The following is a 72,089-nucleotide window of genomic DNA, read 5'->3' on the forward strand; positions in this document are numbered from 1 at the left end:
TATAACAATAATCTGGCTGGCCATTATGGGAGCAGAAACCTGTGGGAACAGAAGTATGGATCATCTGCCATTGTGAAGATTCAGTATTACACATCTAATGGTAAAAACCCTTAAAATAGGTGGGTGTAGACCCTGCCCACAATCTGGCAATATTAACTACTCAAAATCACCATATTTTTAGTTGACTTTATACATAGCCAAATACTTCCTGACCATAATACTTCTTGCTATAACTTTTGAAGCTAAGGAGCATCAATACTAGGACTATTCCTTTTGGAACAACTAAGATGATAGAAATATAAAGTGTTCATATATTAGCACTGTATACTGTAAAATGTTAATGTTCATGGCTGAGAGAGATCAACAAGATAAACATCCCTCTGCAGTTGTAAGTAACAGGTAATGACAATATATGCCTTAGGGTGTGAGAAAACTGAGCACTTGCTAGTAAATTATTTGTAGACTGAAACAAACAAGAGTCTGTTCAGAATGGCTGCGTGGTTTCATGGGAAGAAATTTTAGCTGAGGTCAAGGTATTCTGGGAGTCACTCACACTAACCAGTCACTAATTATGTAAATTTTGCCCAGCATCTTGTGGTATTATTTCTGTTCCTTGTTTGCACAAGGAATTTAGAAATAGCAGAACAGAAGTCAGAGTTATTTCAAGAAGGCATTGAATCATTTGGCAAACTTTTGGCAACATGGTTTAAATGGATTTCGGCAGCATACCCATACCATTGGGCAGATCTCTAAAATAGCCACTTTTTGGACTGCCTATGATGAGTAAGTTTTTTTTCCAACCAGCAAAGTTTGGGCAGAGAAATGTATTCTTAAAGAGATTTTTTTTAACACTGACTTAATTTAGAGATGTTAAAACTGGGCTATGACAATTTTTTGTGGGCTAATAAATTCTACAGAGGTTAAAAATAATTGTTGGAAACCTATAGGACTATTGTGCAGTGGTGTCACTAGGATTGGCGTCACACGGTGTGGTTAACTCATGGTATCTCACACCCCCAACTGACCTCCCATTCTCCACCATACAGAATCCTTAGTAATGTTTTTTGTACTAATGTTACTCATAAATTGTAATTCCAATATATCACAGAATGCTATGGTAATAGTTGTGACATAAACAATTAGCAAAATTAAAAGTATACCTTTTAATTACAACATCATATGCACAGCCTAAATATATTTACATGTACATAGTACATGTGCTTAAAGTGAATATTGGGTAAGATGTGATCTTTTTTAAGGACCGCCTCTCCCCGTACAATCCGCCTCGCACCCTCAGAACATCCGGGCAGCAATTGCTGAAGGTGCCTGGGGCCAGGTTAGCTTCCACTTCGAGAAGGGCCTTTTCCACAGCTGCCCCAGCCCTTTGGAACACGCTGCCCACCGAGCTCCGCTCATCTACCACCCTGGCCCAATTTAGGAAGGACCTCAAAACCTTCCTATTCAAGCAGGCATTCCCCGATTAAATATCCTGTGGGCCTCCCTCCTCTTCCGTGGCCATGAGGTTGGGCTAAGGGGCTTTTATTGTTATTTTTTAGACTGTTGTTACTGTTGTTTACATGTTTTTAACTCCTGTATTTTGTTTGCACTCGTTGCACCATTGTAAGCCGCCCTGATCTTTTGGAAGGGCAGGATACAAATAAAGATTTTATTATTTATTATTATTTAAAGAAAATGTTAAAATATTTTTTAATTAAAAACACAAAATTAAAATTTAATTAAAAAAAAAAACTAGGGTCTTTCCATACTCCTCCTACTGAGACTTGCCTCATTCACATCATCTCTTCAGTGTTTAAAAGAGATGCAAGCGAATGTCACAGCCCAGTTTTGCCAAAAGGTAGATGTTTGAAAAGCTGCGGTGTCATCCCCTCTTAAGATGTCACCTCATGTGGTCTGCACTCCCCTGCACCCCTCTGGTGATGCTCCTGCCATTGTGTACTTCATAGCATTGTAACAAAGTTGCTACATAGTGAATTCCAGCATGACCCTTTCCCATCCTCAACTACAGGGAAGTAGCCACTGAAATTGATGGGGTAGTTTGTTCCTTGTTGATCAAGAAGCAGCTGCCTGATGTTTCCATCCCCTCTCATGAGTGAGCTCTGGGGCTACAGGCAGAAAAATTACCCCTGTTGCAAATTCCCCCGGCACTTGAAATCTCTCATACAAGAGATGGGAATGGGAGAATATCAGGCAGCTGCTTCCCAAATGACAGGGGAATGGAACCCTGTCAATCACAGTGGCTGTTTACCAGTAAATGTTGTTTAGGGGACTTTCACAGTTCCTACATTGCCCCTAAATTAGGAAGCTGCAAAGGGATTGTGAACACATAGCACTTACAAATGTGTAACTGTAGGTTTGTTGTTGTTATCTACCTTCAAGTCATTTCCAGCTTATGGTGATCCTAAGATGAAGCTGTCATGTTTTTTGTGGGTTTTTCTGACAAGTTTCTTCAGAGGGGGTTTGCCATTGCCATCCTCTGAGGCTAAGAGATTATGATTTGCTCAGGGTCACCCAGTGGGTTTACATGACCGAGCTGAGATTCAAACCCTGTTCTCCAGAGTCATAGTCCAATGCTCAAACCACTACACCATGCTGGTTCTCTGGAACTGTAGGTTACATATTTGCAATACACTTCAACACTATCTGAGCCCATCCTCATAGGGGTGCCCCTACATTGATCTATTCCCCTCACCATAGCCTAGTCCCATTGCAAAACTAGATCTGCCAGTTCATCTCCATGCACAAAGACCAGTTTCCTATGTCTTTGTGCACTAACCACCATCGTTAAAACTGGACCTGCAACTTCATTTCCATACTCAAAGGATTTGTAATTTGAATTGACATCCTCACATGCCAATGGCATATATATGTCTGTGCCTGGCTTCCACTCCACCAACTGTATCTGAGGAAGTAGACTAAAGTGTACGAAAGCTCATGCTGCCAATATCTTTCTTTCAGTTAGTCTCAAAGTTGCTACAAGATCTCTCTAGATACTTGCTTCATATAGACCTCCAACAGGGTTTCTTAGTCTAAAGGACAGGACTAATTTATTGTTGTTGTTAGCTGCCCTCAAGTCCAACTTGATTCACGGGGACCCTGTGTCTGAGACATCTCCAAGACTCCCTGTCCTCCACTGCTCTACTTAAGTCCTGTATGTTATTGATTGTTATAAAGGAATTTTAAGTGTTGTGTTGGTGGGAGGAACAATGGGTTTATTTTGTATTGTTGTATTTTTATCCATATTGTACACCGCCTTGATCCTGATGGAGAGGCGGGATATAAATTATTATTATTATTCAGGCCTGTAACCTCCCTGAATGAGTCTGTCCATCTGGCTTGCAGTTTTCCTCTTTTATTTTCTAATGAGTCATGCTTTCTCACGATGTGGCCTCAGTTTTGTAATCTTGGCTTCTAGGGCTTCCAGGGAGAATTCAGGCATGATCTGTTTTAGGATCCATTTGTTTGTCTTCTTGGCTGTCCATATTATCCTCAGCAATCTGTTGGGGATGCTTTGATTGGGATTTCCTGCATGGCAGGGGGTTGGACTGGATGGCCCTTGTGGTCTCTTCCAACTCTATGATTCTATGATTCTAGGGTTCCCTTAGAGTCACTATGGCTTGTTACAGACTGCCAAAATAAAGCTGCTTCGGGTCTCTTTGGAGGTATGCTCTTTAAATGATTCATGGGTCCTAAGAGTCCGGAGGTCGTGCCAAAGCCACACTCCATTCTTAAGCACTGGAGTGCAGCTTTGGTGCAGCTTCTGGATTCTTAGGATGTATGCATCATTTAAACAGCATACCTCCAAAGAGACCCAAAGCAGCTTTATTTTGGCAGTCTGTAACAGGCCTATAAGTCAGAAATGACTCAAAGGCACCAAACATCAACTAACTGAAATGTTCAGTGTGACTGTAATATGTTTGCTAATCAGGCCTTACTCTGCTTCAGACATGGTTATCCAGCAACAAGTCATTGTACAGTGGTCCCTTCCCTGATGCGGGGGATCCACTCCGGACCTGGATTTCTTGGAAAGATTTATTCAGAGGTGGTTTGTTATTGCTTTCGTCTAAGGCTGAGAGAGTGTAATCTGCCTAAGGTCATCCAATGGGTTTCTACAGTCAAGTGGGGATTTGAACCCTGGCCTCTCAGAGTAACACTCCAACATTCAAACTACTACATCATTCTGGCTCATGTCAGCCTTGACCACAAATGGTAGATTCTGTACAGATGTCCAAAATCTGGATATCATCAATAGATTAAGGATGGCGAGGGAGTGCACAATTACCCCTGCTGGCTTTGCTTCTTATCGCCATGGGGTTTCCACTCAAAGAGCCTGCACACAAATACTGCACATACATAGGCTCTTTAATCTGGCCTGCATCAAAAAAATGCCTGTATCTGCCAAACACCACATGATCTGGTCCTTTTGTAGACAAGAGTCTTTGGTCCTAGGCCACTCTGAGTGCAGCCCTTGTTTACCTAAATTACTTTTCACACCTCATTAATATTCTATAATGAACTAATTGGTGCCTCTGAGCAGAAACAATGGGGAAAGTGCTTTGAACAAGGAAGCTAATTTGATGCCCAGCTTGGAGCAGCTGTGGCTCCCTCCTACCCTAGCCCTAGCTTAGGGTCAGAGAGATTAAAAGAAAAAACATCTGCTCTGCTGACAAGGAGTACCAGACCTGCCCTGCTGAGATTAGGAAGATCAGAGCTCTGCCAGTTATAATATCTTGCCCGCTCCAAGGGTACCTCTTTTCTTAACAAAAAGACAAGCCTCTGGAATTTCTGTTAGTGCTGTGTCAATCAATCAATCAATCAATCAATCAATGCCTTTATTACAGTTAACAGACCTCCAGCCAATAAAAAAATTAAAAACAAAACAACCACAACCAGTTTAAACACAGCAATGACATATTGAGCATAAATATGCAGTATCTGTACAAATATAACAGCATTCAGTTAAGAGCATAAATGAACCTTGTTATGTGAAGTACACTATAAAAATAAGCTGGGTCAAAAGGGGGTATTTACTGTTAGTTACTAACACTAGTTATTGATTCTTGCTGTAGTAGTTATTATAGCCCTATGGGTCTTAATTGCTGCAAAACAGAATTTTGCCACCTCTTCTGTAACCTTTTTGTCAGTGTCCTTTAATAGAAATCTAGTATTCCAGCCCTGAGATCTTCCCTGAAATTTATCTAATAAGGGTTTTATTAGTCTCAGTCTGTAATCCCTGTAGAAGGTACATATAAGAAAGATATGTGATTTTGGCAGGATATAGACCGCCATATAGTACGTATTCTATACGTACTAGGGTTAGGAAGGGGCGGTGCTTCCGCACCCCCCTAACCCTAGAACGTATAGAATACGTACAACATGGCGGCGCCCCTTCCACATGGGGGCCGCCAAGTTTACGTACTGGATGCATAGCGTCCAGACGTGTCGCGACGCCTATGACGTCGCGAATGCGCCAGCAGCGCCTCGCGACATCATAAAGGCGCCGCAAAAAGAAGCTCCAAAATGGAGCTTCTTTTTTGCTCCGCGCGGGAGCCGCACGGTTTGGCTGCTGCAGCTCCCTCGTGGAGCAAATGGCGCCGGCGGGAGACCGCCGCAAAGCGGTGGTCTATATCCTGCCATAGATTCTACAGACCCTTCTCCACATGGGCACAATATGTCAATATGTCATTGCTGTGTTTAAACTGGTTGTGGTTGTTTTGTTTTTAATTTTTTTATTGCCTGGAGGTCTGTTGACTGTAATAAAGGGATTGATTGATTGATTGATTGATTGAGCAAAAGGACAAGCTTCTGGAATGTCTGTTAGTGCTGTGTCTACCATCAAAATGAGACATATGTTGTAATACTCTGAGCACCACCCAGTATCACCTGTCTTCCTTGGCTCCTGGGCTGGGTCATTTTGATAACATGAATTGGAAAGTTCTGATTCAAAAGCATTTAGGATTTCACAACTGAGATATTTGGAAGAGGGGTCTCCAAAGTGTGCTGATTTTGAACATTTTGCTACATCTTCATGTACCAGAAAGAGACCTGAAGTTCTAAAGCTGATACTTCAAAATGTCTTGAATGACATAGCATTTCATTTTCTTTCTCTCCTGATACGAACTCCACTCTTTTCTCTTAATGTACAAATTAAGCATGCACTTTTTAAAAAACAAATGTCGGGCACTGGTGTTTTCTGCCATGCTTAGAATGATAGAATGATAGAAACATAACTCACAAGATTATATATACTGGTATTTCTGTTCCATTTCACCCTTTAAAAGCAGGACATGGCATAGAATCTCTGTTGCCAAAGCCAATACTTCACATCTGTGAGCATGGGGCAGGTTTCATGGCGCCGGCAGGAGCTTCGATAGCATTTCTATTCCTGAGCTGATGGCAAGCTGCCTTCTATTCTGAGTCACGCAGGCACACAGGTTCCATTTCAGTTCCTGCCAACCGCCTTTGGCCTGGGTGGGCAGAGGTGCCGAGCTCCTCCACCACCATCAGTGACATTCTTTTTTCTGTGGAGCTCCTGAAAAGTGTGATCTGTTTGAGCTTTAGAAAAAAAAAAAAAGGGGGGGGGATACTGGAGAGGTCTGAATGGAGGAGTGTAAACACACAAGCCCTGCTGCTCTTTTTGGTGGCCTACAAGTTTGTCCCACACAATCTCCTCCTTGTCTCTCTCCACCTGGCTCAGAGCTTGTGTTCAATATTAATGAACTCTCCTCCTTGCTTCTGTAATTGACCATGGAGCTGTTTTCCAGGGGTTTTGGCAAGGCAGAGGATTTTTTAAAAAAAGGAGTAAAGGGGGAATGCAACAAGAGAGGAAAGAAAGTAAAAACATAAACCAATAGGGCGAGTGGAGTAAATTTCTGAAACCACATCCTTCCCCTGAAATAGAGATCCTTCATTCACCTGGGCCCACGCAAGGATGGACAAGACACCATTGTCAGGAACCCCACAGGGCCAAAGATACAGGGTGCCAAGGAAAGGGAAAAGGTGTGTGCTGGTGACGAATGCTGGGATAAGGGTGGGATTTTACAAAGATGAGGTACTGAATGAGATGCATACCAGTACCTCTTTCCCCTGCCCCCACCTCTTTCATAGGAGAGTTTATTTATACAAAATGGCACAGAAAGTCTTAAACAAATATCCTAAAACACTAACCCCCTCCCCTCAATCCTGAGTGCCTGACGTTGGAGCAAGCTGTTGGTGTGGTGGACAGGACAACAAAATCTCTACCAGCTATTTCTCCAGCTCTGCTCAATGGACTCTTTCACTGGCTGTGATGAATGCATTGGTTCTGGCACATTAGCAGGCAGCTGGGCTTTTTCACTGGGCCACTAAGGCTGCTATAGGGCATGGTAGTATGCACACCTGCTGGTGGTCTGTCTGCAGAGGGGGAAGGGGACTATGGCCTGTGGGCAAGACTGTTTCCGGTCTCCAAGGACTCATATTAAGGGCCTCCTTCCTAGGACAGAACAATTCAGGTACCAAATCCTTTACCTGATCACTGTTAGTGCTCATTAAGATGCTGTGAATTATCCCTCCAATGTCTCATCTTCCATTCTGCTTACTACTCTTTTGTCTACTCTGTGGAGTTTCTGGTCTCAGGGGAATGTACAACATTAATGCTGGCAAGTATTTATAAGAGTATGCAAAGTACTTGGAACACCCTCCAAATGCTAAATGATATTGGTGGTGCTACAGTGATAAATGATAACAGTGCTGGAGTACCACAGTCAGTATAGCTAGAAATGTTCAAGAAAAACCCACAACTTGGTTGTGAATTCTACAGAAAGGAATGTAAATTGGAACTCTGGGTTTCTACTGCAGACTTCCTCCCTACTCCCCAAGCTGCAGAAATTCAGCAGACCTTCCAATATGTGTGCAGTAGCTTACCTTACATCAATGTGGTGCAATGATCACATTGGATCTGTGACAGAACCTGTCCGAATCTTGTAAGTTTGCTGTGGGGATTGAGGCTTTGACGAGGGAATGCATTTAGGTGGGTGGGTAGGTTTGTCGTTGTTATCTGCCCTCAAGTCGATTTTGACTCATGGTGACCCTGTGGACAAGACACCTCCAAGAACCTATATTTTCCACTTCTTTAGATAGTTCCTGCAAGTCCATGCCCATGTCCCCCCGATTGAGTACATCTGGCTCTGTTTAACGTCTTCAGCTTCTGCTGGAGAAAAAGTTTTCATCTAATATCTGAATAAACCACACTGTGAAGGACAAAGCTATGCTGTGTGGCCTCTTTCACTCAACAAGAAAATTTAGAGAATTTCTCCAGGGGCCCATGGACCCTAATATTTGAGCAACAGCTATAAGAACTATCAGAAAAGGAAGACATACCATATGACTGGCTACATGGCAGAAGTAGGCAAAGCAGTATTCTCTGATGAATTTTTCAGAAATCTGAAGCCTGTCAACAAATGCTGTCTGGATACCACCCAGATTCCAAATTTTTGATGGGTGGCATATATGTGTGAGTTCTATGCATCAGGCTTGTGGTGCCTTTGGATAGGTTTGGCATTCTGTGTCACTCTACTCTGGTTTCCAGTCTTCAAATACTTTTGGTTCCTATGCTTTTAATGGAATGGACCCAACAATATATTGTGGTCTTTATTTGGGAGCTATGAATTTTAAATTGCTGCCCCCCCCCCCCACATTAATTCCTTGACATGTTCTCTGACACACATACTATTTGTTGATGCATAGACAACTGACCAAAACCTGTAGATCTTCATTAGCTTTTTAAGCAGTCTTTGTGGTTAGATGATTAGAACTGGTCAATGGGAGGGTGTTGGGTTAGCCTGGCTGCAACTCAACAATTCCTCAGCATGGCATAAATATTTCCATATGGAGATGCTCACTATGAAATCTTCAATCCGAACAACAAAATTGTGCAACATAAGTCAATGACTGGGTGCTGTTGTGTAATGTGCAACATCAAACTACAGTATAATGCTGTAATTGCAACTCTGTTTCTGCCAGGACCAGCAGTGTATCAGTTATACTATGGCAAATAATTCACTCTCTCTCACTGTATGCATAGTGTGATTTACATATGTGCATGTCACTAACAGGATGACAGCTTTTGTGGAGGTTGCGGGTGGGCTGAGGGGGATGGGGCTATATTACTAAATTTAGTAGAATTTCTGGCCTTTTTGTTTGGGGGAGGTTAGGCCAGGGGAAGCAGACTGCAACTGATGGATTTGGGAGGTCCTGGGGGCTTAGGGTACCTTCAGGTGCCACCTTAGGGCTCCAAGGGCTTCATGTAATCCCACAGGCCACTTTGTCCACCCCTGATGGTTAACCAATCTCCTCCCAGAAACATCAAGGAAAAGAGCTTGTCTTTCAGGTCTATTGATTTCATTTCAAATTAGCTAGTGTTTTGGCAGAAATGGCTGAGTAAAAGCTGTCAGCATCTAAGAAAGATCTCTGAGGTCTTGTTAGGAGGTAGGATCCATGTTGAATGGGATGGGAGAAAAGTTACAGGAAGAACAATATTGCCAGCTGGATCTTCCAGTGTTCAGATCCCAGCTGAGGCCTATTGCTGACCACAGTAATACAGTAGAAGTGCCAAGTCTCCTCCTCACCACAACTAGGCAGATGTTTGAAAATCTGCCCTATTATGGTCCCATTTTAATAACCCAAAGCTGCCTGGAAGCCCATTAAAGGAGAGTGTATATCTGCTAGCATTAGCTATTCTCCATCTTTCATCCCCAACATACTTCAAACTTCTGAATATTGCCATTTTGGAACTTGATTGTTAAGCAAGCCAGTTTACCATGTATAAACAGTTGTCTGGTCTTCTACTGAACTTAACCAGATTCACTAAATGTCCCCTCCAGGCAGTAGACTTGAAATATCCTCCCCTCCCCCCATTCAAGGCTGGTCTGTTTACTGTACAAATGCTGTACTGGTCCTTGGTGGCAGCCCTGTGAGTTGTGCTGAGCTGAATGTGACCAACTCTTAAGGGTTCTTGATCGCTAGATGATGGCTATTACAGCTGAGCAAAAGGCCACCTAGAAGGAGCATCAGTTTGGGTAGGAAAACAGGGGGGGGGGGAACCATGGGGTAGACATGGAATCAAGAAAAACAGGGAGGATAAAAAGATACCCTCCTAGGGAACATAAATACCGGGTTTCAATTGTATTTGTTTGTATCAGTTTGTGACCATTTCAGCTGGTTTCTTCTATGGGAAAGTTCTGTCTGTGCATGTAAATTATTAACTATGAGTTTGTTATTGTCGTTAGCTGCCCTCGAGTCGACTCCGATTCATGGTGACCCTGTGGGTGAGACATCTCCAAGACTCCCTATCCTCCACTGCTCTGCTCAGGCCCTGCAAGCCCATGCCTGTGATCCCCCTGATTGAGTCCATCCATCTGGCATGCGGTCTTCCCCTCCACCTTTCCTAGCATTATTGTTTTCTCTAGTGATCCATGCGTTCTCATCATGTAGCCAAACTACAACAGCCTCAATTTGATTATCTTGGCTTCCAAGGAGATTTCTGTTTTGATCTATTCAAGGACCCATTTGTTTGTCTTTTTGGCTGTCCACAGTATCCTAAGCACTCATCTCCAGCACCACATCTAAATTCTAGGTTACATCCAACTCAGGTTATTGGGGTGGGGCCCCACAGTACTGTATTTTATAAAGTGAACAGGCTACACAAATTTATCTGTTAAAAGAGAAAGATCTGAGCTTAGAAAGCTTATCTTTTTGAAATATAACTCAGAATCTCCATCTGGCATGACCATACTGTCTGGGGTTAATGGAAGTTGTAGTGTAAAAAAGTAATTATCTCAAACTATGAATCAATTTTTAAACAATGAAAGCAAAGATTCTCAAGGCTAGATAGTGCACTAAAGTTTTGCAGTACAAAGTGATCTATCATGTACGATGAAAGATAGCAATAGCTTGGCACATGTCCAGATGCTGCCGAACTTGTCACCAGTTCAGCTCAACCCTACAATGTTTTGTGTGTTGCTTTAGAAAATGAAGTCAAGAGAAGCTGAAATGTCCATCACAGTGATTTACAAGAGCAAGTAAAAAGTTATTGGATTAGCATGCCTCTGGAAAGTGTTAGTAGGAGAATGCCCAAATGGTCCATGCAAGTGTACGTGCAAGGCTGAGCCTCAAGATGGTAACAGAGGGCGCTAGAAAGATTAGCAGCAACTCATGTTGGCTGCACCTGTTGCAGTATTTCCTCTGCCCTTCACAAAAGCCCTTGGGCTACTCTCAGAGGAGCCCTGGCCCCGATGTCCAGAGACATGTTCGAGCTGCACAGCACACAATCATGGTGTGCATGGTGTAACATGTTCCTCACCATTCCAGCACTTTGCTTGGAAAAGAATGAAGTGCAGAAGGACAGATAATGTTTGGATGGGAGGGAAGCACTCTTTCGCATCCTTTCACCCAGTTGAAGTGGAACAAGTTTACAGCTGGAGACAGAGGAAGCACCCCAGGGGGAAATGGCCCACTGAAACCCTACACCCACTGGGCTGGGGGGGGGGGTCTGCAATTCCTTCACAAGGTCTCTTATGAAACTCTAAACCAAGTGGAGAGTGGAGGATGGGGAGGAGAAGAAGGACAGCTGCAGCCACCTCCTGGGGCTGGGCCCATGTTTCGTGCACAGCTCAGTGGTGGGAGGAACAGGAGCTCAAGCAACAGGTCTTTTGAGCATGCACAAGGAGGCAACACTGAAAGTAGTAAAGGGTTAAATGTTTTCCCCAAATCTCTTTCTCTAGCCCTTTGGCATACTAGCTCATCTGTAACCACAGAAAGACACAAGGGAGGATTCAGAGGATTCTGTCTCATATCCTTTTCCCTTGGACCAATCTCTCTAGGAAGGAGATATGGTGGCAGCGGGACTTGGGGTGGGGGTGGAATATTCCCACTGGGGCTTTGCTGTATCCTGAGGTAGATTCCCAGGCTCTGAAAGAGTGGCCAGTTGCTGGATCAATTTCAGGGAGATGCTGGGCAGCGGAGTTCACGGTGGCTTAAACGGAACAGCAGTTAATATGGAACAGATGGGGGAGTGCTTTGTGCGTGAGTGAGCCAGGCTGGAATGGAAGCTCTACCATTGCCTCTCCCTGCCTGAACTACAGGAGAACTACACAGGTGCACACATTATGCATGGAAAGAACAGCACAGGTGCACCTCCATGCACATGTTTCTTCCTGAGGTTCAAATCCACGCCTATATCTGACATGTAAACAGAGAAGCAGCCAAAACTGTAAAAGTTAATAAATATGCGTGCACGCACGCACGCACGCACACACACACACACACACACACACGTTATATCTCCTTTACTGTTGCTTCTAAGCTAGATCACTGCTTACTATTAGGCCAAGCCATTCACCAGCACACCTGGCTGCAATAACTTTGCAAGGCCGTGTTGGGTTTGGAGCTGGCTGGAACTGCAGGCCCATCCAGTGTGGTGCAGTGGTTTGAGCACTGCACTGATTCTGGAACCAAGATTTGAATCCTGGCTAGGGCATGGAAACCAACTGAGTGAGCCTGGGCAAGTCACTCTCTCTCCACCTTAGAGGATAGCAATGGTAAATCTTCTCTGAAGAAACTTGCAAAGAAAACCTTATTATAGGTTTGCCTGAGGGTAGCCATAAGTCAGAAATGACTTGAAGTCACACAACAGCAGCAGCAACAACAACAACAACCATCTGTAGAATGCCAGGCTAGGGAAGAACAGCACAGACCAGCAGGTTGGTGGAGGGGAAAGCAAGCACACTTCCAAAAGGATCTCCTAATATTCCTTTCTTTTATGCTCACCTTGGTTCTTTGCTAATACATTCTTTCAAGAAATTGCAGAAGACTGGAGTACTCACCTTTACCAATGTCCTAACAAAAGATTTGTCTAGGATCCTGAGGCTTGGATATGAGTAGGGACAGAAAGAATATTTGAAAATGCAGTGTGCCCTTGCTTAGGGGGATCCATTCCGGACTCCCCCGAATAAAGCAAATACCACCTATAGTTAATTTAAATGGGGTTTGTGCACGCGGTGGTGCATGCGCACACGACAGGAGTGTGCCCCATTAGTCCCTATGGTACACACTGCCCCTTCTCCCCACGCAGCTTTCAGCATATGTTGAAAGCTGTGTAAAGCATGCCCAGGTATGACGTGGGCACACTTTATTCAAATGAATGATGAAAAATTGGTTTCCTGAGTGTTGTAAAGCTCTGATAAAGAGAATACTGGAAGGATGAGAATTTTCACAGTTCAGGACTTATGCATTGCAGAGAAAATGGCATTTCCTGTGCAGAAACTGCTGTTTTCTGTGCAAAAACCCTACAAGTGCTTTTTGCACCAAATAAGTCTGAAGCCACAAATAGTCTTTGAAAACTGCCATTTGAGAACTTTCTAAAGTTCTTCATTTTTGTCTATGAGAATGACATTTAAGAAGATTTGCATCCTTAGACAAGAGGTTAAGATGATTCAGGTGCTGAGAGACAGATTCACCCAGCCAGCTGCTCTCTCTCACCCAAAGCAATGCTTCTTAAGCTAGCTGATGTAGGAGACCAGCCATTTTTTTCCTCATGAGCCAGGGACTGGTGCCATACTTGTCCCTGCTATCTACAACTGTTTCTTTCTTTCCAGAAAACTTTGCTTGGACTGGTAGCTGATGGCTTGTGGACTAGCACTAGTCCATGGACCATCACATTGAGTAGCACTTTCCTAGAGGATAGGAGAATGATAACACATGGTTTAGTGGTTTGAGTGATGGACTACAACCATGATGGTCAGGGTATGATTTCCTGCTCAAACATAAACATCTACTGGGTGACATTGGGCAAGTCACACACTCTCAGCCTCAGAGGATGGCAGTAGCAACCCCCTCTGAAGAAATCTGCCAAGAAAACCCTATGAAAACCCTTAGGGTTGCCATAAGTCAAAAATGACTTTGAGGCACATAACAACAACAACAACTCTCAGTCACAGACTATGGCTGTCTAATCAGAGATATCTCACAAATGAATAAACAAACAAAACCACGTACAGAGAGAAAATACACCATGCTATGGGCCCATGTATGTCCACCATGAGAAAACCCCAGTTATGTTGCAAGTGGAACACTTGGCCCTTACCTATTATAGATCCAACCATACCAGCTGAGACCCAAGGTATTCTGAACTGCCTGACTTTCCAACTTGATAAAGTAAAGACAAAAAATGCCTTCAAAAGAAGGTAGTGTTTCAAGATACATTTCCCTGTAGGTGGGTTCTAAACAGGTCAACACTTCCCCAGGGTCCCTTCTTAGGAGTAAAGAAACCTCCAGGCAAGAGCCTTTATTCCAAAAAAAAATAATTTATGGGTGTGGATAATTCATGTGCATTAGAAATGATATGTACATAAATATTTATCTCTGGGGTTATGTACAGGGGGCTGCAGGAGCCAGAAGGGAAGGTCCATGACCTGCATAAGTTATCTGTCCTTGTGGTTGTATATCCAGATGAAGCTGGGTGGCCTGAGAAAGTTGTTTGGCTCCTGCCAAATAATCAAATTTCATTTAAAAATGTTATTAAACTGGGAATAGTATCAAACAAACAAGCAGGTACCCCATGGCTGGGGAAGATGGGTCCCAAGGGCTAGGTAGAGGGCCAAAATACAGAGAGAGTGCTCTTCTCCCTATGATTAGGTCCCTCCCAGCTTATCTGGTCCTATTTCTCCTCAGAACACTGGCAGCATACAAGGCTCAGCTAAAGCAAAAACAGCCTTGCGAGAACCTGAGATTAGAAAGAGAGCATGGAAGCACTTGCAGATGTTTTACAAGGAAGATGTCCAGTCCTTGCCAGGGAACCTTTGGTTGCATATGTCCAGCAGGCTGTGGAAGCTTGAGATGCTGACTCTTGGGCCAGCTCTTCCTTCTTCCAGGGATGGTGTGGTAACCTCTGTCCCAAGCTGTGTAACTCCTCTTGGAGCAGGGGCAGGCAGGTGGGGGAAACCAATGCCACAACCTTCCCTGGGGTCTGTAGCCTGCCCCTCTTTTCTCATGTCCTCACATTGTGATAGGGGAAAAGGCAAGGGCTAACGGGCAAAGGCTCATGGGTGAAGACTGAGTCATCAGAGGAGCAAGTGCTGGTTGTGTCCTCACAGGATGGGGAGTACTGTTCGAAGGGCATTGACAGGTCCAGATACTGAAAGCAAAGAGAATGAAAGGACACCCATCAGCATTCACTCAGAACAAAAACCTGGCATCTCTCTGAATCACTCTTTCTAGCTTTTTAAACACGGGCATTTCTGTGCTGCTTCCTAGCTATTTGAACCTACCTCTTCAGAGACAGCCACCAAGACTTTATCCAGTCCCTCCACCAGCTGCTTGAATGTGGGCCGCTGAGAAGGCACAGCATGCCAGCATTCCCTCATCATCATGTACCTGTTCAGGAAAAGGAAGGGAAGCCTTAGCTTCAGGCTTTCATTTACCACTGCACTCTTTGGATAAAGGTGGTCTTAGGTTAGGCCTCAGGAGGTACCATGCTACTTACAATTCATGGGTGCAGTTGGAAGGCTTGTCCATGCGGTGACCTTCTCTGAGAAGTTTGAAGAGTTCTTCCACCGGAATGCCAGGGTACGGAGAACCACCCAATGTAAAGATCTCCCACATCAGAATTCCAAAGGACCACCTTAAAGCACAGTTGGGAGGTGGGGGTGGTGAAACAGAGAGAGAATAAGAATCCATCAAGAACTTGTATCCCTCATTACAATGAGGCATGCAAAATTATAACGGCAGCTCCCCAATGTGAATTTGGGAGAAAAGAGACAGAGACTGGGAGATAGAAAGTATTCTGGTCTATGTTCTGGATTTTTTAGGACAGTGTGGGAAGTGTGTGATCATCCAGATTTTGTTGAACTCCAACCTGTAACAGCCCTAGCCAGCGTAGTGAATGATGAGGAATGCTGGGAGTTGCAGTTCTACATGAACTGGATTCCCATTCCTTCTTTAGGATGACAGACTGGTTTATAAGCAGAAAACAATGCTCTGTATATCATGTATGTATGCATGTATGTATGTATGTTGGGTCAATGTGTCTGGCTTTTCCATGGCCATTATAACTCATCCAATATGATTACTAGGGACTGGAAATTACAGTGTGACACACGTATCTGTTGGGGATATGTTCCCAGGCTAACCACAGATAATGGAAGTCACTGACAGTAGCAAACCCTATGTTTCTGCCAGAAGCTGACCAGAATCACACTGGAGGACCTTCAGATGCCTGGAGATACCACATCTTTTTTCAGATGCGGTTAAATAAACTGCAGGTACCAGTCCTGCAGACACAGAGGTCATATCGTATGCTCAATCTTTCTTCACATTCCAAGGATGTTCAGGGAAGGCCTGCAGCTCAGTGGCATGCAAGAGGTCCCAGTTTAAATTCCTGCCATCTCCAGCTAAGACTTGGTGAAATCCTTTCTGAAACCTTGGAGAGCTGCTTCAGACCACTGCAGACAGTATTAAGTGAGATGGACCAATGATCCAGCTTTGTACAGAACAATTTCTTTCATAATATTTTTAAAGTTAGGAGCTGAGGGAGATGTATGCAGTGGCAATATCAGCTCTCCAGTCAGATTTAATTGTGGAAGCTGTTAACCAAACTTTACTTACACATCACTCTGGTGTGTGTACACTCTGTCGAAGAGGGCTTCTGGTGCCATCCACTTAACAGGTAGACGGCCCTGCAAGAATAAAAGAAAACCCTGCTGTCCATTTCTGTTTTCTCATAGTGACAGTCCCTCTTCTTAGTTCTCTTTTACCATCCATTGAATATTTATCTATATATTCATTCCCACATGCCTACTGACCTTGCTTGTTTTCCACATCAGTTTTGATGGATTGAAAACAGAGGCGGGTTACACACCGCCATGAAAGTACGGAGTCAGTCTGTACTAGGGTTAGGAAGGTGCGGTGCTTCCGCACCCCCCTAACCCTAGTACGGACTGACTCCGTACAAAATGGCGGCTCCCCTCTATATGGGGCAGCGCGGACGTGACGTTGGTCCACGCCAGGGCGCTTAGTGCGCCCTTTCCGCGGACCAGGAAGGAGCTCTGTTTCGGAGCTCCTTCCTGGTTTGCGGTGCCGCTTTGCGTCGCTGGGCGCAACCTTCAGATGGCTACGCCCAGAAAAGCAAGGGAGAAAGGGGCCAAGTGGCCCCTTTCTCTTTCTCCCCGCCGCCACGGGGTGTCCTTGGGGCTTAAAGCCCCAAGGAACCCCTTTTCAGGCTGCGGGGAAGCGGCGTTTTGCCGCTTCCCTGCAGCCTGAAAAACGGCGGATCAGGGCCTCAGCGGCTGCCGTTCTGACAGCTGAAGCCCTGATACACCGGGGAAAGGGGCGGGTACAGCCCGTCCCAAATAGGGCGGCCTGTAACCCGCCAGAGTCTAACAAATTTCCCTCTTCATCAATACACACAGCGGTGCAAACATCAATGTATCATCCATGTATGCACACAGTGATAAATACATATCCACTTTCTCTCCATATCCATAATTTCCCCATCTCTAATCCCCTTTCCTTTCTTTGCTCTACAGTGTTACATAGATCCTAAGCACTTCTGCTCCCTCCCCACTCACTGCCATCAAATGCATCTCACTCACATTGCTGGTTTTCTTGTAGTAGTCTATGTCATGAACTCCACGGGCCAAGCCAAAATCAGCAATTTTCATGACATTCTCTTCAGTGACAAGGACATTGCGGGCAGCCAAGTCCCGGTGAATGCACTGGAAAAAAGAGAAGAGATGCTTCTTTTGTTAGATACCAGGAAATTCCCTGTAGCCTAGAATCCTGCTCAGTGTCAAAATCTACACATCCTAGATGTAGTGGCAATTTCTTAATGTTTTGGAGCCTACCTAGAACATCTGAGGCCCAGGAAAGGCTTTTTTTAAAAACCTGAAGTCAATGTCCATGTCACTTTCTGTTATGGAGGGAAAAGGCTTTCTTGGGCCTAAAACATCCCATAGAGGGCCAAAAACTTAAAGGAAGTGCCCCCTTTATGGAGCACTTCTTGGGGCAAATATATTTCAGAATTGTTTGCAGGTGTGTGGCAAAATCTCTGACAATTTCCAACTCCCGGCATAGAGCTTCCAAAGGTACCCTCACTAGTACTTGGGAACTGTTCAGTTGACACATGGTCATTGATTATCTCTGGTTAAGTCAGGGGTGGGCAATTCTGGAGGCCTAGGGCCACATACAAACTCAAATGTGCGCTGCCAGTAATTACTCCAGGTCTTTGTGGGGGGAAAAAGAATAAGAGTGACCTTGCCCATGCTGGGGTCTGGCCTTCCCACTTTGCTGACTTTGGCGCCACTTATCACCAGTAAGTGGTCCCCCCAACAGACTACCCCCAAAGGAACACAGCTCTCAATAGGAGAAATACTGTCCACCACCCTTGGTTTAAGGGAAGGAAAGAATGTACTAGGCCACCCTTGCTCAGGAAGAGGCAAGTTGTTTTGTGAGTGTGCCCTTACCCGTTTGGACTCCAGGTACTCCATGCCACGTGCTACCTGGTAGACACAAGACACCAAGTCTTTGAAGGAGAGTTGTTCTTCAGGCATCTTGGTGATATCAAAGGCGTAATCAGGTGTTGGAGGTCGACGAGCACGCAGGTATTCCCGCAAGTTCCCTTTGGCAGCAAACTCCACAATCACATAGAGAGGCCCTGTGGTACATACTATATATCACCTTCCATCCTCAGGTAGTAGTAGCCCCACATTTCCATGTGTGCTCTGAACTTCAGAGTGTGGGGCCAGTGCTCCATTCTCTTGTTTCAAGCATCTTGTTACTTTTTGCTGGAGTTACAACAGCCCTTCTCTCCCAGTGAATTCTGCACTGCCTCACTATGACTTAGGGTCTTCTGGTTTCCTGCCCCCAAGCCCCCTACCTCTTCCTCCCACCAGAGTTTGGCACAGTTCCTTTTTTGGGAATACACCTCCCAGAGCCTCCCTTCAGCTAGCATGATTATTGGGGTCTGTAGTCTAGAGAAAGTAACATTTCCAAGCTTTGTTTCCTAATCTGTGCACTATGTATTTCCCAGCCCAACAATACAAATCACTCACCATCCTGTGTACAGACACCCAAGAGGTTGATGATATTCTTATGCTGGTCCATCAGTTTCATCATTTCCATTTCCGAGATGAGGTCAGCCAAATCCTTGTCAGTGGCATTATCTGGTGAGTCAAAAGAACAAAGTTGTTAATACATCTATAGTTGTGGTGTGGAAGGCAGCTAGTCTGAGAGAGGATCAAGACAGGAAAGGAGAGAAATCCAGTCAGAATATTTACCTTTCAGCATCTTAACAGCAACAGTGATTGAGCGCTCTGGTCGTTCCTGATCAATACCATATGCTTCTGCTCTTACCACCTGCCCAAAACATCCTTCACCTAGAGGCTTGCCCAACACCAGCCTGGGAGAAGGAGAACAACAAATCACCTTTAAAAGGATAGCCTCGTCTTATCATGAAGCCAGATGCACTGAGCTGGCTGGGGCCAAAACAAGAGGTTTTGATGCCTAAAAGTTTATTCTGTCAGAGGGTTAGGTCACAAAGTAGGCAGGTTCTTTACAAAGACACAGAGGGTAGGGCAGGACCAGGAGTCAGGGCCAGCTGGGATGTACATAGCTGCAATCATTGATGTAAAAATTGGGAACAATTTTGAGCCTCACTCTTGAGGTCCACAATGACCTTTCCAAAGTTCCAAGCACTGGGGATTGTTCAGAGATTACATGGGGCTTTCATTTATCACTGAGATTTTTATTTCCAACAGGTTTACAGCATAGGTAGAAATTACATACATCCCAGCAAGTCTCAGCAGTCTAGCTGGCATAGCAAATGGTGTAGAATGCTGAGAGTTGTCATCTAACAACTGGAGTACCACATGGCATCCATCTTTAATTTTCAGCAGGGGTGGGCACATGTAGGAAACCAGGGGCCAATTTCCGTTTCAGGCACCTTATAGATCACACTCTCCAGAATACCAATTCTCTCCAATTTCCTTTCAGCATCTCTCTCAAAGTAGTGTTTGGAAGTGAAATTGCTTCACTTCCTGCCACCATTTTGAGAGGGACTAATGTAAAAGGAGGGATTCGAGTATTGTGGGGAATTGAAGTGAAATATTTTTGCATGTTTTCACACATTTGAGTAGCTTTCTGATAAAAAAAATCACCCAAAAATCATGCTGAATTTTTTAAAAATCAGGGGGCTTGTGGTTTTGAGGGACCGGTGGAGTCCAGGGACTACATGCTCCTCTCAGGCTGCATTTTTCCCACTCCACTCCTGGTCTATTGGCACCCACTCTTTCAAGAAAGAAATGGCAAGTATTTTGACATCAGATTAGTCTTTTAGCCATTGGATCAAAAAGCTAAATGAGCTCCCTAGGGATTTAAGTTTTGTTCATTGTACTTTGAAGAAAATGTATCCAAAGGTTTCACTCTATTGTAAGGACAGAGAACTTAAGGTCCACAGGCCAAATGGGTCTTCCACTGTTATCAATGGTGTAAAAGAGATGCAAGAGTATTTTAAAAGCCCCAATGCTTCTTCATGGAATACAACTGTATGTTCCAGCTTTGGGAACCTATTGCACAGAACTAAGCTTTGCTTTTCACCCAGTACACTGGACTGGCTCCTGGACAGGCATGGTTTTCATACATGGCAAAAAAATGTTCAAATTGGTAAAAACTGTATCTGGTCCTGCCCACTTTGTTTTGCTATCCTCAACCAACAAACCGGATTAGCCCTACCAAGTGGTAAAATGTAGTTCCTGAGATCTTAACCAATTTGGAATCCATCCCTTAGTTGGAAAAATATTAATTGGAAAAAGATGCCTCATTCCTGCCCTTCCCTGTCTTGTGGCACTTATGTACCCTGCCTGCTGCCTGGTAAATGAAGTTTCACCCACTTCACTTGGACATTTCATTTGGACATTCACCCACTTGTGTGGAGGAAGTAATCCATGAAACAGAAGCACATGTGTACCCAGTTATGTTATGGCTGTGATCGTGGCAGCCATTTTCTGGAGCTGTTGGGCTCATGGGGATCACTGAGATTGTGTGTACCCAGCTACAGGTGCTTTCTCTGTGTGAACTCAGGCAAGCATAACACTGTTGGTAGCAGCACCATCCGATATGGGAAGTAAATGACATGAGATTGGCTAGGAGATAGTTTTTACAAATTGGTTTTTGATTCCACTCTCAACGAGCTGCACAAGAACAAACCAGACAACAGCAGCTCAGAAAAAGATCCTCAGTGGCATGCAGACAAAACCTCACTTCACAGGCTTACCTGTCTCGTGGGAATTCCCACTTTGCATCCAGAGGCAGCTCCACCTCCATGACCCCAGCTAACATGGGTGTGCAACTTGATGAAAGGCGAGTGACACGCATCAGAGATGTGGTGGACTTTCCAGAGGAGCTTGATTCCAGTGAGAACTATGACGACAGAGCAAACATTCACTGGAGTGGCCCACCAACAGTGCACCACTCCAGAGAAGGAACAGCAAATAGACTGGGCAAGCATTTGTGATTCATGTGACAAAATGGAGGCCTGGTTTCAGGGAGTAAAGCAGAGAGAACATACCTCAAGGCAAAGGATGAAGATCCTTTGCCCCTGAGGTGTTGCTGGATCACAGTTGCTGTCAATTCTGAGTGCTGTCCATGCTGACTGTGACTAATGGAAGTTGCAGCCCACCAACATTTGGAAGACAAGAGGGTCCCTACTCCTGCCTAATACCACAAGAACTGCCAATGCTGGTTCAGATAATGGTCCATCTAGTTTCTGGGTGAGCCATTGTATGGCCTTCCAGAGATGCTGTTGGACTGTAACTTCTATAGACCTTAGCCAATATGGCCAATGGTGAAGAGTAATGGGAGTTGCAGTCCAACAACAACCCACTGTTGGTCTCAACTAATTTCTGTCTCTCCAACAGTGGCCAGCCCAGAGGCTGCCTTGCCTCTGAAATGGATGTTGCTTGTGAAATGGAAGAGATTGGAATAGTTACATCTTCAAATGAGAGCAAACAAAGGTGATGTTTACATGTCCTGGGAAATAGCTACTGATAAGCTTAGCTTCCATGAAGTTTAGAGAGATCTTTCTGGAAGCACTTTATAATTTGTTTATAGTTTTTATAATTAGTTTGGTATGATGATTTGGTATGATCCAGAGATTAGGCTACATCACTGTCTATCACCAACCTTTGTCCAGAGCTTGTAGAAGGTACTTAACCCAAGACTATGGGAACTTTGAAAACCAGTGTAGTGGCACAATCCAGCCTATTCTCACTCACTTTAAGAGAAACTAGGGACCTTGGTACTTACCTGTCGGATGAGAGGGAATTTGGAGAGTTTATGTACAGCCATGGGCTCCAGGGGCTGCTTGTTTGGCTGAATTTGCATTCGGCACAAGACAACAATTACAATAGCCATCACCAAGGCCAAAGCCCCTGAGGTGTAGATGATGATATCAGTGTACTTGATTTCAGGGGCATCCAGCTCTTGTACTTCTTCTTCATCTGCAAACAGTGAGCACATCCTCAGTTAGCATGACTCAGTCATCAATCATCCACCACCACCATTTCCACCTTGCCCCTTTCAGAGCCTGAGATTCAAGGAGGCCTATAGGCACAGCTAAAAAAGTCCATCATAAAAATGTATAAGTGCAATTCAACCATAAAGAAAATTAAAAGCAGTTAGAAACAATCCAATGAAAAGAAGAACTTGAAATATAAACAGCACAGCACATGAAAGGCCCTTTTCTGTTGAGCAGTCAGTCCTCAACAGCCTGCTGAAACAAGAAAGTCTCTGGATGCCTATGAAAGGAAGGAAAGGAAGGAAAGAAAGGAAGATGCTAGTCTAACCTCCCTTGGAAAGGGTTTCCAGAGCCTAAAAGTAGTCACCAAGAAGGCCCTCTCTCATGTTTCCAGCAGATGTACCTGTGATGGTGGTGAGCATGACAAGAAGGACTTCCCCAGCAGGTTCATATAGGGAGATAAACTCCTTCCTGTTGCTGCTGCATGTTATCAGGGAACATATCAGGCCAGAGCAAAATAACCAGTCCAAAGTTAAGCCCTTTGAAATCCCACTGAGTTTAATGAGAATTATGTGTTTAAACCAAATGGTACAGAACTGATGCTAAACTTAAAATTTTATTAGATCATGTGTGTTTATGAGCCTTCAAGTAGTCTGTTGACTTATGGTGACCCCATGAATTTCATAGGGTTTTCTTAGGCAAAGAATATTCAGAGGTGATCTTGCCAGTTCTTTCTCTGAAATATAGCCTACAGCATCTGGGATTCCTTGGTGGTCTCCCATGCAAGTACTAACCAGGCAGGGATGACCCTACTTAGTTTCTAAGATCATATGGGATCTGGTGTCTTTAGATTATTTAGGCCCATTTAATTGAATCATGCCTATATCCTTTTTCTTAAAATATGACTGAAGCCTAAATCCAATAGTTCGTTTCAGTTCACTTATGTGTTAACTAACCTAGTTCACACTGACTTCATCAGTCTGCTCTAGTTGAGAATAACAGTTGGACTTAGGTCTCAATGGTCCAAATCACACTGCAGAAATAATCCAGTTTGAGACCGCTTTAACTGCTCTGGCTCAGTGCTAGGGAATCCTGGGAATTGTAGTTTACTGTGGCACTAGAGCTCTCTGACAAAGAAGGCTAAATATCTAACAAAACTACAGCTCCCAGAATTCCCTAGCTTTGAGACAGGACAGTTAAAGTGATCTCAAACTGGATTATTTCTGCAGTGTGTTTTGGACCAATATTACTGGACAATGATTTATTACATGAACTAAACCTAAGTTTTCACAGTCTAAAAAAGAACAAAATTTTAAAAGCCAATTATGCACACTGTTATGTTTATTTTTAATTTAAACTAGACAAAAGCATTACTACTCATTTCTGGATCCTATCCTTGGAAAAAATTGATCTCAAATATTCATCATAAAAAGCCAGGTTTCCACTATAATTTTCTAGTGAATTATATGTCTTAAATTGTGCATTGCCTTGCATTATTTTCTGTATTTTAGATTTTCATTCATTGTGTATGTGCTTTCCAACATCTAGTATGTGCAATCCTGGTAGAGTCTTAACAAGCTCAGAATCAGCACATAGTATTTATCTGATACAGCAATGGGGGTATTTTTAAAAATAGTTTATTAAATACCTTTGAATTATGGCAATTCAGTATTCTTCAGTACCTCTGCAGTCTTTAACATTTTTCAAATCCCTCTCAATCGCATTCATAGAAATTTCCCTTTATAAAATGGCAGTATCAACACTAATTATTGACACAGGGGAAAGTGCCATCTCTGAGATTTCATTCTATGGTGCTCCAAGCCCCCCCTCCAGAAGACCCCCCACTCAAAGCTCCCACATCCTCCAATATTTAAGAAACGAAGCCTTTATGAGGTGTGGCTGGCCATTTCTGGTATGTCCCAGGTCTGCTTTTAGACTTTGGAGAGCCTTTGCTTTTAATGTGATTGGAATTTCTTTCCTACGCCAATATCAATTTTCAGTCACCTTATAACAATGAGCTCTGTTCAGAAAAACCAATATTTGAGTTCCAAATTCTTTAATTCTACATGTACTGGGGAGGGGGTTTGTAACAGGCTCCCATTGGTAAATTTGACTGATTGGTATCTTTTTTTAAAAAAAAGCAGATGCCACAAGCCTGAAGGAAGCCCACTCCTGCTCTACCTCACCTGGAAGCACAGTGAGCCAAGCAGACTGGTAGGAGAGGCCAATGGAATTCCCAGCCAGGCACGTGTATTCACCAGCATCTTCCATGGAGACATTGCGCAAGTACAGCACTTCCACTTCTGAACTGTTAATATCTGCTGTCTGTCAAGGTAAGTTGTGAGATAGGAAGTGGGGAAAGTGATATAGAGAGGAAAGTGTTAGCTTGATGACTCCAAACAGACAGTTATCCAACCCACTTGTCAGATAGGCACCATAATCATTATTATTGTAGTTGTTATTGCTGTTATTATTGTTACTATTATTAAAATGGGGACAATAGTAAAACTACACAAAAGATCAGCATTACAATTGATTTAATTTAAATTATACTAAAACAATTTACAACATGCAATTAAAAATATAAAAAGCTGTTAAAATAGTACAATTAAAACATTGCAACACCCTCTTGAAAAGCTCTTATTATTAAAGAAAGCTTGTCAGAATTAAAAGTCTTTTTGCTGTCCTGTTGGCAGCCAAAGAGGGAGGTGTTTGGGCCACCAAAGAGGACATTTCTCATGTCCCCACCAGGTGGGTGGTGGAACTGAGAGAGAAGGGACCTTCTTGAGAATCTTGTGGCCTGTGCAGGCTCATACAGGAAGAGAATATCTATCTTACTGCCAATATATCTATTCAAGTGTGTATACTTTAGCTTGTCATTCATAAGCCGCTCACTGATGTATGCTGCCCAATCTCTCCTGCTTATAACTGGTACAAACTAAACAAATGACGGCTGGAAGGCCCATGGTTTGTTTAGCACAGTGTCCAAAGCCAGCAGGAGCCAGCTCTCTGGCTTTGTCTTTGTCTCTTGACAAGCGGAGTCAAGCAGTGACTGTTTTGACAGATTTTAAAATCTGAAATAAAACCCAGAACAAATCATGAATTATTTCTCTGCCTTGTCAAGGGAGAATCAAACCAAAGTGCCAGTTTATGCCAGGTTCAGATGTCACACTGAGCACACCCCAGATCTTTGAATAGCTGCTCAGATTGTAAATGAAAGTAACCAGCCACCATCTATCAGCATACTAGACCATTCACAACATATTAGAATTCTTTAAAATCAAAGGATTCTGTAATGTCTGAACACGCCCTTCATTTTACAAGATGAGGACCCACTAGACAAATGACCACAGCTGTTGTTAAATTTAATTGCCTCCCGTATCCCAAACTCTGGTCCTCTAGAAGTTTTGCACTTTGTCTCCTGGAAGGATTAGCCAGCATGGCCTGTGCTCAGGAATGGTGGGAGCTGAAGTTCCAAGTATCTGGGGGACAGGATTTCAGAACCACTAGGTTGTGTCTAGGTTTCAAATTCTTTGCTGTTAAGGTAAAGCAACACAAACAAAACAGTGCTAGGCTGATGATGGCACACAAAGTTTATTTCCTTGCATTTTTCCTTGTAGCCTACCTACCAATATTGCCAGTTTTGCTGTTGTCTTTCTTTCTTTCACAATAAACATAACAACACCCTTGTTAAATCTTGTTTTAAGATAAAGTAATTGCTTGAAAATGACTATATAGTCACATAGTGCAAAATGTGGAAATGTAAATGTTCCTACCTTAAGGACCTGCACATAGGGGACACCATCTGGACCATAGCTGCTGCCATTCACTTCGATGTGTTTGAGCCACTGTATGTGGGGTTGGGCATCACTGTATACCTTGCAAAAGAACTCCACATCGCTGCCCACTACAGCAGTGGTGTTGGCAGGCAACCCGGCTTGCAAGATAGGCCTGTGCGGGGATCTCTCTGCCAGGAAGAGAGCAGGGAAACTTTTTGTCCACCACATTTGAGGATTGCCAGGCCTCCCCCACTCCACACCCCCCCCATCCCAACACAAAGAGGTTACAGTCAAGCCCCACAGTAAATAAATCACTAAACATGGAACTGATAACAGTGTTTCCATAGGCCAGGAGTGCAGAGGACCTGTCAACTGAGATGCAGTTTCCTCATCTGTCAAACAGCACTATCTTCTTTTCGGAGGTTCTTAGTATGGTATACAGCCTGGAAATGTTACTTTTATGGATAACAAGTCCTAGAATCCCTACAGTCAGCTTGGATTCTGGGACACAGTCCAGAAAGTTAACTTTTCCAAGCTCCAATAGGGCTTGTCTATGAAGTCCTGCTTGATGTGATCATAATTTATCTGACTCTCCTTTTAACTCAAAAGACCTGGCTGCACTTCTGATATTACTTAAAGCCACAAGCTGAACTCCCCCACCCAGCAGTGACTCCACAGCCTCTTCCCAGCGATTACCAAGTAAAACCAGAAAAGACAGATAATGAAGGGCTGAAAGATAAGGAAGCTTCAAGCTAGCCCTCAAGATCCAGACAGGGTTAATTAATTTCATCTGTCTTTATGGCTCAGACAATCTCAAGATTTCTTTGAAGTTGGCAGAAGGTTCAGGGCATATCCCTCTTTCCCCCAACTACTCAGGGAGCCTGAGGTCAGGATTCTGCTCCTTCCCACAGGAATCTGGCATGGGCTGGGGTCTGGGTCTGGCATTCCACCCAAACTCAGAAGAACTCGCTGGCAAAAGAACTAGGAGCATCTCACATTCACTAGGGATGAACTACTATGTTGTTACTATAGGGTGGAATGGGTAGAGGGTGGTCCATGGGCTCCATGCAGTCCCTAGATACCACTTTTGTAGTGCTTGAAGCCCTGCCAGTCCTCTAAAGCCCCTCAAATTTAAAATAAATGTGTGAATTTCAGGCAATTTTTGCCTTCAGATCATGCAGATAATCCCCTAAATGGACGAAAACACAGCTGCCCTGCCCTGGCAAACCCCAGAACCCCTGCTATCCCCAATACCTCTGCTTTCCTTTGTAGTCTCTCCCAAAATGTGGATCAGAAGTGATACTTCCAGTTGCCATTTTGAGAGAGACTGCAGAGGAAAATGAAAGTATTTGAGCTTGTTGTGTTCAGGGAAGTGTGGCTTGTGGGGAAACAGTGGGCTAAAATTGGCCTTTGACCCCATGAAGTTGCCCATTCCTGAAGTTCTGTCCTAGACTTAATAGTGTTTTGATAGGGTATCTCACCTAGCACATCCAGAAAGTAGCTGTAGCGGATGCTGCCAAATTTGTTCTCCACCAAGCACGTATAGTTGCCTCGGTCTGAGGGCACCACACTCTCCATGACCAAGCTCCAGTGTTGATGCCTCAGCTAGGGAAAACACAAGGCGACTGTATCACCAGGAATGTGTATTCTTTTAAAATGCCCCCCCCACTCCTCCACAGAATGACTGCTCCTAAGATGGAGGCCCCTTGTTTCAGACACAGCTACTCCACATTATCCCAAAGATGGGGAATATTGATTTGACAGACCTAAGACAAACAGAGCATAAAGGGATTCAAGAGCTCATCAAGTACTCAGAGGGCCAGGTAGCTTCTGGCTCTAGAACTGAACCTCAGAAATGTACTGAGGTTCTGCCCTGGAGCATTTGGGTCTTCCAAGAAACTCGCACAATAGACGTTTCTGCTGCTTTCTAAAGCAGAAAGTGGGGAATCTTTGTCCCTCCAAATGTTTGGAACATCACTGGCTATCACAGGCCATGCTGGGTGGGGCTGATGAGAATATTAAGGGTAAGACATTTAAAGACCAATGGATCCCTAGTTTTTAAAATATCTAATATAACATGTTCCCACCCATCCACCCCAAATTCTGATTCATGCAAATCTGGTATGCAAGGCAGCTAAAAGGAGAACATGAGGACAAAGTGAGTGGTAGCCTCTTACTCTGATTCCTCCAATTCGGTGCTCCCCTCGAAAGTCCCTCCCATTCTTCAGCCAGCGGATAGTTGGGTTGGGGCTGCCTGAGGCAGGACAGCGGAACTTGACCGTATTTCCTGCTGGGACAGCATACAACTTCTTATCCATTCGATGTGGATGTGTCCAGTAGGGTGCTAAAGAAGAAATGTTAAATTAAAGCACAGGGAATGTTCAAACCCTGAGGATAATGGCAGTTGCAAGGTGGCACCAAAAGAGAGTATAAAACTCCATTATGACACAGATCTCCCCACACCAACAGACCAAATGTGTTTGGATAATACTTCCCACCACCCCTATCAGTGGCATCACTAGGGTCGCTGTGACCTACTGCATTAACTCATGGTGTCACCCCGCACTTTGACCTCCTCCTATACACCATACAGAATTTTTAGCAATTTTTTGTACTGATGTTCCTCATAAATTGTAATTTCTGCATATCACTGAATGTAAAAGCAACAGTTGTGACATAAGCAACTAGCAAAATTAAATTTGTACCTTTGCATTACAATGTTATACACACAGCCTAAATGTATTTACATGTACATGGTATCATGTGGTTAAACTGCAAATATGGACTGGCTCCACTCACACCATCTCTTCCACTGAGCTCCAGCATTTAAAAGGATGCAGGCAAATGCCACAGGCGGTTTCTGCCAAAAGACAGATGTTTGGGGAGCAGTGATGCCACCTCCCCTTAGGGTGTCAGGTGGTGTGGCCTGCACCCCCCTAATGATGCCCTGATCTCTATCATGCATCTAATGGAAGGTAATGACAGTTATAATCCAGCATATTTGGAAAGTAGATGGTAGTGCAAAAACAGCAGTGGAAACTATGTAATTCCCTAGATGTCATTAAACTGCAACTCTCAGTAGTCACAGTTAATATAATGAATGATGAGGAATGCTGGGAGCTACAGTTCAGCAACATCTGGAGGGCCACATGAATCCCATCCTTGCATTAGAGCCCCCGAGGAGACCTTGGAGGGCCACATTCCACTACCAAAAAAAACCAAAAAAAAAAACCCCACCTTATTTCCCCCTCCCAAATACCCTTTAAAGCTTAAAGAAAATACCCATTTTCACCAAGTTTCTGCCTACTCAAGCCATTTTAGATCCAGGAGAGGACCTTTTTTATTTCAGTAGGAAGTGACTTGGGGATATCTTCTTGTTCACTTTCTTAAGACCTCTAAAATGGCCCAGGGGAAAAAAACATAAAGAAAATGCCCTCACATCTGCTAGAGACTTTTTGGGGGCAAAAAAAGTTCTAATTTATTTTTTACACTGGCACGGTACACACAGCGCTAAAGTGCCGTGTTGGTGCCGTATTAGGGTTAAGTGACTGCATGGTCCCTAACCCTTGTACAGCGTGGCACCGTAACAATGGAGGCACCCTGTATACATGGGTGCTGCCATTGTTACGTAAGCACCATGTGGCATCCGCACGTTGCCACGCGGTGCTTACATAGCCAGTGTACCAGTGACGCACCTGTTATGCCACCCTGCAGCTTTAAAAGAACCTGCTTTTTGCGGGTTCTTTTTCCTTCGCAGGGAAGCTGCGCGGTTTGGCAGCTGCGGCTTCCCTGCAGAGGGAAAAATGCTGCTGACATTCCGGACATCCAGGAAAGTATGTATCGGGCCACTGTTGGCCTTTACCCACTCCTGCAAGCATGAAGACATACTGCTTTTATAATCATTTTGCCAGAGAACATCAGGACCCTGGGAGAGAGCACTAAATTTAGGAGTCTTTCCAATCCAGCAGACCTCCTTGCTATTAATCTGAAGATAACTGCTGTCAACCACTTTTTGATCCCTCGGGAGTTTTGTGATGGCAGAGGCTGGAGGAAGCCATAAAGATATTTGTCCATTCTGAACAGCAGTAGCAAATAATTTTTGCTCACTGCATTCAACATTCAACCAGCATGCCATACTTAATGCAGAATGGCCAACGTAGGCATGACACTGACCTCGCCGGGTTTGTATGGGCTCCTCATTAGAATCGATGTGGGAACTGTCAACATCACTGTCTTCATCATCATCACCTGATGCCAAGGAATCTGAAACCACGATGGGTGCAAGATAATTCTTTATAAAGTTTCTTTCTCTTTCATCCCAATAAACACAAGGCATCAAACAAAGACCAGTAATCAAAGGAGCTAACAGCTACTAGAGTGAGTCAGCTTTCTTTTTTAGAGAAGGGGCTACAGCATAGCATTCAAAACACTATCAGGACAGACTGTGTGCAGAAGTGACTGGGAGAGAGGAAGAGGGGGAGAAGGAGGGAGTGTGGGTGCTATCTGCAAAGCAAGGTTCATGGCTTACAAGGGGATCTTCAAGTTACATCAATCCCTGATGTTTGAGGGGTCATTCAGACTTTTTTTAGCTGAATGATGAGAATAACCTCACTCACACATTCTGGGTTTGTTATTCACACTATGGGACTGCATCTATGAGCATCTCTAGGGATTTGATTTCTCACACGTGCCAGCACTCAAATAAACATGGAGTCAATGGTGCAAATGTATTCGAAATGAATTCAAGGCATGCAAAGTTTAATTTGAATTATCCTGGATCTATTCACATTGGGCATTCACACTGCCAATAATGTGAATCTTTTTTTAAAACTCAGGAGAAAAAACAATACTGATCATCCTGGGTTAAATGGGTTTTTGGCAGCTCCCCCCCCCAAAAAAAAAAATTAATTAGGTGCACTCAGGATGCATATGAACAGAGAATCAACATGGATTCATCCTGGATTATTTTCACCATCTGAATAGAGTCTCACAGGGCTCTGCAGGTGAGGCAATACATAGTGCAACCTATGCTGGTTAAGAGCTGCAGCTCAGCTGTAATGCACATGGCTCTGAAGACAGGAAATGCAAGGTTGGATCCCTGCCATCTTTCAATAGAGCTGGGGAGAAAGGCTCCTGTCTGAAGTTGTGGAGAGCCGCTGAGAAAGATGGGGCAGCAGCCTGGGGCAGCGGCTGAGAAAGATGGAGCAGCGGCCTGGCTCAGTACAAGGCATCTTCTTATGGTCCCTGCAACTACATTAGGCCACATCAAGTTGGACGTGCTCTGCAGAGACCATCCTCTGCTAGCCTCCTTCTCTTACCTACAACAGAGATGGTGAAGTTGCGTAGTGTTTCCCCAGTGCTCCGTGCACGGCATGAGTACAGCCCCGAATCCTCATAGGTTACTTCTGCAATCTCCAGCATGCTCTGGCGCATGTGGATACGTCCACTTGGAAAAAGCTGTTTAGTTTCTTTATACCATGAGATAACCAGGCTGTGACTGGTGCTGCAGTAGAGCTTGAGCAGACTCCCTGGGTCCAGAAGCAGATGCTCCTCCTCTGCCTCCATCATGTGGCTGTCAAACATCTCTGTCAAAGACAAATAACAGTACAGTCAGTTCACATGACATTTATCAATTCACTTGAGAAACCGTGCATCCAAATACCTATAACCCTTGGGGTATGGGATGGACAACAACACAAAGCAGGAATTCTGGGTGATATATTGGTGGTAGGTGAGTAGTTTGCCATGAGAAGCATGAATGATATTTGGTTTTCAGTAGGGTTGCCAGAGTGAAAACTGGTTCTATGGTTATTTGGAAGAGGGAATTTCAGCAGGTGTTGTTTGCTATCTGGTTGCAGGATAATTAACACCTGTTCAAATTCCTTCTTCTGCACAACCATGAATTCTCTCCAGTTTTCATTCTGGCATCAGTAGTTTTTGTAGGTTTTTAATCCTTCTGTACAGAGCTGGACTGTGACATTTTGTTTCCTGAACAAATTTCACCTTATCAAGAAGCAGAAGCAAGCCAGGGTGGCAGTTAACTTTTACTTTAATACTGGTAAAGGAATAACACTGTATCCAAGGGCAGAAGGGGCAGGCCCTGCAGCTGCTTCACTCTACCTAATGATGAGACCATACCTGCTCTGTCTGCTAAGCTGAGGGTAGGGGATTTTTTGGTACTTTGGGGTTAAAATTGTCCCCCAATATTGTTGCTTTAAAAAATGGTCTGGGATTTTAGTGACTGTAAAGTGGAGTTTCATTATCTGCATTTCCCAACCAGTGGCATACCTCATGCAAAAAGGGCAAAGACCAGTGTTTGTGTGTCTGAATGTTGCTGCTCCTCAGACATTCCCAGACATGTAGGAGTGGACTGATTTTTTTCAATTGTGACAAGAGAAGCACTTTCCTCAGTCTCTTCACTTTTGTTCTTTCTCATGTTCTTTCACAAAACTAAGCCACAGCACAGATGAATGTCAACTAAACTTAAGGCCTGCAGGTGGTGGAGGATGATGGTGGTGATGATGATGATGATTGCTAGAGCAGGTAGAGCCAGGAAGGAAATCCTGATTGGAATCTTGGCATTGAGAGAAATCACAGAACAGCAATTTGCTTTGGCATAAAAATGAGAAGGCCTTGTGTGTTTAGGAAAACATGCACACAGATTAGATTTGGTCTTTCATCCAGTTTAATGGAAAAATGGAAATTTGGGTGTAAAGGGGAGGCTTATAAAGTATTTTCTTTTCCAGGATAAAGTGTGAATACTTTTTGAATGCATATTTTAAAATAATATAGTTGCTTGGCTAATTCGCACTGCTGCAAATCTCTTAGTTCTAAATTTCAAAGGTTGAAACACAGTGATGACAGCACTGCTACTGCATTTGATTGAATTACTACAGAAACAATACCCTGCCAGAATCAAGTGTAAACTTCCAAATATGTCACTTCTTTTGTTCCTCGCCTTGATTCATATTCCCCCATCTTTTGAAATGTGAGTAACGAACTAACTCATGTTCAAATAGTCAAAACATATTCGCTCACATGCACACATACACAAAAATCAATGGATGAAAAAAGAGGAGAAAAACGTCAGGATGCTTGTTCCTGCAAACCTTTCATTTTCTGAGGTCCACAAAACTCCAGATAAAAATTCACAATAAATTAGACATTAGACCTACCCAATACTGATGCCAATTAGAAAAACAGAACTGTGACCTTTTGTGTCTAGGATGTATTTATTCATGGGGTGGAATGGAGCATGAATAAATAAATAGTAGAACTAATTCTCTTTTCCTAGAGTTACTGTCATTGTTGAAACCAGATCCAGTGCATATTTACTCAAATATAAACGAGTTCAGAAGGCCTTAGTTTCTTGTAAGTGTGCAAAGAATCATGCTGCACTTGCACATTTTTGCCAAAGACCCAGCATGAGCAGAATTCTACTTCTATTTTACATTTCTGGGTTTTGGGGACCAATTTTTAATACTTATGGAGGCGGGATATCCAATCTTGCTCCAGGTGTTTTTTACCAACTTTTTTTTTGGGGGGAGGGGGTTACTTTTTATGTGCGTGGGGATACTAGGGACTGTAGAAAGCTTGGGTGACGAAGAATTTCGGGACTGCCAAAAAGGAGTTGTGGACATATGAGACACACTGCCCACCTTTTCCATATTAGTCTGAGGTTGAATATTTTAAAATTAAGTGTTATTGCATCATTTGTGACATATTATGGAATATAATCTTCCACATGTAGTTCTTGTTGATGCATGCTTTCACGTTGATTTCAGTTCATAGTAACTGTAAAGCAAACCTTGTCACAGGAGGTGCATCCACACTGCAGAAATACAGTGGTGCCTTGGGTTACGAAAGTAATTCGTTCCGCGGCCGCTTTCGTAACCCGAAAAGCCTTCGTAAGCCGAATTGCCATAGGCGCTAATGGGGAAAAGCTGCGTTTCATGCGAAAAAGCGCCGAAAAGCACCAAAAATTTTCTTCGTAACCCGAAAAAACATTCGTAACCCGGAACAATGATTTCCAATGGGATTTTTTCGTATCCCGAAAATTTCGTAACCTGGGTATTTCGTATCCCGAGGTACCACTGTAATCCAATTTGACACCACTTTAACCATCATGGCTCAGTACTATGGAGTTCTGGGAAATGTAGTTTTGTGAAACATTTAGCCTTCTCTGTCAGAGAGCTTTGATCCCACAACAAACTACAGTTCCTAGAATTCCATAGGATGGAGCCATGGAAGTTAAAGCAATGTCAGTCTGGATGATTTCTACAGCCAGGGTTTTCTTGGCAAGATTTTTTCAGACGAATTTTGCCTTTTTCTTCCTTTGAGGCTGAGAGAGTGTGACTTGCCCAAAGTTACCCAGTGGTTTTCCAAGGCTGAGCAGAGATTTCAATCCTGTTCTCCAGTGCTCAAACCGTTAAACCACACTAGCTCTCTGTATTATTAGCCCTTAATTGCTTTATAAGGATATTTATGTTCTATCCTTTTTCTCTTAAAAAACAAAAACAAGCAAAACCATTTTTATTCTTTTCTGCATGATAATACTGAAGGCTACCTAGTGTACTTAAAGCCTATATCATAAATTTAGTTTTGTTTGCTACCATATTCATATTCACTGCTTTTCTGATTCCATTTTCCCAGCTGAGTGAAAGATATACTCAGTTACCTTAGGACACAAGAGTTTCCAGTACCAGCTCTAACACTCATAACAGGTTCAATATTGGGAAATACTGGGTTGGATCCAGAACTTACTCTTCTTGAAGTAAACTGACAGAAATGAATGGGGCTTATTTTAGTCACAGCTAATCTAACTCCAATTGATTTCATTGGCTCTACTCTAAGAATGATGAAGTCTGAAACCAGTCCATCATTTTAAGAAAACCAAACCCACTTTGATAAGCATACCAAACAGTAGTACCCCTTTCCACAATAAACTGTATACAATATATCTCTTAAACTGCAATCCTATGCATGCCTACTCAGAGTGAATTCAGTGGTACTTAGTCCCAGGTGTCTACTGAAATAAAGCCATCAAGTAATAAAGTTCAATTTGATACAAAAAAAAAAAAAGGAATACTGTACATATATTCCAGTTGTGCCTGAAGTTTCCTCCCTTCCCAGCTTCCACATTTCTAAAGCTGTTATAGTTTAGAGAGAACTATGGCTCTCTCTTCTTCCACCACCAGTTCCAAATAAAAGAAAACACTCCATTTTCTGGCTATTTTCACAGGCAGCAACTGGGATAGACCCAGGGGATGAATTTTTCGGTTACGCTGGAAACATTTTCTCCTCAGGTCTTGGCACTTGGCAACAGGGAACAGCCTGGCGTACAAACTGGTGATCATGCACATGTTAGACTAATTCAAGACAGGAACATCATCATGAGGGCTTATCATTAGACCTGATGTTTACTTAGGGAGGGAGGGCTTGCATTGTTGTCCATCACAGTTTTCTACATCGAATGGAATTTCTAAGTTAACAGCGAGGAATCATTAACCAGAGGGACTGCTGGTTGGAGGGAATGTGCAGTCACAGTTCCGCCAACCCTTGCCCTCCCTCCTTTTCCTGATCCTCTGAACCCTGTTCATCTCTGCCTTTGTCCTTTGCTCCTTGCTTTGCCTCTGGTTCTGTGGCGCAATGATGTCATCAAAGGCCTTCTCTCACCAGTCCTGGACAGGAGAAAGGATCCCTGTGGACCCTGAAGCATGACTTCTCAGATCTCCCTCCCCCTCCTCCCCACACACCTCTCTGTGGGGGCCCTAGATTGAGTGGTCACTCTCTCCCTCTCTGCCCAAAGTGACTGTTTTGACAGATTCCAAAATGAACATGTCAGGAAGCCCGTGACCACCACCACCACCCCTCCTCCCTGCTGCCATTGTCCCAGCCCCACTGCTCCTTTTCCCGTGCTCTTCCTTGCCCCGCCATACAATAGGGGCCCCCTCTCCTTTCAACAAATAGCTCTGTTATTAGCTCAGCCTCTGCCTCCCCAGTTTGGGGGGAAGGAGGGGGGCTGGAGAGGCAGTAAGCTAAGAAGCCCCCATCACTGCGCCCAGGGAGAGGGGACCAGATGTCCTCCTAACCGCAAAGGAGGATGAGGCACTGCAAAGTGGAAGATATTTGAGGGAAATGGAGGACGATACAACATAAAAGCTAAAAACAGAAATATCAATCCATGTGTCTTCAGCATGCTCAAAGTGGAGGACATTTGGGGATTCCTCCTGGACAGAAGGCTGAAATGAAGGGCATGTCCTGGAAAAAAGAAAATAGAGGACATTACAAAATAAAAGCTAAAATGCTCATATAAATATAAACCCATGCTTCTTAGCCATTCTCAAAAGGGAGGACATTATGGAATTCCTCCAAGGCTGAAATGGAGGATGTGTCCAGAAAAAGGAGGACAGCGGGTGACCCTATGTGTAGCTGTGGGGCAAAAACCCCTCAGGAGAGCCTTGGGTTGCTGCCACAGCAACACTGCCCTTGATTCTCTCCCCACCCAACCACCCCCTTTCCATTGAGCTCCATTCCTCCTCCTGGTGTCTCTCACGCTCAGCTCTTCCTCAGCATACAGGCCTCCCCCAGCTTCTCCCCTCCATCCATGGCATGAGTGGGAGTGAGAGGTTTCACACTCAGTTGACTCCACCACTTCCCGCCTCCCTGTTTGTCTAACCTGGATTTGAACTATAATTGCTTTGGTGACCCATCCTCCTCCTCTACCACTAGCACCATCAGCTTCACTTGTGGGAGCCCTACCACCTCCCTTCAAGTCAGCTCAGTTGTAAGACAGCTCCATGCTTTCCTACACCCAAGCTTGGCTGGTGCCAGACAATCCAGCCTGATGAATTCTTCAGGACCAAGACAGAGGCCCCCATCTGCACTGCAGAAATAATGCAGTTTGACACCACTTCGACTGCCATGGCTCAGTGCTATGGAATCATGGCATTTGTAATTTGTTGTGGCACCAGAGCTCTCTGTCAGAGAAGACTAAATATCTCACAAAACTAGAAATCCCAGGATTCAGTAGCACTAAGCCATGGGTGTTAAAAGTGGTGTCAAACTGCATTGTTTCTGCAGTGCAAATGTAGCAAGATATCTAGAAGCTAGCTTGTCTTTTAGGAATCACAAAAGTTATGGGGGGGGGGGGGCATTACAGCTCTCAGAAGCCTTCTGCCAGCATGCCTTTGGCTTCAGACAGGAAACTGCCAAAGAGGCCATTACCATTAGAATGGAGTTGCTGGCAGAGAGGCTCTTTTTTGGCTCTGGATGCTCTCCCCTGTTCACCCTCAATCTCCACCCATGGAAGACAACTTTCTAGAAACCATGTGGGGAGCAGAAAAATCAAAATCATTCTTCCTCCCACCCCAACGTCCATGGTTGACCCAAGAGATTTTGCTGCTTGAGGCAGAACACGGTGCCCCATTCTCCAGCCATGGAACATAATTCCCTCAAATGGCTCCTGAGGCAAGTTACTCTGGCTCCTGAAGCAAAACAAAACCCCACAAAGATCTCTCCTTGAGAGTAAAAGTACAATGAGAATTGAATTAATTAGCCATTTGCTTCCCTTTCATGATATTTAGCAGTATGAGAAATTGGCCAGATGGTGTATAACAGGGATTTTTTAAAAGGCGGAAGAATCTATTCCCAATTTAGTTGTACTTCTGTGTAATGTAGTGAGACTGAGAAAAATTGAATCAGCTATGGATGTCTCCTTCACAAATGCTGCTAGCTTGATGGTCAATATGCTTGCCAGCATTTAGTCTTGATTCTAAGAACCTGTACAAGGATGGATATTACCAAATTACCAACCTAGACAGCTTCAAGAAAGCTGTCAAGACAGATCTCTTCCGGCAGGCCTTCCCAAAATAAACTACTAGGCCATGTAATGTTTTAACTCTTAGCTCTTGTCTTAATTTTATATGAACTTTTAGATGTGACCAAGTTTTATTTTTGTATGTATTTTGACACTTGGATTTTCTAATCTCTATTTTGCAATTTAAAATGTAATGATTCCCCCACATAATGACTCTGCCCACCGTTATTGTTTTAACTGTTTTATGTATTACGTATGTAGTTTTAATCCTAAATTTTTAAATTCTTTTTTAAGGAGGGAATACTTTGTATATATTGATTTATCATTTTTAACATTGTAAGCCACTTTGATTGTTTTAACAAAAAGCAAGGTACAAATAAGTTTTATTTATTATTTATTTATATGTTCCTTATAGCTGAAACACTTTAAATCACTGCCAGTATCTCAGTGGCTTCAGTCTGAGAAAATCAAGTTAAGTGAATGCGAAGAAAGTCTCCACCTTTGGGAAAGCATATGAATCTTGTCCGAAGGGGAGCCTCACTAGCCAAGAAGCAGCTGTTTCCTGAGTGGCATTTCTGAAGTTGGAAAAGACTATTCAGATGCCACAGTTTGCTACAGGTGAAACACCAACTTGCCAAAATTGTCATCCTTTCTCTATCCTTGGTCCAATTTACACTAAATGATTTCTAGATTAAAGGTACCAAATCCCATCTGATCTCGGAAGCTAAGCAAGTTAGTACTTGGTTGGTACTTGGATGGGAGACTGCCAAAGAAATACCAGGTGCTGTAGCCTTTATTCCTGAGAACAGAACCGGCAAAACCACCTCTGAGAATTCCTTGCTTAAGAATATTCCATGAAATTCATGGAGTCACCATAAGTCAACAGACAACTTGAAGACACATATACACACATTAAAGAGATCCTTCCAAATACTGAGCGAGACCTGTGGTATTCAGTTACCATGAGGACAGTAAAAAACCCAGTTCTCTTGCCTGAAAACATCCTAATCTCTGGGCTGTGTGAAGCATCTCCAGCCAAACTATCAGCTTGTAATATATTCTGACAAGCAGAATCAATGCTGTGTAAATATCTAAAGCCTTCCACAAGGAATAAATCTCTAAGCACTGGTGCATCCCATGTCAGCAGACTCAGCAAAACTCCAAGCAGAGGCCTATGTCCAAAGTTAATCATAATTAGTGCAGATCAACTAAATCAAAGGGACTTTGGTAAATAGTCATTACTTATGTGTGTTTCATTGATTCAGTGGCTCTGTTCTTAGTGGGACTGACATTTTGGATTTAGGCCATAGTTTGTAAACAATTCAGCAACCCTTCTGACATTCAGTCAGACTTTTCTTTTTAATTTTCAGCCACCAACAATGTTCAAGGAACCTTTGTCTTCAAGATACTTGATTAAAAAATACACATCTGAAGCCCTCTGTAGTGGTCCAGAACTTCAGCCTCACTCCCTAACAGTTTCTCTTAAGCATGCAATGCTTGGACAGAGTGACTTCTAGAACTATGACTCCCAGAATCTCCTTGCCAGCATGACCACTGGCTAAAAGATTCTAGGAGTCATAGCTCAAAAAAGGAACTTTTCCAGTCTGTTATGCACAGTGCTTCCCCAAAGGAGATTACAGAGAGCAAGCTATATGCCAATTACAGCATACATATATCCTCTTGTTTAGTTGATTCAAACAGATCACCACTTGGAGAGGTGATGACAGTGAATTACAATGATTAGGGAGATGTGATATCAGAGCAGGGGCACAGAGGCAGCTGGTTGGCACAAATCACAAATATCCCATCTGTTCAGTGGATGGGCCAATCAGGGAAGAAATGTCTTTTCTCAGGCATGAGTGATGGTGCCAAGCACCTGGCATGTCAATGTGACCCTCACTCTGCCAAGGAATCCTGGAAGTACAAAACTACAGAAAAGTATCAGCAACCCTGGCAAATTATTTTACTGAGTGGGGCCAAGCATAAAACAACAGATCATTTGGGTCATATAATACATGCAAAATCTCAGATGCCAAAGTTTGCATTTATAACAAGGTCCAGTGTTTCTTATTTTTGCACATTTTCTGGCTCCACAGCAATGGCTCCATAAACAGAGCTATTGCAGATGCTTCACTAAAGTCACACTATACTCCTTTCACACAAGGTGCCCACTTGGCTGAAACATACTTAGTTCCATTCTGCAGTACTGCTCTAGGTTGTTTAATTCAAATTTTTATCAGCAAAATTAAGTGATGAATGAGACAGTCAAGAAAGAAACTGAAAACCAGATCCAAGTAGGGGAACTTCAGATCCAACTTAAGTTCCCCTAACAGACAGGGAGAAATTAGGCTTGATCAACCTCTTGCTCACAGACTGGTTACTTCAGCCAATGTTTCTGGCAGAGATGTCTGAAAGAAATCTGTATGTGGAGGAAATCTGCATTTAATTATTGTTAACCTGTGTAATAGCTTCTGTTTGACTCGGGGGCTATATATTGAAAACCAGGAGTACTTGGTGATCTACTACAAATCTTCTACTATTCTGCCAGCAGATCCCAAGCTACCTTATGCTACACTGCATGTGATATCCCTTCTGCCAGCACAAGCACTGCCTCCAAGTGTGTACTTTCCACTCAAAAGCCATCATCACCATATTGCTTGTGTACTCTGCACCCAAGAGACTGAGAAGGGAAAAAGCAGACAGCATTACTATGAACAGTTCTTTGATTCTGTACTGATGGCAGCCGTATACACATCATTATATGGCAAAATGTGCTGTTCACATGCATGAGATATCATTGCATTATCACAGAGCTGGGAATCTTGTGGCCTCCAGGAATTGCTGGACTGCAACTCCTTGCATGCTGCACCACTGACTAGGGCTTCTGGCACTTATATGTCCTTTCTATGATTCCCACCCCACATTAGCAGGTAAGAACAGAATTGGCTTACAAGACACCAAAGCACTACCGCAGCAATGTCACTGTTCAGATGTTGCTGAACTACTGCTCCCCTCATCCCTCACCATTGGCTATGCTAATTAAGGTGGATGGGAGCTGCACTCCAAGAACACTGGGGAGACCACATTTTTCTCAGCTTTTCCTAAGGGGTATAATATGGCTCTGTAATATTGTCATAAGAAGTGCCATAAATTTCATCCAGCCCCTACAATGCTGAAAAAGAGGCTCCACAAACTGAGAAGTCATAGACCCTTGCTATCTGGCCTCCTAGCCTTTCGAGCCAAGCACACTGCTAACCTGGCTTTCCCACAACTTACTGTCCTCCAGATGTGTTGGACTACAATGGGATGGTTGGAATTGTCATCCAACCATCTGGTGGACACCAGGCTATGAAAGGCTGGCCATCCTGCCTCCCCCAACAACAAAGCCTTCTCTCCTCTTGACTCTCACCCGGTTCTGTGGTTCCTCCCATGGAAGCAGCTGCTGGCCAAGCGCATGTGGTCACCACCACTGCCAGGAGCCTCAGAAGGCCACACAGTGGGGCTGTCATCCTGCTGCTTCTTCTTGACTCCCAGTAGGACCGTAACACCCTGGAGCAAAGAGAGGAAAGAGATGGTCATGCCTTTGCACTCTGGGTTTTTCCCTCTTGACACATGATGAACCCCATTTTCTATATCCATACCCACCTACAACTCCCAGTGATCCCAGTCGGCAGGGGTGCAGGAGAGCATAAGAAGAGCCTATTTATTGGGTCCTGTAGCCACTATAGGAAGGAAAGGGCCATCAGGGGTTTTGAATTTAGGATAGAATTGCTAATCAATCCCAGGTACTGTGTGACAGCCCAAGAAGAAGAGAAAGGTTCTGCCCATGGTCTGAGAAAGGCTAATAGGGAAGCAAATTTGCTTCTCGAGAAGCACATGATCTGCAGTCCTTGAGGTTTTACCACTCTCTTTTTGAGAACCGCTTGGACGCCTCTGGAGGCTGAAGATTCATTCCAAGCTCTAGACCAGCACTTCTCAACCTGTGGTCCTCCTCCAAGGATTAGCCTCCCTGGGAGTCCAACGCCTTTAGAGGAACACATTTTGGGAACCAATGTTCTAAAACAGTGGTTCTCAAAGTGGCGCTCCTGGGAGTGGTGCCAATCCCTGAGCCATGGGCTGCCAGCCCCTGGAGAGTTCCCAGGAAAGAAAGAAACCATGGGCAACCTTATGATGCTAGTCCCTGGCATAATGGGGGAAATAACTGCTGGCGCCTCAGGTTGAAAAGCCTGAGAATGACTGCTCTAGCCCATTAGGCCTCAGGTCCCTCAAACGAGCTTAAAGGGGGCTCTAACCCCACTGGGTGACCTTGGGCAAGAGGTCACACTCTCTCAGCCTCAGGGGGTGGCAATGGCGAACCTCCTCTGAACAAATCTTGCCAAGAAAACCCCAGGATAGGATTGCCTTAGGGTGGTCATAAGTGGGGAACCACTTGGAGGCACGCAACAAACAAACAAACAACCCTTGGCTCACAGGATGGCCTTTGGGAACCCTCCCTGTCTAAATCCACCCCAAAGTGGGAGAGGATCAGGGCTGCCCTTCAGCTTCCGCACCCATCTCTTTGGGTGGCAATCTCTGGGGGTGCCCCAGGGCAGTCCCGAAAGAGGAGAGGGAGAAAAGGGGGTTCGCCCGGGGGATGGGGGGGGGGCCTCGCCGGGGGCTCGTCCAAGGGGGCCTCCGGGGGAAAGGAGGTGGGAAGACAGCGCCGGGATCGGAGGGGGAGAAGGCCTGGCTGGCTGCCTCCACACGGGGGAAATAACCCGGTTTGACAACTGTGGCTCCATGCGCCGGAGTTCTGGGGTTTGCAATTACAAATTACAATTACAAACCGCAGAATTCCAGCGCATGGAGCCATGGAGGCGAAAGCGGTGTCAAACCGGGTTATTTCCCCTCGTGTGGATGCTCCAGAAGCGGAGGGGAAGAAAGCCCTCTTCCCGCCCAGAGGCAGCTTAATCTTTAACCCCGGGGGCTCCAGAAAGCCCAGAGAAGCGAAGGCTCGGGCAGGGCTGCAGCCTTTGCTCCCAGTCCCTCCGGGGTCGCCCTTGGCCCGGCAACGCCTGGCTGGCTGGCAGGGAGGGAGGGAGGGGTCCACAGAGCCAGCCCCGGGGCCCGGGGGGGGGGGCCAGGGAAGAAGCAGCAGCCCCCCTCACCTGCTCCTGCTCCTGCTCAGCCCCGATGGGTCCCGCCAACTCCGCCCGGCAGCGGCTCCATCCTGCTTGGGCTCCAAAGAAGGGATGCTCCTCCAAGGCTCCCGGGGACCAAAGGCAAAGAAATCCCGACGAAATGGGGAGAAGCAAGGAAGGCGAAGGCGAAGGGCAGCCCTGGGAAGAGGTTCCCAGCCGGGATCGGGCTGCTGGCAGCGAAGGGAAAGAGAGAGGGAGCCGGGCCCGTCCCTCGGCGGCGGCGGCGCCTCCTGTGTCCTTCCCGACGGGGCTGCAGGCGCGGGGTCTTTGTAGCCCAAGCTCTCGGGTTACAAGCCCAGCCCGGCCCCTGGCAGCCAAGAAGGGGCCGGAAAGAGAGAGGCAGGCCATGGCCAGAGAGGGGCGGGGACACGGGCCCCAGCAGAGAGCCCTGCCCTCCTCCCCCGGCCCCCTTAATAGCCAAAGGCTCCAGTCCCGGCCCAAGGGGATTCAGCCCGAGAGAGAGAGAGAGAGAGAGAGAGAGAGAGAGAGAACCTGGAGAGCTCCAAGCCAGGCTGATGGGGAGAGAGAGGGGCAAAGGAGATGGGGAGCTTCACCCAGATGATGGGGATGCTATGATCAGGGGTAGCTGTCTTGGCCACTTAACGAATCCAAACCACAAGGAAAAATCCACCACTGAGACCTTTATTGGCCCACCGAAATGCACAAGAGACTTCTTGCAAGCTTTCCATCCTCCACTGTCTTCTTCATCAGGGAAGATCTTACAAACCTATCAGGAGAGAAAGGGGGGGGGCATTATAACACGAAGTGGAAGGCTTTCGTGGCCAGCCTCCATAGTTTTTTTGTTCTTGGTTTTCCAGGCTCTGTGGCCATGTTCTGGAAGAGTTTGTTCCCCATGTTTCACCAGCAGCTGTGGCTGTCGTCTTTAGAGAATGCTGGCATGGAAGAGAGTGCCAACCTTCTTGGAGGATGCCAGCCACAGATGTTGGCGAAACGTCAAGAATAAACCTCCAGAACATAGCCCAAAAACCCCACCCAAAACTAGAGTTATAATAACTGGGGATGGGAAGGGAAAGGGCTGTGTCTGAGAGGGCTGTGGGGATGGTTCTCTGTTAGAAAGCATGGCACAAAGAGGCTCCTGCCCCGTGGAACTCCCTGCTGCATGATGGATGTGTTGTGTGCCTTCACATCTTTTCCAACTTATGGCAACCCTAAGGGGGCTCTATCCTGACGTTTTCTTGGCCAAACGTCTTCTTCAGAGGTTTGCCATGGCCTTCTCCTGAACCTGAGAGAGTGTGACTTGCCCAAGGCCCCCCAGCAGACTTTATGGCTGAGCTGAGAATCCAACCCTGGCCTCCAACACTGAGACCACTATGCGGCACAGGCTCTCCTGCTGCTGCAAGATATGCTTAGACAAAATTCTATGAACATTTTGGTCATTCTGGACCCTCAGCGCCACTACAGTGACTTTCATAGAAGAGCGCTGAGGATACCATGGACAGCCCAAAATGGATCCTAGAACAAATCAAGCATGGATGCTCCCTGGAAGCCAAGATGACAGGACAAATTATCACACGGGACAAATCCCATGCAGAAACTAATTTTAAACTGAAAACAACCCATTTTTGTGTGTTGTTTTTCAGACAACATTCAGAGTTAACCCAAATAGAAAGTTGAAAAAAAACCCCCACATTTGTGGGATGTGTTTCAAACAATGTTTGCATGAAAGAGAAATAAAACTAAAATAACCCGTCAGAACCAGCTCCTTTTTACTTTCACTAAATTCCAAAAGTACAAAGGAGCTTTCCGTTTGGATTATTTTTGCGTTATTTCTCTTTCACGCCAACACATCTGACAAACAACACTCGAATTTTAAAATCCTGTTTCTGCACAGGATTTTAGCAATTTGCCCTCCATGTGATAAACCCCCAATTTTGTACTTTGAACTTTGGCCATATCATGATAAGCCAAGACCCATCAGAAAACACAGTGATGCTGTGGAAAGTAGAGGGCAGTAGAAAGAGAAGAAGACTGCATGCCAGATGGAGAGACTCAAGCAGGGAGACCATGGGCCTGAGCCTACAGGACCAGAGCAGAGAGGTGGAGGATAGCAGGCTTGGAGATGCCTCATCCACAGGTTTGCTGTGAGTCGAGGTTAACTCAAAGATAGCTAACCACAAAATCCTAGCGTTTTCTTGGCAAGAATTGTTCAGAGAGTGTTTACCATTGCCTTCCTGTGCGAGTGAGAGAGTGCAATTTGCCCGAGGTCAGCAAGTTAAGTTCCATGGCTGAGCAAGGATTGAAATTATGGTCTCCCAGAGGCCTAGTCCAACACTCCAAAAACTACACCATGTCCACAAGATCCCTTTGAGCAAAGTTGTTATTAACTGCCCCCAAGTTGTCCTCATCCTCAACAAATGGTGACCCTGTAGATGTGACAGCTCCACGTCTCCCTGTCCTCAACTGCTCTGCTCAGGTCTTGCAGTTTCAGGCTCATGGCCTTCCTGACTGAGTCTAACCATCTGGTGTGCATTCTTCCTCACTTTCTGCTGCTCTCTACCTTTCTTAGCATTGTTGTCTTTTCCAGTGAGTTGCACCTTCTTTTTATGGGGCCAAAATAAGACAGCCTCAGTATTCATCATCCTGGTTTCTAGGGAGAGTTCTAGAGAGATGTTCTAGGACCCATTCATTTGTCTTTTTGGCTGTCTATGGGGTCCTCAGCACTCTTCTCCAGCACCACATCTCAAATGAGTTTATTTTATTTCTACTGGCTTTCTTCAGCTCTCACATCTATACATGGTGAAGAGGAATACAATAGCTTGGATTATCTTCACTGGCTCATTCATTAATTCCAGGTGGTAAATTAATGATCTACCATTTGCATTGTATGCTGCCTGTGAAATTTCCAAAAGAGGCTAAAAAGTTAATTTTAAGAGAACTGAATGCAATGACATGCTGGAGCCATCCATATGTAAGCAGTGGTTGTGATAGTGCTGCAGCTCCCAGAGCATCTTAACTATCAGTGCTCCATTATGGATGCCTTCAGCATGCCATTGTATTCAATCCTTTTAAAAAGTAACTTTCCAAGATGAACTTCTAAACATAATCTCAGCTGCAGAGGTAGACACAAGGCATGTGTGCATGCGTGTGCACACATACATGCACACACAGGTTCAGAAGTTCCCCCCCCCCACTCGGAAGTTGGGAGGCCAACATGTCTTTGAACACTGGATAAAGGGGAGCCCAGATAACTGCCTCAATTAGCTTAATGGGAGGACTTGTCACAGATGACTTGTCTCAAATGTACACCAAAAATCATTATGGGAACGTGTAGTTAGAAGCAGCTGCAGGAGCTGGGAGGCAAATGGTTAATCTGTATTCTGACAGCTGCAGATGGACACAGCTAACTGATTCTTTCTGCAAGACCCTCTGTAAACCCAGCTAGGAATTCTAGGCATAGAATAATGGTTGGGAAGTTATGGTGGTGGGGGAGAGGTATCCAGATGTGACTTTAATGCAGAGATTAGCACTGGAAAAAAATACAGTGTCTGGGAACAAAGGGGAGGAGAATGTGTCTCAGAGCATGCACAGAATGTCTTTCAATTACCCACAGCTAATATATATTCTATTTCAATATATCACTTTTGTATGCTTTTAATTGTGCTGTTCTTTTAAACTGTAAACTGCTCTGAGTCCCAGTTTTGGGGGGATAAAGAGGGATACAAATAATAATAATAATAATAATAATAATAATAATAATATACACCAGCATTCCAGATGTGCTGAACCAAATTTCTTAAGAAACAGAGCAGGGCCATACTGATAGGAGATGACAGGAATTCTAATCCAAAACATGAGACTCTATGTGTGTGCAGATTAAGGAAGGCTGATAGGCACAACTGAGGCTGGCTTTATTAGAGGAGAAAGTGTGAATTTCAGGTGAACTTCAGGAAGGTAGTGTATTACAAGGACCATCTTTCAGGAATATGTTAAGTGTGTATTCCTAAATACCTTAAAGGCACTCTTCTCAAAATGGCGACTAAAACTCTTCTCTTCTGGCAGGCCTACCCAGACTGAAAATGTCCAGAATCGATTGAATCCATCCTCCCTACCATCTTTCTCAGTCACAAATTGTGTAATAATTTTGATGTATTGCTATGTATTTTAATTGTGCTCTAATATGTGATTTTAAATTTGGGAGGGAGGGTTAGCGAGGGGATTTGGTGGGTTTTATTGCTTATTTTTGTATATTGTTTAATTGTGCTGTTACCCGCCTCAATCTTCAAAACGGAAGAGGCGGGATATAAATAAATTTTCATTTCATTTCAAAATACTGTAGTGAAAGGGCCCTTCAGTCTTTGTATCACTGTGCATGGAAAAGAAAGAGGTCTTATATCCTGGGGCTCTAGGACTTGAATCACAAGCACTGGCTTCACTGCTGTAGGGAATTATGAAGCAGGAATTGCAAAACGCTGCGCTTCACAATTCCCTGCAGCAGTGAAACCAGTGCTTGTGTTTTAAATCCCAGAGCCCCAGAACCATCCTTAATTTCAAAAGGAGTCCAGCCCTTCGGGAGGACACCAGATTAAAGAAGCTAGTTTCAAGGTATCACAAGAACCTTGGTTGGTTTTGCAACCATAAATTAACAGGGCCATTCCTCTCTGGAAACACTTTTTATCCTCAAGTTCTATGAAAATGGCTGTGTCTAATAAAAACAGGGAGTTAAATCTCTTTCTGGGGAGAGGGAGAGTGTGAAGATGGTAACCTCCCCATCCCCTTTTTGAAAAGGAAAAGAGCCACAGAGGCCTTCCCTGAGGCTCAATCACACAGGGAAGTATTTGGAGGAGCCAAGTTGTCTGTGCAGGTTATCACAATGTGAGGAGGGTTATCCACTCCCAGGAATTTTTACCTCATCACTCTTCCAGCCAAACAATAAGCCATCCATTTTTATTTATCCTGTCAAGGCTTTAGCTGGACAAGAACAACTTGAGTGGACTTAGAAAGCAGCTGAGTTTGGAAACGTACCTTTGAGGGGTTTGTTTTGGAGCTGTTGCCCAAAACAATCCCAAAATCTTTCCCAAGATTCGGAAGAGACCACAAGGACCGTCTTTCAAGAGTATTTTAATTGTATACTCCTAAATACGTAAAGGCACCCGATCCTGTCTGATTTTGGAAGCTAAGTAGGAGCTCTGGTTAATATTTGCATGGGGCTGCCAAATAAAAACCAGGTGCTGTGTAGGCTATATTTCAGAGGTGGGAATTAGCAAACCACCTGTGAATATTCCTTATCTAAGAAAATCCTATGAAATTCACCTAAATCAGCAGGCGATTTGAAGGCACACTCACACAAACACATTCCTGCATGGGATGATTAGATTACTCTGGTTGTCCCTTCCAACTCTATGATTCTGTGATTCTAAGAAATCATGTAGCCCAGTTTTACTCAATTTGGTGGCTTCCAGTTGTCTGGGGATGATAGGAATTGTACTCCAAAACAAATATGAAAAGCAACTGACCTGGCCAGTAGCAACATATGATAACTTCCAGAATAACTACAGCAAGCATCCTTTGGAGTCAATTGCCAGGATGCTCTTTGCTATCCTGGCCACTTAGCCTGGCCATGGTATCTCCTGGCCATGATAAATGGGCCCTAGGAAGGAAGGGACTGCAGATGGATGCAACTGGGAGTTTGACAGGCAAGGCACATATGACCAGTTTGTCATGGAAAAGTTAACAAGAGGATTGGCCCAGAGATAGCAAAATCAATGGGCAGGAGCCAATCTAGCTTTCCATACCAAGCAGGGGCTATTGAAACTGCTGATGAAACCTTCCAAACAATCTCACATTCCAAAGGAACTAGGCCCTCTTCACTCTGTTCCCAGCTATTCTTCCTCATCTGTGGCTCATCTTCCTTTGAGACAAAGAAAGCCCTCCATATGAATAGGCTCCCAGAGTGGGGGATTAGCTGTGGCTCCTTGTGCCCCAGGTAACTGTTTCCTTTGGGCTTGGTAGGATGGACTTGTCCCATCCTAACCCCACACCCCACCCCTTGGAGCTTCAGGGCCCCCTTCTTGCTGGTGGTTCTTCTAATAAAGAGAATAAGCCTTTCTTGTGTTCTTTTCAAATGTAAACATACTGGCACAATACTTTTACCTATGGGGCATGAGGAAGGGGGAATCCACGCTTATCTCTAGCTAAACATTGGCATTTGTTTGAAGAGTGGTGGTGGTCTGAGGCTAGGAGCAAAATTCAGAGCCACAGCCTTGTTAGTCTGTAATATCAGTGTGCAAAGGGATCTTGCAGCACCTTTGGGATTGAGCAAAAGACACTGTAGCATAACTGGGTCTACTTCTATGCATCTGAAGCCTATGAAAGCTTATGCTACAGCATCTTTTGCTCAGTTAGAGGGTGTACAGATCAGCAATAAAGGCCAGTATCGACATATGGCCCGACTCCACCCCCATCCCAGTGTGATGCTGTACACCCCACCGCATGGCGGGCAGTGTCATGACACTCTTCTGGCGCAGCATCCAGATGACACAGTGCCAAAGGAGCACTGAAAAGCCACGGAGGCGGCAGCTATGGTGCCCTTTCCATGGTGCAAAATGTGCCATAGAAAGGCAGATTGGGGCTGCGGTGTGCAGTTGCTGCAGCCCCGATCCAGCTAGGAAAGGGACAGCATCCCGCCGCCTCTTAGGGACTGTCTGTACAGCCCCATAGTCTCAGAAGTGCTACAAGATCTGTTTTAATATTGTAATAATTTAATTCTGTTTAATGTAATTTTTGAAATAGTACTGTTCTTAATCTTGTAAGCTGCTCTGAGTTCCAGTTTTGGGAAAAGGGTGGGATATAAATATAACAACAACAACAACAACAGATTACTTTGCATATGAGCTTTGCAGTTATTAAAGCTTTTTCTCTTTACCCTTTCATTCCCTACCGAGATTAGACATCCTCTTTAACTAAAGGGGGAAAGGGTATAGTGCTAAGCTCTAAAAACTGGTAATCCAATTTTTGGACCTCAGTTCTCAGAACTGATTCTGAGAGAAAAAGACTGTAGGAGGTGTAATAATAATAATAATAATGAAACTATGTCCAAGCTTTGCCAGTTCGATGAAGATGGAAATTTATTGTGTGAAATTAGCATGCAACACATTGATGGCTGTAAACTGCAATGGGTGTTGTTTTGCTGCAGGCTTGCTTAGTCTGTAACCCCCCCGCCCCAGCAAAGCCGAGGCCATGTAGAAGGCATGCCATTCCTGGTCCATGCCATGTAAACCTTTTCTTCCATGTTATAGTAGATGGGGGGAGGTAGTTTGCCCTCATTTCTAAACACAGTGGATTGTAAGGAACATACTATGTGTATAATTTTATGTTGGAACAGGTGCAGAGCAGGGGTGGGAGGTGGGGAATGGTGACTTCTGACTGCAATTTTCAAACCATGTTTGGCCCAAAGTGTGAAAACTAGCTCTCTGCCTCTTCTGAAGCTGGCCACTCCATCCTTGCCCTTCCTCCTTAAGTATATATTTACCTCTCTAAAGGGGCCAAAGGGCTTAGCTCTGGATTCACCTGTCCATTGTTCAGTGCAAGGGCTCAACTTTGAAACATATGTGGAAATCATAATAATGCCTTGGAGCACACATTATCAGTAAATGTCCTTCTTCCAACACTGAGTAAATAAGAGGAAGCCTCTGGGACTGCAAGAAAAAAGACACCTTGAGACATGAAAGCATGCTGACATATGGACAGTCACTAGCAGGCCAATTCTTTTCTCTGTGTCTTTTAAAATAGCATTTAAAATATCTCTCTCTTTTTAAAAAATAGCCAGAGGTGGAAAATGATTTGAACTACATTTCCCAGAACTCTGCAGGACAGTATTACCACCAGATGTAGATTCGTAGGTTGCTGCCGCACTGCGGAATTAATGCAGTTTGACACAATTTTAACCATCATGGCATCATCCTATGAAATGCTGGGATTTGTAGTTTGTTGTAGCACCACAGCTCTCTGACAGAGAAGGCTAAATATCTCGCAAAATTGCAAATCCCAGAATTTCATAGCATTCAGCTATGACAGTTAAAGTAGCGTCAAACTACATTAATTCTGCAGTGTAGATGCAGCCTTAAAGTTGGAGTCCAAAAGAATGACCTTAATGGGGTTTGCTGCCTAACAGATTGGAAATCCAGAAGACAGCTTTTTAATTGTCCAAATTCTTCATGTACTGCAAGCAAATGAGGTCTTTGATTTCATTTGCTCCTTTACATAAAGGAAGCAAAAGATGCAGTCCATGATTTTGGCTTGCATCTCTTGTGATACCTCTGGAAGCCTCATTTCACTCACTGGGCAGCATTCTGGGGGGCTCTGACTGCTTCAAGCAGATTTATGCTCACACTTTTTGTAAAGAGCAAACCTCCTCCTCCTTTACCACTCTCCCCACTGGTCTTCTGGGACCTGAAGAGCTTCCCTGATGTGGCTCCTCCACCAGCAGCAGCTGCCTGACAGCCATGGATCCTGCGCAAGGGGGATTGTGTAATTAGGCAGAGAAATAACAGAGGCAGAGGAGCGTATAATGTGCTCATATTCATCTCCAGGGCTTGTTTGCTTCAGGAAGTTTCCTCCCTTCAGGACAGCAAAGCTTGTGGGCCTTGTTCTTAGGCTGGCTTCTGCATTCCAATGTAGCTGGGCTCCTCCAGCGCATTGTCCATCTTTCCCCCTTCCCTGCACTCATTGCCACAGAGCTGCTTCCATTTACAATGCAAATTCCCCTGCAGTTTATGCAAATGGCATTCATGAAAGCACATGCATTACCCTGGGGGCAACCCCATCCCATCCCTGCCTTTGCTCTGATCCCACAGGAAGCATCAGGCTCTCTTGGTGGGGGTCTGACACACAGAAAGCCTTTCAGCACAAGTGGCGTTTTCTTATTATTAACAAACATTATGGCAGCTCCGAGGGGCCTCCAACGCTCAAGTGGCACTGGCGCTGCATGCTACAAAGAGAGCCAAAATCCCATCCTTCCCTCAAGGATCACACAGGCAAAGGCCAGAGAAAGGGTGGGACACCCTGAAGCTCAGAGCAGGGCCACGGGTGGGTCAAGGGCAGGGGGACCCAGGGATGGGGCCCCCAGAGGAAGTGCAGTGGGAATGGTCCAAGGAGGGGTGGTCTATGGTGTTCCTCAGCTCAGTGCTTCAAAATGAAGACAACAAGCATCATCATTGGCTCTGTCCCATAATTCTGAAAGCATATGTTCCCAAAGAAACATTCATGCAGGGAGCTATAATTACTTTAATATTATGGGTCTCTTGCTCATGTGCAGCTATCAGGTGCGCACTGGAGCTGTCTTCTCTAGAATAGAAGCACTATTTAGAGGAATGGCCCACAGCCTTGGGTGTTAGATAGGAGAGTTATCTCCCTGACAGCCTACGCACTGGTTTTTCCTGGGCTCTTCAAAGTGCAGTGGCCTGACACATGGAACGCACTTATACAATATAGACAATACTTTGTAATTGTTATCAGACATTCTGGCACCAACATGGGGGCCCTTCTGAGCCTGATCATCTTCATAGGCCTCCTACTTTGGGACTACGACGGCCAGATTCCCCAGCCTCTCTGTGAAATTTCCATGCTCAGTTATTAGTCTCAGCACAGAAGGAATGGGAGGGAGCATGGGTTCAGGTAATAGGAGGTAAACTTATACCCTTCATCTGTCCAGATTTGGCAGGGACAGTCTTTTCCAGCAATTTTCCTCTCTGCCTCCTCTTTCCCCTCTTTGTGCAAACTGAGAGCTTTATCACACTAGCGAGCAAACGGGATTTAAACGAGAGTTAAATTAGAGAAAACCAGGAAATGTTGTGTGATAAACTTCAGTATGGAAGTTTATCTGTATGGATAGAGTGGCGGCTCTACCACTTGGCCCTTACCTTTCAGTTCTTTTCAGATTTTCTGCTTTGCTCCTGATAGTGCACATTCTGATCTCCCATTCCTGCAACTAGGCCTTTTTGGGTGTGTGGAATGGATATGATTTCCTTAGCCTAGTTATCTAGCAGATCAGATTGTTTGTTAACAGCACTAGCACATTGGTTGGTGCTTAACAACTGTGCAAACAACACTGCAATTATGCTCAAGAGAAGTAATGAGCCTCCAAGAAGAATTCCCCTTTCTCATTTGGTGTTTTCTCTTGAAGATGGCCTTGAGTCTGCAGGTGCATATCTGCTAAGGGGCAGGAGAAGGAGCATTTATTTACAATGTAGAAACAACACAGTTTGATACCATTTTAATTGCCATGGCTCCACCCTACAGAACAGTCCTTTGCAGAAAAAGCTAAAGACCTTGTAAATCTACAATTCCCAGGATTCCATAGGACGTACCCACAGCACTTAAACTGGTGGCAAAGTGCATTATTTCTACAGTATAGATGCACCCAAAGAAATCTTTGTTTTGAAAAAAAAATTGCTTAATTCCAGAGTGAATAGTCCCTGCCTAGACAGAGGATAACAGGGGTGTAGTGACAGGTGAGGCAAATTAAGACATTGCCTCCCAAATAAGCATTCTGACTTCCCATGACATTTTCCTTCTGTCCCCAGATTTCTAGCACTCCATTTGAGCATTGAGAAATACAGGTTAGATATCCAAAGAAAAGGATATGGTAGAATCCTGCAAAATCCCAACAGTATTACTTCACAAACTGACCAAAACATTGTATGTGTTCAAGGAATGCTTTCCATGCATGTACACTTTATTTTTTTGGAGGAATCACCTTTGGAGCATCTACATGTGTGCGTGAAAACTCATTCACAGCTTCCAGACATGTATTGACATTGTGCAGGCACTTGATGCCTCATCAGAGTAAAGCAAATTAGTAATCTTTGCTTTAGAAAATAACACATTAGAAGGGATTTCAAGTGGCTAAACTTGGATTTGATGGCCCTTGTGGTTTCTTCCAACTCTATAATTCTATGATTCTAACAGTTTGGAAGCTTTACATCATGTGAAGTCAAAGGCTTTCATGGTTGGCATGTAAGGTTTTTTGTGGGGTTTTTGGGCTATGTGGCCATGTTCTAGAAGAGTTTATTCCTGACGTTTCGTTAGCATCTGTGGCTGGCATCTTCAGCCCTGTTCTTCCCATGCCCCTGTGAAAATTGTCTTGCTAATCCCTGAAGAAAGATAGTTAGTGGCAATGGAATGTACCATTTATGTGCCCAGTGACACTTTTTCTTGATCTTTCAGAGCAGAGGCTTGGCTTTGAAATTAGACTGTGGGAGTAAGCACAGTTTAACTTTAGTTGAGCTCTAATGCACAGCTACTTTAGACAATATGTTTTTCAACCCAAGAAAGAACTGCCAGAAGCAGGTGACAAACTGACCAACTTGTGGAGAATGTGATTCTGCTCTGATTCAAGGTCTTGTTTATGCTGGTGTATATCTATCTTCTATCCTGCCCACTGTTATTTAAGTGTCCCTGTGGTGAAGGCAGCCTGCTTGCAAATTGCTGCTGTAATTAGCTGGGGTGTTATCACTGCCAGCAACACCATAAAGTGGCTGTGACCCTCATTAGAGCCCTTTAAAGACTGTCATAAAAACCCAGGCAAATGTGTGAGCCTGGGGTTAAAAAACCCTAATCCCCCCACAGTAAACACTTTGCTGTTGATTTCCTGTCATTGCAACTATAGTCTGGGAGCTCCTTGCTTTAGTTAATTGGACACAGAGGTTAGTGGACATCACTATAGACTTGCACCTCAAGTACCACCATACAGTCCAAAGTTCAGTCTGCTCTGGGACAACTGAAGGAATTCCACATGTTGCAGTGTAAAGCTATGAGAAGGGCTTCCTCCCTATCTTTTTTGTTGACTTATGGTGACCTAGCATATGATTTTGTTGGCAAAATTGTTCAGGCAAGGGGGGGGGGTGCCGTTGCCTTCCTCAAAGGCTGAGAGAGTATGACTAGGGCTGACCTGTGAACAAAATTCTTGGTATGCTGCAGTAGGGCAGATTTCAGACTTTTTGAAGTCTACTTTCCTTTTTATTAGAATCCTAAGTTTTATCAACCAGAGTCAGGTGCAAAAACCATATATTTAGAATTATAGAACAGGGGTCGAGTAAAGTACCGTCTAAGCTATATTCTGGCATCTAGTCCTATGAATGTGTTTTCAATCGCAGAATTGAACGGAGTTCACAGCAGACATTGGAAAGTGACTTTTAAGAAGGAATGTAATGACAGGTGGAAGACATCTTTAGCTGAGCAGTGACAGTATAATGTTCTAGGATTCGGAGAATTATAGTCATATTCTATCATTATATTCCTTCTTCTTAGAAGTTATAGCCAAGGCCTGACTCACTTCCTTTTCGTGGTTCTTTTCAAACATTTATCATTTGAGCAGCCTCATTTCATTTGTTGTTGTTGTTGTTGTTGTTGTTGTTGTTTCTGTTGTAATTGGGAACTGGGAACTTGCTGAGCTATGATGATCTCTGATCTCAGTCCCTGCAAGGGAAAAGAAGGAGAGCAGTTTCTGGGGAGCCATTTTGAGTGGGTGAGTGTTTGAATTTTTTTAAAAAAATTCTTGGGAGAGTGTGTTTGTTGTTGAGGGGGTGGAGCTTCTGTGAGTCACTGGAGGGTGGAGCTAACAATCTTGGACGAGTACTACACAGAGGAAGTTGCTGGGGCAGAGGTCACTTCCCATACACAGGAGGCAGACAGCTGGAGGAATGTCACACAGAGAACTAGGCCAAGAAGGGATTGTTCTGGGAGCTTGCAGCTAAGGAATCGATTCGAAGCTCTTTCCTTTATAAAGGAGGATGAGAAAGAGCAGCATGGACAGACTTCGGGGACAGAGCAGGGGAGCCTGAAAGTACCACCACAGGGAAAAGTCAACGTCGCCTGCTAAACCTCTGAGGAAGGAAGCATGTGGTCATAGTGGGGGACTCCTTGCTGAGGGGTACAGAAGCAGTTTGATTGTGTGGCTTGACAAGATGTCTCGGGAGGTTGTGTGTCTGCCTAGGCAAAGATACTTATGTTGACAGAGGGGCCGCTGACAAGACTTGTAAAGTCTACTGACCATTACCCTTTCCGTTTGAACCATGTGGGAACCAATGATACTGCAGGACACAGCTTTCAGAATATCAGAGAGATTATGAGGCTCTGGGGGAGGAAGTTGAAAGAGATGGATGCAGAGGTTGTCATCTTGTCTCCTCTGCCCAGTTGAAGGGCATGGTCCAGGAAGGGAGAAAGAAAATGCAGATGTAAACAACTGGCTCCACAGATGTGTGGCCGAGAACGATTTGGATTTTTGCATCATGGCTTGCGGTTCCATGAGGGAGGACTTGGGCAAGGGATGGGTTGCCAATTGGCAGAAAACGTTTTTTGCCAACAGCTCAAGAATTTGATCAGGAGGGCTTTAAACTGAGTTAGTGGGGGGGAGAAACAATATATATGAAGGCAAAAAAGATGGAAGAAAATAGTCAAACTGACCTAGAGGGACACAGGCAATAGTTGCAAGAATCCAACAGTGGGAGGCAAAAGAAATTGCACAGGACAAGTAGGGGGGATCCATGCTCTTAGATGTCTCTACAGTAATGCACAGAGCATAGGAAAATAGAGAGATGAACTCAAACTCTTAGCACAACAAAGCAAATATGATATAATAGGCATCAATGAAACCTGGGGGATGAGACCATCATGATTGGAATGTAGGAATAGAGAGGTATGACTTTTAAGAGAAACAGGCCAAACAGGAAAAAAGGAGGAAACATTATATGTCAGGGATATTTACACAAGTGAGAGTTACAAGACATCAATACTGGAAGCCAGGTGGAGAGCATCTGTATAAAAATTAAAGGGAGGGAAACAACATGGCTTTATGGTGATCGAATCTACTACAGACCCCCCCCCAGTCAGATGGAGGAATTGGATGACGCCTTTCTAGAACGATGACCACACCACTCAGAAAGGAGAGATGTAGTAGTGATGGGTGACTTCAACTATCCTGATATTGCGGATTCAAATCAGCAAAATCCTCAAGGTCTAGCAAATTCCTCACCTTGCTCTGAAGACAAATTCATGGTCAAAAGGTGGAAGAGGCAACAAGGGGGTCAGCTATTTAGATATGATCCTAACCAACAAGGAGACTTGGTTAATGGGGTGTAAGTGGTGGGATCATTAGGTGGAAGTGACCATGTTCTCCTGGAGTTTGTTATACAGTGGAAAGAAGCAGGCATAGTCAGACATACACTTCTAGACTTTAGGAAATAGATTTTAGTAAACTTAGGGAAATACTGGGTGGGTGATCCTGTGGTCAGGATACTAAAGAGAAGGGAGTTCAAGATGGATGGGAGTTTCTCAAAAGGGAGATACTGAGACACAATTTAAACAGTTCCAATGAGGAAGAAAATGGGAGGTGTCTCAAGAAACCAGGATGGATGACTAACGAACTTTCAACTGAGCTAAGTTTTAAACGGAATATGTATAAGAAATGGAAAAATGGGGAAATCACCAAAGGAATTCAATCAAATAGCAAGCATGTTGTAGGGTAAAGTCAGAAAAGCCAAAGCACAGAATGACTCAGGCTTGCTGAAGAGGTTAAGAACAATGAAAGAGCTCTTTTGGGTAATCGCAGCAAAAGTAGGAGAAGGAATGGTATGGCCACTACGTGGCAAAGATGGCAAATGCTAACGGGACAGGAAAGGAAGAATTACTCAACAACTTCTTTGTTTCAGTCTTCTCAGAAAAGGCAAAGGGTGCTCAATCTGAGGATATGGAGCAGAGGACATAATAGGGGAATTCAGCACAAAATAAGTAAAGAGATAGAAACAGGAATACCTGGTTAACCTAATGAATATAAGTCTCCAGAACCAGTATGAACTACATCTAAGGGTATTAAAGAACTGGAAAGTAATATCGGAGCCATTGGCAATAATCTTTGAGAACTCTGGAGAACAAGAGAAGACCCATGTAGGGCAAACATTGTCCCCCTTCAAAAAGGGGAAAAAGAGGATCCCAACAATATCGTCCAGTTAGTCGACATCATACCAGGAAAGATTCTAGAGCAGATCATTAAACAGAGAGTCTGTGAACATCTAGAAGCAATGCCATAAACACAAAAGTCAACAGGGTTTAGCGAGTCATGTCAGCCAAATCTGATCTCTTTTTTTGATAAAATTACCAGCTTGATAGATGAGGGGAATGCCATAGATTAGTATATCTTGATTTCAGTAAGGTCTTTGACAAAGTTTCCCATGGCCATTCTGCAAACAGGCTTGTAAAATGTGGGTAGCCAAGGTAACTGTTACATGGATTTGTATTGGTTGACCACTGAACGCAACGGGTGCTAACAGTGGAGAGAAGGGACCATGGGGGTCCCACAGGGTTTCTGTCTGGGCCCAGTCCTATTTCATTTTATCAATGACTTGGATGACAGTGTTGAGGCATAGTTATCAAATTGCAGATGACACCAAATTAGGAGAAATTGCTAATACCCCAGAGACAGATTAATATTCAAAATGACCTGAATAGACTGAACAGCGGGCCAAAAGCTAACAAAATGAAATTCAGCACAGAGAAATGTAAGGTACTGCACTTCGGGTGACAAAATGAAATGCACCGATATGGATGGGGGGGAAACCTGGTTGAACAAGACTACATAGTGAAGGGATCTAGGAGTCCAAGATATAATAATAATAATAATAATTAATAATAATAAAATTATATTATATTATTATATTATTATTATTATTTCTATCACCGCTTTCCCATGATCAAAGCGTGTACATAGTAAAATTATTAAAACACAAAATTAAAACCACTTATATGATTACAATATACAATTAAAATCCAATTCATAGGTTATTGAAGTGAGAGGGAGAAGGGGATCGAACATAAATTCAGTGTACATGGGGAATGCTTGGTTAAAGAGAAAGTTTTAAGTCTCTTTTTAAACAGTTCAAGGAGTAGGTAGGTAAGAGACGGAGCTCCTCGGGAAGACTATTCCATGCTTCAGGGCTGTACTGAAACGGCCCTCTGAGAAGTAGTAACATATCTCGAAGTAGGGATTCAAGCAAGTTTCCCAGTTGTTCTGAGAGTGCGGGGTGGATTATATGGGATGATGCGTCCTTCAAGTAACTCAGGCCCAAGCCATGTAGGTAATTACCAACACCTTGTATTGGCGCTCGGAAGCAAATAGGCAGCCACAGTGAAGATCATTACCTTAGATGGGTGTTGTTATGTGGTCATAACTGCCCTGAACGACTGGTGACACATATGCGGGCACAGTTTTGTTCTAATTGAAGCTTCCGAGTTTTGGTACAAGGGTGCCCCAGTAGAGGCATACAGAACATCAAACGAGAGGTTACCAGAGCATGTACCACCAGTTTTCAAGGTCCTTTGCCAGGTAGTGTCGCAGTTGGCGTATCAACCGAAGTTGACCTCAGTTGAACAGGAGCAAACAGTGTCTAGATCAGGGAGGTAATAGTGCCCTCTATTCTGTTTTGGTCAGGCCCACTTTGGATACTGTGTCCAGTTCTGGGACCAAAATTAAAAGGATGTTTGAGAACATGGAGTGGTCCAAGAGGGTGTAAAAACAGTGAATGGTCTGGAAACCATGCCCTATGAGGAACGACAGACGTGGGGATGTTTAGCCTGGAGAAGAGAAGGTTAAGAGGAGATATGATAGCCCGTTCTGTTGAATATTTGAGGGATGTCACATTGAGGAGGTCAAGCTTGTTTTCTGCTGCTGCAGAGAACAGTACCTGGACAATGGATTCAAGCTACAGGAAAAGAGATTCCACTCGACTTAGGAGAACTTCTGACAGCAAGGGCTGTTCAATAGTGGAACACACTCCCTGGAGATGTGGTGGAATCTCCCTCCTTGGAAGTCTTTAAACAGAGGGCTATGGCCATTTCGAGGTATACTTTGATTGAGAGTTTCTGCATGGCAGGGGGTTGGACTGGATGGCCCTTGCGGTCTCTTCCAACTCCATGATTCTATGATTCTTGGAGATCAGCCAACTAAGGTGTCAGGTGCACATTTTGAAGACCAATAACACTGTTCCTGCAGAATTGCACTGGCTTCCAATGTTCTCTGACATACTTACGTTTGACCTACAAAGCCCTAAATGATCTGGGGCTAAGATATCTGAATGTTCCAACACATTGTGAAGCTAGTGGCTTGTTTCTGTAGCAGCCCACAACTGTGGAATTCCCTGCTCTAGGAAGTCTACTACAGACTCCCAAGCCAAACAAACAGTGGTGTGCTGGCATGGGATTATGCTTGAAATTGCTATTTTTTTGTAGGTTTTTCGGGCTAGTGGGCCATGTCTAGAAGATTTCTTCCTGATGTTTCTGTGGCTGGCATCTTCAGAGAATGCTTGCCTGGAAAAAAGGGTATATATTTATTGTGTGAGCCGGGCATGCGGAGTGATTTGCATGCTTGTTAGGAGTTTTTAAAGAGTATTTTAATGTGTTCTTTAAAAATTTTATCTTTGTGTTGTTTTTATTGGCTTTGTAATTGTTCATCACCTTGGGAGCCCTCTGGGATGGGAGGCAATGCTAAATATTTAAATAACATGAATAAAATACCAGCAGATCCAAACCAATGTTCTGAACCCAATCACTAAAAACTACCCCAAGCAGTTTGGGAAGTTACCTTTGGAATATATTTACCAGAATCCTCCACATGGCCAGTGGCTGCTGGGTATTGCAGTCCATACAAGTAACATGTCCAGTCTCTGAACCTAAGCCAAAGTTGCGGGAGCAAGGACAAGTGATGGTTGTACAGGTATTTGTCTTGCAATAGCAAGGCTTTAGGGTTCTTGCCATCTGGTGACCTATCTCATGAGACAAGGCTTGCCCCACAACCACTAAAGCAGGCCCAATGAAGTGAGGCGCACCTCCAATATGTGGGCTAACTGGAAGGCCGCAAATGCTTAGTTATTATTTTGCTATTATTGGATTTTTACTGCCAAGGAGATGGAGAAAGGTGCGTGTTAGTTTTTGCCTCCAGTGCTGAAATAAACTTGGTTGACCTAGTTTTATGTACCATGACTTTGGGAGAGAGTTTGCATTTAGAGCTGCATTAGGCAGAAAATATATTGGCTTGGCCCTCCCTGTGCCTCTCCATTTTTTTTTAGTAGATTCTTTCTCAAAGCATAGCCCCTGATTCAGGCTAGATTGTATTCTAGGGTTCATTTAGTTGCTCTTTATGGGGACTAGGCAGCTATTTTTGTTAAATGTCAGGTCTGATGGGGCTAGTCTCTCTTCTTCTCTTTCTCCCCCTCTCTCTGTGTTAGCATATGTGTAGTTTCTGCCTTCTGTGATGTTTTAATTATCCTGGGCTGGTGTTTAATTTCCTGAGCTGGCTATTTTTGTACTGATTCTTGAATGGGGATTAAGCTATGGATTGTTTTGTTCTTTCTTTACCACCTTAGCAGAGGAGCAGTATGGATGGGGAGGAATAGAAGCATTAGGGAGGGTAACACATGGGAAAGTGCCGGGTGGGGCCTCATGGTTGAGATGTTGGTCCCTTCCAACATCTCGGGGAAAACAGATGTTCCTCATTCAGGTCCAGAAAAACAACACAATGTCCTGTCCATTTCTAGTAAACTCAAACGTTTAGTCAGGATATAAGAGCCAGTTAAACAGAAATAAAAGAAACAAGGAAGAGAAAGGGTTATACAATAAAAATATTCAGCATTCTAGCTCATGGTGCTATCTTTCATTCCTGATAAAGTGCCTGCCAAAGTAATTGCCTCTTCTTCAGGGTCAAACTGCACATTATATGCAAATGTACCATAAAAAAGCTCTGATAGCATTTTTTTAAAAGGAAAGTAGCTTCAAGAGAGAAGTATTTTGTGTGAAATGACAATAGAGGGTTGCCTAACAGTTTCTGCATTGGCCTTTCCCCCCTTAATATCATTTTCTTTATATATATATATATATATATCAAACAACAAAATAATACATAATATTTTCCATAAACTACAAAGACAGACAAGGACACCATACAACCCCCCAACAAATCTAACTCACACCAACAACACAAAAAAAACTAAAAACTAACAAACTAACAAGAAAACATATAAAAACAAAACACAGGGAAACAAAGGCTTCTAGCATGTCTGACTATTGTGTGTTTAACATACTTGTCAACTCTAGTTTTTTTTTAAATATACATTTACTTCATCTCTCTCTCTCTCTCTCTGGCTTGCTTCGCGAACAGAAGATTCAGGAAGGACTCATCCCGCGCTTTGTACAAGCACACGTTGGTGACTAAAAAGGCCAATCCAGGACAAGAACGGTCCGGTTGCAGAACAGCCACAGTGGAAAGTCTCCTGGGTGATGTTTCTGGGTTGTGGTTCTTTCTGTGTTGCCGTTTCTCTTCGAGACTTGTTCACCGTAAGCTTCCAAAAACAGCCGCAGCATCGTAGAGGCGTCTCCATGTCTCCTGATGTGAGGCCAGGGCGGACCATGTGGTGATAAATTGGCCAAGCCTGAGATGTCTGTTTCAGGAGTCCTTGTATCTCTTCTTTGGGGGCCTCCTCTTATGCTGACCCATGGCGAGTTCACTGTAGAATACTATTTTGGGGAGGCGATGGCCCTTCATCCTAGAAACTGTCCTGCCCCGCGCCCCCCAGCAGCTCGGTCCTCAATAGCATGGGCCTCAATGCTGGTGGTTCCCTGCTTGCTCACGGAGACACAACATCATCACATAGTCCAGTGTATATTTAGAATGTGCATAAACACGCTGATGAAAGCGTTCAAGGAGTCGTAGGTGCTGGCGATAGGTGACCCATGTTTCAGCACCCATAAAGGGGAATAGATAGTACAAGTGCTCTAACACACTGATTTTTTGCTTCGCCCACAAGTGTTGTTACTCCAGGACTCTTTTGTGAAGCCTTCTGAATACACTATATGCCTTTGCTATTTGTGATCGATCTCTTATCCATCTGGTGTGCTGAGGAGATGATGCTTCCCAGGTGGTGAACTGCGCGAAACAGACTCTCTCATACTACTAATAAAAATCCTTAACAAGGACCTATTAAAAAATAAAACATTTAAAAAACAAATCCCCCTACTATTATCAAAATTGTTTCAATTTTAATTGCATTTGACCAAAGGTCTGCACACGCACAACAATATAACAATACAAAACGATAACAATATAAAAAAAAGTAAATGTATAGATTATATATAATATATATATATATATATATATATATATATATATATTCTAATAATCAATCTTCTAACACAAACCAAAACCATAATAGAAACTTCCCTTCAAAACCACCTCACCAAGTTTTCTCCTTATAACAGTCAGTTTTACTAACATCTCTACTAATTTTGCAACCAATATATAATTTTGCAGCCAATCTTCTTGTGAAGGGATTGCCAACTTTTCCATCTTTGTGCATAGTAGTTCTAGCTGCAGTTGTCAATCCTTAACATCATTTCCAAGACAAAAGTTTTCCCTTCACCACCATCCTTTGATTCAAGCCTTACACAGGAAAACCTGACCAGCAGGGGAAGGGTAGGTAGTCCTTTCTCTACCTGCCCTTCTCCCTGCATGGTGATATGTAGTAGCCATTGGATCTTAGACTGAATTGGAAGCCACGAAGTTCGGAAAAACTGTTTAACTCACCAGTTCTTGGGACAATCTCCACTCTCTCATCCAACTGATTGTGAAGGTTAAAAAAACCATGAGGACTCCATGTATGGCACATCCGTATTTCTCAGATGAAGATACACGCACACAGGGAGAGATAGTCCTGGGAGGCCCATGCACAGAGCATTTTTTTGCTGTGCCTTCAAGTCAACTTGATTTATGGCAACCCTCTTTAGGGTTTTTTTTTTTGCAAGATTAGCAGAAGAGGTGGTTTGCAATGTTCCCATTAGGTTGAGACAGTGGACTACACCTAGGGTCACTAGGAAGTTTGCTGTGGTTGACCAATGAACCCAGGAGTCTAGTTAAAACACTCACTTTAACCTACACACTGGCGTCACAGCCAGTGGCTGCATAGAGCTTTACTTTCCTAGAGATCTCTGTCTAAGTAAGGTTGTCCCTATAAGTGAAGAATAGTTGGTTCTAGTGCTCTGCTCCTATGCCTTAGCACCCACGACAGTCCAAAACAGAGCTGAATGTACAGCTGCAAACAACGGAATAAAGGTTTATATCCCTCTTCACACTAATATGCATTGGGGACCACCTCTCTATATATCTCCCAAGACTGGAGATGTTTTCTTCAAAAGCACCAATCAAAACTATATTTTACGTGTGGGACAGGTTCAGATGTTTTGATTGGGACTTAGCAAAAGTTCCCAATGATCCAGAAACTCACTTGTGGACCTTGAGCAAGTCACTCACCCCTTATCTATGGCCTCTTTACAGATTAGGAAGATAGGGCATCCTGAGGCTGCCCCTTCTTTTCCAACCATTGCCATGGGCAAAACATGGCTGCAGCAAGATCCGCAGCAAAAAAAGAGCTCCAAAATGGAGCTCCTTCCAGCGACAAACCAAAGCTTGTCACACGTGTGTGCACTATTTGGATATGGCATATGCATGACATTGATACGTGCGCCCTTGGCTGGTGCCTAAGGATGGCACCGCCATCACGTGTTAGGGTTCCGGAGCGTTGTGGATGCTGTGTGCTCCTGAACCCTAAAATTGGCCCGGCCACCACAACCGGCCGTCTGTCCTAGTCTGGGGCACCAACCAAAGTTTCTCTCTCCCAGTCTTTTTCTCTGCTTTTGGACTCACTCCTAAGGCTGTTGTGAGGATAAAGTGGGGGAAGGATGTGTGCAATTCAAAGTAACTGGCGGAAATGTGTAGATAGATATGTAAGAGTAAATAAAAAAGGAGAGCCTCCAAACAACAGGTGAGAAACAGAGTAGTGGACAAGTGACAAACTCCGTTTGCCTTCTCGACTCCCCAATACATTTCCTGGAGGAATAGAAAACTGCCTTATACCAAACTCAAAACCTCTACTAGCCCAGGCGGCGTCTAGCCCAACTGGCAGAAGGTGTAAGGATAAGGGTTCAGCAAATCTGGGACAAACTCCTTTAACCATGCAGACCAAGAACCAGAGTTCATTTGTCACCTCCCGACCATACAGAGGTAACTTTCACTCGGTGGCAAACACTAACCACAGATTCAGGCAGGACTTTGTCCTAGCACCGTTCCTAGAGATCTCATCAGTGACCCCAGGTGTGTCAGAGTGGGTTGAGTGGCACATCAGTTGACCTGACTATGGCTTCTCAAAGCATAGAAATAGTTTAAGCAATCCGTGATCTTTTCATGCGGCCCATTGTTTTTACCAATTCAAGGGTATTTCTCGTCCCTGCACTTCACAACATTGGTATCCACTTTTAACCTGGGGGGCTTGATAATTGACTGAGGGAAGAAATAGTACCACTCTATCTGATTTGATCAGACCTCCACCAGGAATACTGTGTCCAGTTCTCGGGGCACCAACACATCAAGAGGATTGACAAGTTGGAGGTTTCCAGACAAGGATGACAAAAAATGGTTAATTTTTTAACGGTCTGCAACACATGCCCGTGAGGAAGCGCTAGCGGGGTGGGTTATGTTTAGCCTGGGGGGGAAGAGCAGGTTAAGAGGTGACATTGATAGCCCATTGTTAAATATCTGAAAGTATGTCCTGTTGCAGATGGACGCAGAACAAGCTTGTTTTTGGCGCTTCAAGAAAGGGACACGGCGCAATAGATTCAAACAACACTAAAACTAACCTACTTTATGAAGAATTTCCTGACAGTAAGCTGTTTGACAGTGGACCACAGCTGCCTCAGGTTTGGCTGAAGCTCTTTCTTTGGGAAGTTTTTACGTTTAGGCTGGTCTGGCCATCTTGGGGGGTGCTATGATTGGTTTTTTCTGCATTGGACTGGATGGCCTTTGTGGTGCCTTTCCAAACTCTCGATTCTTATTATCCTATTTTTGCATGGTGTAGGACAGTCAATCCATGGTGGAATTTCCTACTGTTTCTGGTGATGATCTATTTGTTTGCCTCCCTGAAAGAAAGCAGGGCCATGTCCTTTCAGCTTTTTCTTGTCATCCGGAGAAGTGTTCTAGCCACCCTCATGCATCAGCTCCTCATTTCTTGCTTGGTAAATTCTCATAGTTATGTTCATTGTAGGGCACCAATCTCAAATTAAGCAAGACATCCCAAAACTGAACACCTAATACTGCAGCTGTGGTCTAACCCAGTGCTGGTAGAGAGGAACCAAATCATTGTGGTTATTATCTCTTTGGGGCAAGACTCAATTTCCTTAAAAAAACACAGTGGTGATTGCAGGACTCCTAGCAAGAATCTGGTTTTTTAAAATGAGCTAAGGTATAAAATTTTAGGCCGGCCCTGTGCACTGGAAATGTTAGGAAAGTGGATGTTAATATTTTCCTGAGGGTTGAATTGCTTCAATTTGACTGTGCAGCTTAATGTTTCTCATTTGCCTCACTGCTGTATAAATTTTTAAATGTTTAAAGCATTTTTCCTTTTCTTTCTTTCTTCCTCTTTTTTGCCACATGACTGGCTTCGTTCTATACAGGGCACCTTTAGAAAAATGTGAAAATGGTCCCACAAAAAGGATTAGTAAACACAAATGTTCCTCAGACATTTCCCCTGCTGCCACACGATGCAAAAAGAAGGATGTGGGGGGGGGGAATGTATTTTTTAATGCTTCAGTTTATACAGCTCTCCCAAATGATTCAATTATCTGTTATGGATGTTCTGATAGATATACGGAAAAGAAAAGCAGTGGAACGAAACCCAGCTTTAATTATATGTATGATGAACATTGTCTAGCAAACGAATCTCAGGATCAAGGGTTGGATCAGAAACTGCTGACTGCAAAAAAATCACAGTTCCTTATTTGCTGCAAGGAAGGAAGTTTCTATCCTAATATCCTACTAAAGGAAAACGAGGAGGTGTGAAATACCAACAGACTCTTTCCACCCTCTTGATACTTTCATACGTGAAGGCACCCCATCTTCCACGGTTTAGATAGTGTTCAGCCTTGGCAAGCATTTGTCACAGAACCCTTTCACATTACACACTTATATTACTATGATTCTGGTTTTTAACTGCCGTGGGGTAACACCCAATGGAATCTTGGGATTTGCCGTTGGCAGGCCCAAATAATGATTCATGTAGGCATTCAAAAAAAATCAACCTAGACAATGAGGAGAAATTGAAATAGTAAAGATTTCTCGAACTTGGATCAACCATTGATGAGAACAGATACTGCGTCAAGAGATAAGAGGATAGACAATTGGAAGGGCAGAGTGATGAAAAACGACGTAGAACAAGGATCTTAAGATATACAATTGGCATAAAGTGAGGACTTTCCAGGTCCATAGTATTCTTCATCACATGTATATGAATGTGAGAGCTGGAAGTGGAAGAAAGGGCTAAGAACAAAAATAAAATTCCTTTGGAGCGTGGTGCTGGAGAAGAGTGCCAATGGATACCTGGACACGATAAAGACAAACAAATGGGTCCTTGATATAGGAGCAAGCCTGAAGTCTACCTGGAGCCAAGACTGACAGAACTGAGGCTTTCTATTTTGGTTACATGATGAAAATGCACAAACTATTAGAAAGCCCAATGCTTGGAAAGGTTGAGGGTAGTAAAAGAGAGGAAGACGACTGTTTTTACCCGATGGCTAGGCTTGCTCAGTAGGAGGCCATGGGCCGAGACTACAAGACTTCTTAATCAGAGCAGTAGACGACAGGGAGCTTGGAGATGTCTCAGCCACGGGGTCACAATGAGTCGATGGTTACTCACGGGCATTAATAACCGCAGGCACTAGTCTAGAGCTCCCTGGCTAAGATAAGAATTCAAAATGCCTCTCCCTAAAACTAGCAATCATGAGAGCTAGATTTGAGGTATGCTTTGAGCGCTGGCCTAGGACTCTAAAAGACCAACGACTGAATCCCTATCTCGCATTAATGAAAAACCCATCGGGTGTGGTTGAGCTTGTGCAAGTCAACACTCTCAGCACCAGAGGAATGGGAAAAACAAAACAAGCCCTCTCTGAAAAACACTGTCTGGGAAATCCCTAGGAGAGGGTTGCCATAAGCACATTGTCTTGAAGGCATTGTGACAAAAAACAAATGCCAATACCAGGTTCCATAGGCCAAAACAGCATCCTGACAGTTAAAGTGGGAACTCATAGGAATATAATTGCATAGTGTTAAAGTGCTTTGTTGCTCCCAGCTCAATCTTACTAATCCAATGGCTACAGGGTGGCTTCTCCAAAATTTGGAGAAGAAACCTGGGAAGAAAGATCTTGGAAATGCTGAGTGACTACAACATTTCCCCCCCAGATTCTCCCGCCAGCATGGCCCATCCCTCCCAGCATGGGGATATTGGGAGGACAGTCTAAAAGAACTTTCCTAAGCTATATCAGGAAAAACGAGCCCTCTTGGTTTCTTGTCCATAAAGGCAAAGCTAGGCTTTGGGAGTTTTTGCAGGCATCAGTTGCTAGAGAGGACAAAGAAGCTGGTATGTTTGCGTGAGGGGGGCAATGTGAAGGGAAGCATCTTAAGCTGGGTGAATTGTTTGATTGGACAGCTCCGTGAAACAAAAGGTGGGGGTTCTGACTTTGGGCGTATGGGGGAAGGCGTAGGTAAAGTACTGGCCGGGCTTTTGTCCAAAATAACCCTCTTCACCCGCCTCAGATTATTTATCCGCTGCTCTTTGGGATGGAGCATAGAGGTGAAGGGGTTGTGTGTGAGAGATGGTGAGAGAATGCAGGGCTGCTTGCTAACCATCTGAAAGAGAAAACTTATTGAATATCATTCCTCCAGGATATCCACTAGGCCTTAGTAGATAATCCTGAAGGAATGAGATTCAATCAATTCTCGTTCAGATAGTTAGTTCCATTTTAAAAGCAGTGCCTGGACCAATCTTAGGAGCCAAAAATAGAAGCAATTGAAGAAGCTAGTGGGCCAATCCCAAACTTCTTGATCCGAACAAAATCCCTGGGTGAAGTATCTGATGTACATAATGTAACAAAGTTTGTGATCCTTTCCATAGAGATAGTCAACAAAGTTTTGTTTAAATCTCCACCATAGCTTAGATCGAAGCTTGTCAAGACTGAGGAGAAAAGGCAGTATAACCAAAAATAATAAATAAAAAAATCAATTATAACCAGCTCTAAAATGACTTAAAAAATATTATTGTAATAGCTATAATAATATGATTCTATGTGAACAGGATTGATGATCAAAAACTGAAACAGAATATTCTGCTATTTGTTACAGAACAGAAAAATACTCGGGTCTTTTAATATAGATACAAAAACAAACAAATTTTGGGGACATGTTATTTAAAATGGATGTAATGAGTACAATGAAGGAAGAAAAGAACCCATAGCTTCCTACAAATGGATACTGAACGACAAGCTGACGACGATTTTGAGGGGGAGGAAGGGGAGGGAGGAGTGGAAAATGGGTTACACATGATTATATGGTTTTTATTGTGATATATAATATATTGAATATGATTTTCTCTATACTATTTACTATTACAAAATAAATATAAATTATAAAATCCCCAATGTTTCTTTAAATAATAACTTCAGAAGGTTCTACTTCTGAGAGGAGCATCAAAAACCCTTCATCACATCAAAAGTCAGGACTTGACCAACTTCTCTGCAAATCATGGGCTAGAGTGTTGGGACTGGGGCTTGGGAAGGAGAAGAGATTCGGTTCTGCTGAGACCAGAAGCTTGCTTGGTGACTCTTGGCCCGGTACAGCTCGCCCCAAACGGCGGTTTCCCGGTTGCCTGATTTGCTTTGTGGGGAGGCTGCAGCCTTCCATACCGGGTTCGTTCTTGCGGCGCCATTATGGACGCGCCCAGTTGCACCAATGGCCCCACTCATAAGTCATAATGGCACTAGGCACCCTGCATTGTAACATCTGTACAGGGCCTGCCATTGTTATGGGGGGGCCCTTGTCCATGCGAGGTGAGGCACGTATGGGCGGAATGCCATCGGCCAACTCTAGCACGTGATGACCGAGGCATGCCCAATAGGCCCGTCTTGTACAGGGCCATGGTTGTCGGTCATTCTCAGCCGGACCGCAAATAAAAGGTTGTTGCAGGCGCGGATAAACTGGGGAAGAGGAAAGTCTATGTGCCACCTTTTAACTCATTTGTGTAGTTGTCTGAGCAGTAGGCCAATGGGCTATTCACATTAGAAAAATAATCCCAGATGAATCCGGGTTTGAACCTCTGTTGTTCAGTACCTCCCAAATCTACCCATTAAGGTTGGGTACAGATTGCCCCAAAGGGGCGGCAGTGTTGGCCCCCCTTGCAACTATCCCAATTGGGCGCCAGGGCAACCTCACGGCAGCCCCTGCGGCCCCCCAATCCAAAGTTTCCAGGACAAAGAGAGCGGCAAAATGCCAATAAGAGGGGCCCTGGGGCAGCGGCAAAACCTGGGGCGGCCCAGAGATGTCACACCCATGCGGTGCATGCATGGATGTCACATGGTGGCGCCCTGTATGGATGGGTACGTTCACCATATAGCACTCACTGCGGCTGTTCCTAGGCACAGCACAGTAAGTAGCACTAAACTTCGGCACCAGCATGGTGGAAAGGGTGGTCCTGTACTGCGCCTAAATTTGGCGGTGGGGGGGGGGGGTAAAGGGAGGGGGGGGGGGGAAACTGCCCAACCCTGATTCCCACAGGATATCGATAATTGGGAGAGGAGGAGGGGGCTGAGTTTTTTTAAAAATCTATTTGCCTCATAGCCAGGCAGTTTGAATCACAAATGTGAATAGACCAGGATAATTTGGATTAAACTCTGCATCGCCTTTTGAACTCGTTCAAATACATCGCATGTTTCGAGTCCTGTGGTGAGAAAGCAACTACCACGCAGAACAGCTACTGCTGAACCAGAAAGCACGGAGAGGAACATCGGGCCAAGAGATAAGCAAAGAGAGAGGAAAGGAAAAGAGAAAAGGAAAGGATTGCCAACACCTTGAGTGGTGGGTTGGGAGTGTAGGAGCTGCGCTGCCCATCTGAGGGAGTGACAGGGTGTCTGCAGGGGCAAAGGAGGCGGCTGTACGTGTGATCAACCAAAATCACAGATATTTGATTTGCCAGAAAGAAAGATAAAGGTTCCATAGTGTGAATAACAAACAGGAATGCAATGGGAAGAGTTTATTATTTGTATTGGTTCGTAACAAAAACTGCACATTCTGAGTGGGAGCCCTATGACTCTGGAGAACAAGGTTTTGACTCCCTGCTCAGCTGAAACCCACTGGTGAACACGGGCAAAATCACAGTCTCTCAACTCAGAGAATGGGGCCAATGGCACCCCCCCCCCATACTGAAAAAAACTGCCCAAGACAACCTGTGATGGGTTTGCTTAGGTTGCCATAAGTTCCGAAACAATTTCAAGGTACCCAACAACAAAAACAAAAATAAGTAGAACGAATAAACAAACAAACACGTGTTGGGCAATTACTGGGAGGAATGTTAAGACTTTGGGGGAAAAGGAAAGGGTTAAGAGGGGAAGTTCTAATGATTCTGTCTGCCAGTCAACAATGGAGCTTTTCAAACTGCCTTTCATTAAAGAAACAAATCCAACAAAGATCTGCTTCTTTCTCTCTGTTTGATGGAAGGGAAATATTACACACATTTACTTTGTAAGCTTTACAGAATCTTCTCCTTCTTTCACTAGATTATTTTCTGGTATGAGGCACCACCTGGATCAGGGAGACCAGAATAGCATTAAGCAAAACACTTGTGACCTTAACCACCAAGTGCCAATGAATGTTCCATCAT

General features: G+C 44.1%; 1 protein-coding gene across 2 annotated transcripts; it reads right to left on the reverse strand.

Annotated features, from left to right (window-relative positions):
* Positions 1-14,337: 14,337 nt before the first annotated feature.
* FGFR4 (fibroblast growth factor receptor 4) lies at positions 14,338-43,437 on the reverse strand. 2 transcript variants are annotated; one of them, XM_042451810.1, is made up of 18 exons: positions 43,306-43,437; positions 41,568-41,707; positions 31,659-31,925; positions 30,514-30,603; positions 28,518-28,684; positions 27,822-27,945; positions 26,338-26,528; positions 24,748-24,886; positions 22,351-22,544; positions 21,320-21,465; positions 19,326-19,447; positions 19,101-19,211; positions 18,513-18,703; positions 17,643-17,765; positions 16,657-16,727; positions 15,536-15,673; positions 15,321-15,426; positions 14,338-15,187 (listed from the first exon to the last, which is right to left on the reverse strand). In XM_042451810.1, the coding sequence occupies exons 2-18, from the start codon at positions 41,665-41,667 to the stop codon at positions 15,041-15,043; spliced, it is 2,427 nt and encodes an 808-aa protein (XP_042307744.1). In that variant the 5' UTR covers positions 41,668-41,707; positions 43,306-43,437; the 3' UTR covers positions 14,338-15,040. The 2 variants fall into 2 exon arrangements, with proteins under 2 accessions (XP_042307744.1, XP_042307745.1); XM_042451811.1 differs by lacking the exons at positions 41,568-41,707; positions 43,306-43,437 and adding an exon at positions 32,629-34,194.
* Positions 43,438-72,089: the final 28,652 nt, after the last annotated feature.

This window comes from Sceloporus undulatus, chromosome 2, assembly GCF_019175285.1.
Source record: "Sceloporus undulatus isolate JIND9_A2432 ecotype Alabama chromosome 2, SceUnd_v1.1, whole genome shotgun sequence".
In the NCBI taxonomy this organism is placed as follows: domain Eukaryota; kingdom Metazoa; phylum Chordata; class Lepidosauria; order Squamata; family Phrynosomatidae; genus Sceloporus; species Sceloporus undulatus.

What these genes read in the sequence shown, in the direction of transcription:
- FGFR4 (XM_042451810.1), bottom strand. Translation starts at nt 41,667, where the DNA reads ATGACAGCCCCACTGTGTGGCCTTCTGAGGCTCCTGGCAGTGGTGGTG. An exon ending in ACCGAATTGGAGGAATCAGA is followed by an intron (nt 27,946 to 28,517) that starts GTAAGAGGCTAC and finishes TGTTTTCCCTAG; the next exon opens with CTGAGGCATCAACACTGGAG. An exon ending in CTACTTTCTGGATGTGCTAG is followed by an intron (nt 26,529 to 27,821) that starts GTGAGATACCCT and finishes TCTTCCTGGCAG; the next exon opens with AGAGATCCCCGCACAGGCCT.